A 72,089-nucleotide genomic window follows, 5' to 3' on the forward strand; every position below is an offset into this window, starting at 1 on the left:
ATTTTTGTATAGTGAAACAAACAAAATAAAACTGTCAATTTAGAATACTATCTATAGTATAGATAGAATACTATCTATTAGAAAGTGCAAAAAGTAACTTTGTAAACTGTAAAAGTTAAATAAAAACATTTTCAGATAAACAGTAGCTGGAAGAATTTGTCGCCAACAGACCGGTGCCAGTACTTCAAGAAATGTTAAAAAAAGAGTTAATTGGGCAAAGAAAAATGATACCAGATGGAAATTTGTATCTATACAAATAAATAAAGAACACTGGGAATAATAAATATGTGGGTAAATATAAAAGCTATTTTTTTGATGGTTAAAGTTTTCTGAAAAAAATTACTGCTTCAAGTCAAAAATAATAACATTAAATGTATTGTGGGGTTTGTAATCTATGAAAACATAAACAGTATAAGAACAATAACAAAGGATGGGAGAAATAGAAATATACTGCTAAAGATTCTTACATTATACGAAGATGTACAGTTTTGGAAAGGAGCCTGAAATAAAGATGCATTTTATAAAGCCTAAAACAACTTTTGAAAAACTTAAAGAGCAGTACCATTAATAAGCCAATAACAGAGGTAAAATTGAAAAGTAATCCAAAAGAAAGCAAAAAAAGAGAAGAGGAACAAAGAAAATCCAAAACAGGTAAAGAACAAAGTAGCAGATTTAATCCAATCATATCTATAATAATAATAGTTCTTATCATTATTATTTTAAAGTCATGGAATTAGAAATAAATAGTCTAAAAACTCGTTACAAGACAAAGATTGTCAAATCAATATAAAACAAAATATTGTTTGTGATACATAGGTGAGTAATAAAGCACACATCATGAAGACTGTATAATAATGATTAAAGTTTTGGCAAACATTTTTTCATTAAAATATAATAACTACAGCATTAGTTTAATTAAAAAGTGCACACACAACGTGGGGGATTGGGAGTGAGAGTGTGTGAGGGTGCAATTCCCAAACGATATAATGATAAACATCATTGCATCTAATTCAAATCTTTTTGTGTGAATGGCTAAGATATTTTCTCTAATGTCACCTTCAAACAGTTAGGAGTGGCCCTAAGTAATCTATATATTCTTAATAAACCTTCTGATGTAATCAGTTATAAATTATGTATACTTTCTTTTGAACTTGTTCATTATTTCAGCCAATACTGTCAAGTGGAGACATAACTTCTATAATTTTATTATTTTCTATGTTTAATGCTTTCAACAGAAGCATAAGAAATATTCCTGTATACTCTGTCACATTTGATGTTCATAACAATTTTTTATTATAAGAATTTTCTATCCCCAAATTTCAAGTATTGAAACAGGTGTAAATAGATAAAATGTGTTATTTATGAGTTTATAGTGGTCATGTGGCTTAAATGAGGTTTTATATCCATGCTTTTTGACTTCAAACCTTGTCATGCTTCCATCCCACCTTCATGTTCTGCTAGAAAAAGACTCATAATGAACGTCCAGGTTTTCTTTAGTTCTTCTTCTCTTAATAAACATTTTGGATTTTTCTTCCTAGTTTTTATTTTTAAGCCAAAGCTTGTTCCCCTGGAGCGCATGCTTAAGCTGATCTCCTCATCATCTTGGCATTCTGCTTTCCTAAATCCAACATAACACCATGAAGACCTGAGGTCACCCCTAGGCCCACGTCCTCTGTCCCTTTCTGTTTTGTAGGGGTTGGAATCACACGGCCTAGACTTGGAGCGGGCCTTGCTGTGTACCTTGAGTAAGCTGTGGGTTTGCTCCAACCCTCGAGTTGCTGCACCCTGAAGGATATGATAACCCAAGGCTTGGTGGAGAACCATTGAGATCTATCATGTAAAGCTCTTAGCAGGGAATCTATAATGATATATACTCTAAAAATTGCTGTTTTTTTGGTTACTGCTACTGTTGTCACTAATGGAAGTTAAGAAAAACTTTTCGTATGACTTCTTTCAGATTTTCACCCTGGTACCAGTAAACTCTAGAGAGCTAGGAGTTTGTTGCGGATATAGGTCTCAGAGAAGCTTGACCTGGGGCATACAGCAGCCAGCAGCCAAGTTGGCTGTCCAGTCCTTGAAAGGTGACTAGTCTAAATTGAGATGAGTGTAAGTGTAAAATACAGTATAGAAAAATAATGTAAAGTATCTGTTGATAATTCTATATTAATAACGTGTTGAAATGACAACAGTTTAGATATTGGGCTAAATAAAATATTTTATTAAAATTAATTTCCCTTGTTTATTTTTACTTTGTTTTTTGGTGAGGAAGATTTGCCCTGAGCTAACATCCATTGCCAATCCTCTTTTTTCACTTGAGGAAGATTAGCCTTAAGCTAACATCTGTGCCAATCTTCTTCTACTTTTCATACATGGGACGCCTCCAGAGCATCGCTGATGAGTGGAGTACGTCCACATGCAGGATCAGAACCCACGAACGTGGGCCATCGAAGTGGAGCACACAGAACTTTAACCACTTGGCTACGGGGCTGGCCCTTATTTTTACTTTTATCATTTGGCTGCTAGAAAATGTAGAGTGACCTGTGTGGCCCCCTGTTGTTTTTTCATTGGAAAGCTCTAGTCTAGTGTTCACTTTCTCACAAACAGCTCAAAAGCAGAGTCAACTCTGTGCTACACCCTGGAGATAAAGACTCCCAATCTGTTCAGAACCTCGAGGAGGGGTTCTAGAAACAGACAGAGTTTTTATGAGTATTTAATGAAGCAACTTACATTCGGTTACACAAAGTTGAGCATATAGAGTTCAACAAATGTTAACTAATATTACTATTGCTATCTCTGTGTTAAATGTAAGGCTGTGTGGCTCTGGGATTTAGGAGATGTGGGAATCATCTAACCTCCTCAGACAACTGATGTGTTTCTGGACTCCACAGCATGCACTGCACTTAGGGAGAATCGTTCTAGAACTGGCCGGTCCCAGAGGCCATGTGACCAGCAGCAGGGTTGTGGAGCATCTGCCTGGGTCCATGGAGCTCCGCGATGCCACCCTGTGTGATCGCCTCTAACTCTGCAGTGCGGGGCAAATTACAGACGAGAGATTTGTGGATTGCTGACTTAAGTGGTGCAGAGAATGGATGTTTGGGTAAGGACGCTGGGGAGGCCTGTGCTTTCACCGCATTCCCTGAGAACTGACTGGCTTCTCTACCCTGTGTCTCACCCCCCACTGAGGTTTCCAGGGACCAGAGTGTCTCCTTGTGAGGTGCAGACCACTGGTGATTTATTTGAGGTTCTCCTGCCAAGTACTCTCAATGGGTAACAGGTTTTCACCAGAGCATCTCATCTTCCTTCTCCCAGTTCTCTCAGTTTCTTTACTTCTCGGTGCTAGATGTTAAACACATTCGGATGGACAATTTGGCTTGCTCAGCTCCTTCCTGGCCACTGCCTGTGCTGGCTTGCACAAATAAAACCTGAGCTGACAGCAGTGGAATTTATGAAGACCAGTAAGAAATGAGGTATGTGGAGCAGACCTCACACACTGTTGACCCTAGAAGTGCTGACGTCTCTATTTCCAGGCCAAATTGCGCAAATGGTAGGGCTTGCACCCTTGCAATTGCAAAGACCAAATATGCTAAGGTAATTAAAAGAAAATCGTTGATTTGTCTCTGGAAACCTAGGATTGGAAGTGTGCTGTGGGTCTCCTCTGCCCGTTCACCCCACACAACCCCGAGTTCCCAATTACCTCTAGGCCTGCCGCATCCCACAGTTGGGTGTGATTATTTAAATCCCACCCTAGGATCTGAGCTAGATCTTGAGCTCTAAAGAGACCACATCCAGAGATTTCCTTGTATGGCTTTCCTTCTGATGTTCTAGTTGTAGAGAAGAACAGAATCAATGTGAGCTGGTAACATTTCCCAGATCTCCTGTTGCACTAGGCGGTCTCCTTCTCCAGAATGGGAATGTGGGCGCTGTCTCCAGGCACGTGACAGAGCTCTGTGCAGTTTATATTTCACTGGTGGATTGTGATGCCCTCAAGGGTTGAAAGGAACTGATCGCCCTGTGAGGTTGAAAGGAACTGATCACAGAGGCCAATATACTTTCTCAGCCAGACTCCTTGCCTCAGAGTTGTATGTTCATAAGTTCCAATGGAGCCCTTCTGCACATAGAATTGGAAACATGCTCTTTCCAGCCTTGAAATATAAAGGAAACAAATAAATATGCCAAATGAGCATTTAATTTCTGTTAAATCACACACATACTATGTATATACATATACATGCATACACACATATATGTCTATACACATATTTATGTATGCATACACATATGCATAGATGTACATGCATTCATATTTGCATATACATGAACAGATAGATGCTTCTATGAATAAACATATATATACCACGTACGTACACACACACACATTACCTATTTCAGAACCTCTATAGACTTACTGGCAATGCTGATTCATACTGAAATCTGGATGAAAAGTTCACTAACTCCGATTCCTCATGATTTGACTGCTTGACTTTGAGAGCTGGGCACTGAAGATCCAACCCCTTCAGAGCTGGCTTGTGATAGGGACATTTGTTATTTCGAGTTAAGAATGTGCCTAGAGAGAGTGATTCCTCCTGAGCAGAGGGCACTGCTCCGTGCTGCCCTAGATCCCTGGAGGTTTGAGCGGATGCAGTGAGGCAGACCCCTGCTCTCCTCGCGTCGGGTGCAGAGCTGACCCTCAAATAAACTCAGCCACACTTCGCTATTCTACACATTTTAATTTCAGACAGTAATGTATGGCCACTCAAATGCTTTCCCTGGAAGTAAACACGTCTGAGGAGAGGCTGTCATGACGGGCAGAGGCACAAGTGCCAAGAAAGTGCTCCCTGCTTCCTTCCTGCCTCGGCTGTCAACGTGACAATTTCCAAAGTCAGGAACCTTGTGTTGGATGCCGAGAAATATTAATAACATAAAGTAAGTTCAAAGAAAGGAAAAAACCCAGACATGCTCCTAACAAATCATGTTTGGGAAAAACTGGAAATGATATTTGGAAATAACTTAGAGTTTGTCCAGCTCACCAGTCTCTGCTTTCTGGAATAGAAACCTCCCACCAGCCTGGATACAAGGCACTAGCTTGTGCAGGCAGGTTGCCGCCCTCGGAGTGCAAGCCAAAGGAGGCACCATGCACGTGAGCTTCATTTCTCTCCTCAGTCTTTCCCTTTTTTGCCCAAACAACCATCCCTAGGAAAATTAGAAAAAAGCAACTCTGATGATAATGGAAAAAGCAATGTTGCCTAAGTAATTGCCTGAGATTACCGCGACTATATCCAGTCTTTAAAGACACACGCATGCCGTTAAATGAACATGTTAGGTTTTTTAAAGAAATAGTAATTTATTGTGTCATAATCCACTGACTGAATTTAATGTCCTGCAATTCAGATTCGGGTCCACTGACATCAATGGTGCTTTGTCATGAAGTTGAGCAGACAGCAGCCTGTTAGTCTTGGAACATGATATTTACACCTCCCAGAGAACCGTCAGCACCTGAAACCCGACTTTCATGGGGGGGTAATTCTTCTGTTGGGCGCTACTTCCTCTTCTGAGTATTTTAGGGAAGACAAAGCAATAGTGTTAGCAGGACTCTTTGAAGTGAGTGTTGTGTGGTACCTGCATTAAACAGACTCAAGCTGCCTCATTCACGTGCCTCAGCTTAACGCAGCCCAGTCCACAACATATGGCATGGGTGTAAAATCACCCAAAACACGTGTGTATATGAATTGTCAGATTGTTTTATATCTTTTAAATCAAACTCAATTTTACCTCCACGTAGAAAGAATTTTGAACTTCATTGTTATTGGCAGACTCTTGCTGTGTTCACAGCGATTGCATTTCCCTCACAGTTGAAGTTAGATAGGGCCACGTGTCTAGATCTGGCCAATAAACCACCAGCACGGGTGGCATGCACCATTTCTCAGCTGAGATGGTGCATGTCACAACATGCACTGAGGTGGTGAAGTCTCAGCTCTACCCTCCAGCTCTCTCCTTCCTGATCAGCAAGCTTCAAAATCATATTTTCCAGATGGTGTCACTCCATATAGAAACAGGTCATCAGATCCACATTCAATTTTCTGGAAGCAACAAAGAAATTTTCACTGAGTTAAGCTAGGGACATTTAGAAGTTAATTTGTTATCATCGTGTAGCCCAATTTACTTGGCTAATTGTGTTCTCTAGGCTCATACAGGAATGGGAGGAACATGAGAGAGGGGCCCTTTCAATGCCACTCTGTCATGGTGGCCACAGATTTGCTGAGTGTCTGAGCTCTAGCGACCCATTTAAAGCAGGTGCCTTTGGTGATTCCACACCATATTTAAGGGTCAGAAGTTTTACTCTTGCCAAGGGGAGCAAGGGAGAAAGCCCGAGATTCTGAGCGATAAGGCAGCGCTGAGGCAACACCCTCCAGATGCACTTCGCTCCCTGGCGGTTTGCACCGGGGCCGAAGGGACACCGTGGGCGGGTTACAGGGAAGTGTTGTTGCGCCTGTGGGATCTGAGGCTGCCATGGTCAACTTACTCGCAGCTAAGGATGAAGGAGGAGCAGAACAGCCTCCAGAGGAGAGCAGGTTTTTCTCTTCTGCCCACGATGTGCCCTAGCATCAAGCGTCTGAAGGCTGAATAACAGGAAGTGGAAGGAAATGTAGCAAAATAAAATCCCTACCCCAAACGGAAGTATATGTTTAACATAATTCCTGACAAACCCCAACAATATTTTTTATAGAAATACAGAATCTTATTCTAAAATGTATGTGGAAAGGCTCCATAATAACCATGACATTCCTGAAAAAGAACTTCGATAGAAGAATAATTCAGTAATCAAGAGAGAGTGGTGTGGTGGAAGAACAGACAGATCAATGAGACAAAATAGACATTCTGGAAATAGCCATGCTAATAAGCCCAACCGATTTTTAACAAAGGTGCAAAAGCAACGCTACAGAAGAAAGATAGCCTTTTCCATAATCGGTGCTGGTGCAACTGGACATCCATCAACGAAGAAGCGAATCTCAACCTAAACTTTACACCTTTTATATAAATTAACTCAAAATGGACTGTGGACTTAAATATAAGACGTAAAACTATAAAACTTTCAGAAAAAAACTTAGGAGAAAATCTTCTGGACCTAGGGCTACATGAAGAGGTTTTAGACTTGACATTAAAAGCACAACTTGTAAAAGGAAAAATTGATAAGCTGTAGATCATCAAAAACTTTAAAATTTGTCCAACAAAAGACTCAAAGACTCTATAAAGAGGATGAAAAGACAAGTTGCAGCCTGGGAGAAAATATTTGCAAACAACATTTCTGACAAAAGACAAATTTCTAGATTAAATAAAGAAATCTCAAAATGTAACAGAAAAGAATACTCTAGTTGGGAAAAGGGTAAAAGACATGGATGGACATTTCGCTGAAGAAGATATACAGGTGGCAAATAAATACGTAAAATTATGTTCAACATCATTAACCATTAGAGAAATGCAAATTAAAACCATAATAAGATATTGCTACACTATCAGAATGGCTGAAGTAAAAAAATAGTGACAATACCAAATAGTAGTGAGGATGAGGAAATACTGGGTCATCCACACTTTGCAGGTAGGAATTTAAAATGGTGCAGTAACTGGAAAACTGTTTGGCAATTTCTTAAAACATAAGATGCAACTATCGTAAGATCCAGCAGTTGCACTCCGGGATACTTAACCCAAAGAAATGAAGTCTCTTGATCACACAAGAATCTGTACATGAGTGTTTATAACAGCTTTATTTGTAACAGTCAAAATGAAACAACCCAGATGTCTTTTGTGGGGGTAATGGTTAAACAAACTGTGGTCTGTCCACAGCATGGAATACTACTTAGCAATAAAAAGGAACAAACTGTGGATACACTCACAGACTTGGATGGTCTCAAGGGAGTGATGCTGAGTAATAAAAGCCAATCTCAAACGATCACATATTGAATGATTCCATTTATATAACATTCTTGAAATGAAATTATAGAGATGGAGAATGAATTAGTGGTTGCTAGGAGTGAGGGATAAGGATGGGGATGCAGTGCCTATAAAGAGATAATACACAGAAAATTGTTGTGGTGACGGAACAGTGGTGAATACTGTGGTGGTGGTTACACTAATATACATATGTGGTAAAATTGCATAGAACACATGTGTACACACATAAATGAATGCATGCAAACTGATGAAATCTGAATAAGGTTATGGCCTCTCAATGCCAATTTCCTGGTTTTGACATTATACTGTAGTTATGCAAGATGCTACAACTGGGGGAACCTGGTTGAAGGGCATACGGTACTTTCCTATACATCCTTTGCCACTTCTTGTAACTCTATATTATTTCAAAATAAAAAGTTAAAGAAAAAGCCTCTGATTGCAGACCATGCCCTTAGATTCCTTGTTTTACAGACTACAGTGGGCTACCTGCAGCAGCATCTGCCCTGTCTTTGATTCTCCCCTTAACTTCTGGCAAAGACTCCAGATAGAGGAGGGAGAGTGGCTCTCTGCTGACTGAAACGCAGCTAAATAGAGACTCCCGAGTCTTAGGCTTGACATGGAGTGCAGAACTCACTCATGTTTTTATCATTTGTTCATTCAGGAAACAGGCATCAGTTGAGTACCCACTGTATGCTAGGCCTATGCTAGGACACGGGACACTAAAACCTGCACCCTGCCTGCAAGAAGGGCTCCACTTTTCTCCTCTATTGTCATGATGTGTCATAATGGGGCCTGACAAGTAGACAGTAGAGGTGAACACAGGGCATTGGGGGATCCCATGCAAGCGAACAACCCAGCTTACAGGCTTAGACACTGAAGTCAAAACCAAACTGAAATTAAGTCAAGAGCAGGTAGACTGTTTCAGGTGGAGAAGAAACCATACACAAAGGTGCAGGCCATGATGCAGTCAAAGACATGGTGGAGATCCTTGGGAACTATGGTGCCAGGGAGGCTGGTGAGGCTAGAAGCCTCAGGTAAGAGATGGGCTATAGCCCAGGGCAGATGTGGCTGTCCTGAGAAGACTGCCTCCAGGCAGAGCCAAAAGGAAGCTGTTCAAGGACATACAAGTAGGGTCGCCCACCGGAAGAAGGCTAGTTAGAGAGAGAGTCTGGCCTCACAGGCAGCAGGATGAGGGCTGAGAAGAGAGTGAGTTTGAAGTGAAGAACGAGAAGCAGGGCCTGGAACAGTTCCAGGGCACAAAGGAGGCAATGAGAGCAGCTTTTCATAGAATGCTCAGCCATAGGCTGGGCACAGCCAGAGGGGTTCAGTGTGCAGCTGGCAAGCAAACATCAATGTACATGGCAGCAGCAGCACCAGCATCCTGGCCTGGTGAGCGTTTTACAGTTTACACAGGCTCTGCATATCTCACTTACTAGTGGTATTGATTAATTAGCAGCAGTACAGTATGGTGCATGAGGACTCTTGTTCTCAACTTGTGTGACTTGGCTTCCAGCGCTGGCTTTACTAGTTACAAAAAAAGACCATCTTAAGCAAGCTGCGGATTTCCACTACTATCCAAAAGCAGAGTGTTCCTATGAAAGCTTTTGTAAGCAGAAATGACATAAAGAGAAGAAGCAATTACTATTAATTTATATGGGAAAAATTTTTGAGTGTTCCCAGATCCAAAATATAACCTGCCAAATCATACTACACCAAATAATACCACAGAACACGTAAAACCTAAAATAACTCTAACATATACTAAGAGAAGGAATGCTATGATAAACACACAGCCTGCATAAAGAAGAAATAAGGTATGTACAGTGTAGGTTTGCTTATCAAAATTGAGAAGACAGCGAGCACACTGGAAGGCCAAGAGGTGGAGGTGGTGATGATGGTGTGTTAGGCTGGGTTGTAGGAGGTTAGGGTGGTGGGAGGTACAGGAGACTGGGATGCAGCAGAGAGAGGAAGAGGGTCATCTATTAGCATCTCACCGTTGCACGTATCCATCAGGGCAAGCAGGTCGCTGACATCAACACCTTCCTCTGTCTGCCTGCCTGCATGTCGAAGGTTGAGGTTTGTTGTCTGTCGTGGCTGATGTGGAGGCTTGAAATACGAGTCTGCTGGCTGCTCAGCCTCTACAGTGGCTCACTGCAAAACCAACGCTGAATGCAGTTTTTGCTTTTTGCTTTTTTTTCATAAAAGCGAAAATTCTCCTCGGATTTCTTTCAGTTATCAAAAACAGGCACTAATGTGGGTCTTTCCTGAAAGGGAAGTGGCGTAAGGCAAACTTTTGGGTAGCAGGGGAAACCTGTACCCAATTTCTCAGATTCTCAGTTTTCTTCCCCACACAATAAACATAACGTTAACCTACATGATATTGTTGTGAGGATTACATAAGATCATGAGTAAGGGGCTTGTCAGAGGGCTAGGCACAGAGTAAGTAATCGTTACTTATAGTTATTACTACAATTACCACTACATCATTATTATTATTATTCCTTGACTTGATAATCCCCGAAGTGTCTTCCGCTGTGTTTCTACAGCACCTCTCTCCGGAGAGGCGAGCTTTTCCAGGTCAGGCCTGGAATCCCCCTAGATAAATCAGGGACTGGAGAGTCAGGCTTCAATGTAGACACGTCATAGAGGATTTCCAAGCACTCTAGTGCAAGGTCAGGGTGGCCAGATCTATATATTTCTAGCGTAAGCTATTTTTTCTTTTAGGCTTTTTATGGGCTTGGGTACAAGTCAAGTTCTTCATCCTCATTTCCTCCTGTAGCCTCTTCCTCACTCTTTGGAAGTGAGACGCCATAAAGAGACTTCCCCAGGGGGCACTGAATCATGAAAGCAAAGAAAGGCATTTCACGGCATTGGAGAACATCCTTTGATTTTTTCCAGGACCACATTTTCTTCTCCAGTTAGCTTTGTCTTCTGGTTGAAGGATTAAAAAAAAAAAAAAAACACCACAGTAAAGGCTCCATGTATCTTTTGAAAGGTAAAATAGAGCCAGCTGAACCTAATCAACTTTCGGAGGTGACATAAATACCTGCCAGGCTATAAAAGCACAATCACTCTGATATGGCAAAAGAGAAGTGAGAGCTATAATGGGAATATGGCCCACCAATTCCAGGATAAACACTTCTCAAACTTGCTTTGTGCTCATGCCTGTCAGAGTTTGGAGGCTGGGCTGAGGATTAGAAAGAGAACTTTAAGTGAGGACTCCCAGAGAGCCCACACCTTGGTCCAGGTGCTTCCTGGGGATTGGAGCTTCCCAGTGTGTGTGATGGAGAGAAATGACAGCTTATGGAAGCCAAGCAACCCAGTGAAGGGGTGTTGAGGATGATGTTGTGGGGGATTGGAATTGGCCACCACAAGATATGTCTCTTTGGCATGAGGATTATTTTGTTGTGGTTACTTTTAAAAACTGCAGACATGAGAGAAGCTCTGAAAAGTAGAAGTTACTCTCTGTAAGAGACATTTACATTTGTAAGGGAAATGTCCATCTATAAAGGTGTCTCCCTCTCTGTACCAGGAAGAAGGGGGGGTTGACCTTGTCTCTAAAACCTCTTATCAATGCAAAAGGCAAGGACTTAAATCTGCATAATAACCTTATTCTTGTTTACTGTGCTTTTCTGTTAGTCTCCCATAACTGAGTGCCTCCACCCCGAACATCTCCTTTATAGCTGAACATGGTATTTAAGATGATAGCCTCTGCCATTTTGGCAAGTTGCTCAGTTTTCCTAAGTCTCTTCTATGTATACATGTTATAAAGCTTTGTTTAATTTTTTCCTGTTAGTCTGTCTCGTGTGAATTTAACTCATAGCCTGGCCCTAAGGACCTAGAGTGGGTAGAGGAAATGTCTTCCTCCCCTACAATGTCATGGGAGGTTATCCTCTTTTCTGCTTGGACAATAAAGGTTTTAACTATGTGTCTAGTCTCATCTTCATCAAATTCAGCCAGTTGGGATGATTCACAAGTCTCGTTTGGGCTGCAAAACTTTCTTCCCTCAGGGTCTACAAGTAGAGCTTTCCCTTCCTTTGCAATACTCCCCCAAGTTGAGCCTTTTGGCCCCTCAGACATCAGCAGGTAATTAATGGAAAATATCAGGGACATCATAACTTTTCAATAAAATTCAACTTCGCCTTTTCCCTCCAGAGAGAACTTACGCCCTCTTCTACCCTGCACAGTGACCCACAACTTTCTTGAATATCCTCACACTTCTATTTTCTCTTCTGTTCTATCTTCTTTAAAACTTTATCCCCTTCTACTTGGCCATTATGTGTTAGTGATATGGGGCCACTGAGGAATGTCAGAATATTGGGGAGGTTGGATAAAAGCTGGTCTGGTGACTTGAAAGAGACAGACCTACTTGAAACAAACCTGGGGAGGCTTGACTTGCCCAGGTGTAGACCAGAGCTAGGATGTCCCTTCCTATACCCTCTGTTTGTATTATGAGCCACAGCACAGTCCCAGCCACATATGTTGTCAAGCCTTGTCAGAGAATGAAGAGTAGTTTCTCTCTTAGGCTCTAAGGGTCCCATTTGGGCTTAAACTGGCTCTTTTGCTCCAGTGATGATCTCTTCTCCTTGGATGGACCCACATACAACCTGCCACTCAGGTTACTCTGAGATTCAAACCAGCAAATACTCCAGCTAACTGCAGCCCCAAGGGAAGGGATTCTTCCAGACCCTTATCTCAGTCCTGGCTGTGTCACTTGTCAGCTGTGTCACTGGGTTCTGGCAGCTATGGTGTCAAAGAAGCTGTTGTCACCAGTTTGGTGTGCACCAAGGCAAAGCAGGAGCATGGAGACATACCAAGAGGCAAGATAGGAAAGAGATAATAGGTAATTCTCTTCATCCTAAGCAGCTTCCCCTCCTTCCTCCTCTGCGCTTGGAATCGAGGCCATTTTCTTAATTACAGAGACTGGGCTACTCAGTTAAAAGGCTTGGTAAAAATAAACATATCTGCATGGGAACTGCGAGTGTGTGTGCATGTGTGTGCGTGAAGTGAAACAGGCTCCTAAGCTAGCTTTTCATTCATTTCTGAAAATACTCCCACAGACACTTTTATTTTAAGAGGTTTACTATTAAACAACATTAATAGACAGAAATAGCAAAAAATAACAGGACTGGGGAAGGGACAAAGGGTCCTAACCTTCTTCTGAGGTGATTCTGGATCTCCCCTCACACTTTTGCTCTCTGCTGTCATTCCTAACATTGGGGATCACCAAACCTCAGTCCCATCCACCTTGATTTTCCTCCCCTCTGTAGGTCAAGCTGCAGTGCCCAGAATCTCAGAAGATAACATGACAGAAGGCACTACTTGCCTTGAAGGCTCACTTGCAGTTTGGAGGCCCTTGTTGCAAGGTACTGCCCATTTCCCTGGGCCTCAGTGGCTCACCCAAGACCCCCCCCCCCCCCTCAGGAATCTCTCCTCAAACCTTTGATGCCCTCCCACGCTGTCCTAGACGCAGTGGTTCCCTGGTCATGCAGCTTGCCAGAGAATCTGACTGGGAAGCAGGATTTAGAAGTAGAAGGAAGAATCTGGCGAGGAAGCAGCAGGAGTGTGGTGCCCACTAGGTGGGCTTGGATTTAGAGTGACAGAGGGGAGAGCGCTCAGAGCTTCATATCCTTCCAACCAGTGCTCAGTCCTGGAGGGATGCAGTGAGAGGAGACCTCAGCTGGATCCAGGCTCCCTCTGGATCATGACCAACAATGACACAAGGCTTCTTCCACCAGGATCACAGCAAGAACAACTCCTCATGTGGCACACGGAAGCATTCTCTGTTGTTTCAGGGTTCCCGAATCTTGCCATTTAGTACCTCAGTTTCCTTATCTGTAAAATGGACAGAACAATAATAGATATCTATAAAGATATGAAAGCTAATACTTTTGAGAGCTTACCATACGTCAGCCACACATGCTTGTGCTTTTTATGCACTGTCTCATTTAGTCTTTAAAACAACCCACTGAGGGATATGTATGATTACTTTAATCATTTTACAGGTGAGAAAATGGATCATTTCAATGATTTGGGCATAACAAATAGAAGACATTCATATCATCACCATCATCATTATCATTGTCATCATCACCATCATTTCTTCATCCACCCTCTTCCTTCTTATCCTTCTCTTGCTATCCTCATTCTCTTCTTTCTTTTATTTCTTCTTTCCAGCAAATAAGTAGGACAGGTGCCACCCTTAGCCCTGGCATGTCTGAGGCCATTGTCAATAATCAGTCACTGCATTTTTTTCCTTCTGAGCCCTGACTAGGCCTTAGGAGTCCTCCTCAATGCAGTCATCCATCAGCAGTTCAGTGAAGTTGGAAAATGAGATAAAACTTCTCTGTCGCACAGGCCTTCTCTAACTATCTTGATTTATTATTCCCAGAATCACCACTAATGTGTCATCTGATGTGCTTCTATTCACTGGTTTCCAAGGAAAAAATACCCTCAGAGTCCAAGAGGATTGAAGGGAATCTGCATAAATAGTGACAAAGTGCTGAATTTATGCCGTGCTAGCAAGGTCCAATGTGGGCATTATGATTTGTGCTGTGGCCAAGAAGAATGAATTTGAGGCAATAAAGGGCTCAGGACTCATGTTTTCCATTAAGTCTTGGAAACAGGGGACAGAGTTTAAATTGTGTTCGTGTGAGTGGGTGTGGTTTGCAAACTCTTCGTTTTCCAGAAGGAGTACAGGTCCATCTTGCTTTAAGAAACCCAATGTATCAGCAGAGTTTCTAAAGGACTCATGGACCTAGGTGTCCCAATGAGTTCCTATTAACAGTAACAGTTTACAAGACTCAACATATGGCCACTGATGTAGATTGCCAGTCTGTCCCTCCTTAGTATTTGTTTCTAGGAGTGGTTTCCAATAAACTCATGACCAAGTTCCCTCTCTCTGGGTATGGCTGCTGCTTCTCCTCACTTATCGGTTCTCGGTCACTATTCTTCCTGATACCATGCAGCTTCTGCCTGGGGGAGAGAATTATGACTCTTCAGAGTTTAACATTTTCTGAGACACTTTCAAAATCTCCCACTTCTTCTTCAGTTACCATGGCACCCTCCTTCTCTATCTGGTATAATAATTTTCTCTCAGGGATGCTAAGACTTTTCCAGGAATCATCGAGCTGTGGTTGTCTCTACTAAAAAAGGTGCATTCATGTCAGGGTATACTGTTCTGGAAAATGAAGAGTATAGGTATGGTGAATGTTGGACAATGACAGTCCAGTGACAGATTATTTGTTTTGTGTAGCATCACCTCTCCCATCTGCTTGGAGAGGAGCTTCTGCTGTGCTCCTGAGGCAAAAGTTTGGGAAAAATTCTCTTCTAGGATTCTTTCCCCTAATAGAAAAGGATTTCTGATAAGACATCCCAACATATGCAAGACATGTTGCCCCATCACACAATCCACATGGGTTCCATTATAGTTCAAGGATACTCCTTTGCCTCCATGCACACAGGCTTCTGTTGGCCCATCACTTTAGTTTGCTGAGCATCAGTAGATATGTTTGAGAGTTAAAGTTAGGCTATAGACCCCAAATGTGGAAATGATGACTTAGAAAACAAGAATTTGGTCTTGAAATGCATGTGTCGCGAGGTGGAGTTTCCAGAATGGTGGGTGGTATGCAGAACTTAGCAGATAATCTCCCCATTGAAATGACAATTTGACTGGTGAAAATCACAAAAAACAAGTTCACCTTTAGAAATTATCATAAGGGCATATTGAAAATAGAGAAACATTTATTCAAGGATATCTACTAAATCTTGGTAAGAACAGCAAGAAACTATGACAGGTGAACCACAAACTGCTCCCACCTCCATCCCACCCCAGCCACATGTGACAGAAGCTCCACTCTGGGCACTCTATTCCAGATGTGTTCAGTCGAGAAGATGGGGCCTCCCTCTCCCTCCAGATCCCAGTCTACAGCTTTGGCTTCACCCAAAGAGGGGCATATTTCCACCCTGTCTCATCCCCCTCAACTCTGTTCTGGGGGCATGTGGCTAAGAGGACTGGAGCTTGCCTCCCCTACCCAGCTCCCATTCACAGGGCTGAAGCTCTACCCCAGACATGGAAAGTTGAAAATAGTGAGACTCCAATTGTCCATGCCCTAGCTTGCTCATTGGGTGGAGGTCCCATACCAGGAGAGACAAACCTAGAAGACCAAGGGCTACCATCCTTGACCCGTGACCACTCACAGATCAGGGCTATCACTTTGGGAGGAGTAGATCCTACCCACAGATCCTGTGCAGTGCCACAAGGATTCTGCACACAAGGAGAGGAAGGCCTTATGGATGGATTGCTCCACATCTCTGCCTGAGGGGACTGACTCCACCCAAAGAGCACAGAATACACTTTTTTCTCAAGTGCACTTGGAACATTCTCCTCTATGTGGCTCTATTTGAGGCCATAAAACCAGACTCAATATATTTTAAAAAAATGAATTCAGACAAAGTATTTTCTGAGACCAGAGTGGAATGAAATCAGAAGTCAATAAGAGAAGGAACTTTGGGAAATGTTCAAATATATGGAATTAAACAACATACTCCTAAATAACCTAATGGGTCAAAGAAGTCAAAAGTAAAATTAGAAAATACTCTGAGATGAATGAAAATGAAAATACAATGTATCAGAACTTTTGGGATACCATTCTTAAAGGGAAATTTACAGCCATAAATGCCTACATTAAAAAAAAAGAAGGAAGATCTCAAATCAATGACCCAACTTTCTAGCTTAATAAAATAAAAAAAGAAGCAAATTGAACTCAAGGCAAGCAGAAGGAAGGGACAAATAAAGAATAAAACACAAATAAATGAGAATAGAAAAATAATAGAGAAAATCAACATGACCAAAAATTGGTTCTTTAAAAAAGTCAACAAAATTGACAATCTTTTAGCTAAACTGACCTAGAAAAAAAAGGAAAAACCAAATTACTAAAATCAATACTGAAAGAGGGGTATTACTACTGACCATACAGAAATTAAAACGATTATAAGAGAAGAGTATGCCAACAAGTTAGATAATCTGGATGAAATGGACAGGTTCCTAGAAAGACACAAACTGTGAGTGATGTTCACGTTACTGATCCTCAGAGCACCAGTACCTTCTAAGTCAGTAAGGAAAGATTTCATTTTGCCCCATCACTTTCTTTGGAAATTGCTGTTCTCAGCATTAATTGCAACAGTAGTGACTAAATCAGTAAAGAGATTAACACTAAGAGACGAGACCATGTAGATCCACATGTAGGGTGACCAACCATCCTAGTTTGCTTGCAACTGTCCTGGTTTTAGTCCTCAAAGTCCCTCATCCAAGGTGAACTGGGAAGGTCGCAGTAAATTTATCACTCTAATGCAAAGGCATATCCTGGGGAGACTGTTCTTGACAGAAAGGCTCATTCTCCTTCTCCACTGACTAGCTGAGGTCTGGCAGCTGATGAGACTGCATTATTACCTCTCTGAGCCCTAGTTTTTAAATCTTCATAGTGGGAAAAATAATAAACACATCACAGGTGTCTTATAGAGTGATACATAAATATCCTGTTGTCCCACAGTCCTAGGTCGTTAATAAATATTACCCTCTCCCATGCCTAGCTAATTCCTAGGGTTCTTAGCCCTCTAACCCTGCCTTTAAACCCAGGACACTAACAAATCCTGATTTGGAAATGCCAATGCTATCATCTAAGTCAGACTTGCACTTGTGGCTCCTGGAGTCCTGGCTTGTTGTGGCTCCTGCTCATAGGTCCCTCTCATCATGCTACCCCTGACTAAGTCTCCCCTTGAAAACCTAAGACTGGTATCTGGCCATGTTCTTGCCCATTTCCCTAGAAGGTGGTCCCATTCCTCTGAACCCTAGACTCTCCCTGATGCTGATCTCAGGAAGTTTTCTGTGGTCTGTCTGCCTTTTGGGGCAACTCCTTTTCATGAGACTTCCCTGATGCCGACAGCCTGGCCATGCTCTCACCAGCTGTCACCCTTACTCTTGGCCCTGAGGTTTCTGCCCATTTCTGACAGATGAATCTGGGCGTAGTGCCTACCCACTCAGCGGGTGTTTGGTTCAAGTCCTCAATGCCACCATGCCCTAGCTGAGCCTCTCATCCCTCTGCCCACTCCATGCCCCATCCCACTCATCTGAGCTCATTAGTTTCAGGGATGATCCTGTAGTCTCTGCAATTCAATGTAATAGTGTTTCTTTGTGGTCTAGCTCCACCTGCTATTGCTTCCTGTGACAGAGGAGGAGGGAAATAGTCCTCCCTTTGTCAAGGAACCTGTGTTTTAGAAATCATGAGCAGTACACAGGTCCTTTCGTCCTCCAGGAACTGGGTAATCTTTTCTTTCTATTACGCACAGGTGTGCCTGGCTTGTCCTTCCCACTCAAGTGCTCAGAAGACAGCACACGTGTGTTCCAATCAAGGGTTCAGGGATCCAACTCATTGGATGAGCCGGGACTTGTTGAGCATCTCCCACTGATGCCTGCTTGGTAGGTAGCACTACAGTGTTGAGATATCCTCATCTAACAGGAGGAAACTTTTAGCATCCTGATAGAGCTATGGAAGCAGGTCTCACCCCAAGGAAACAAATGCATCAGAAGAGGACATAAAAAGGTCTCCCTGGAGCTTACCCAGGGTGAATGCACATGTTCCTGGATTGTGTAGGGAGCTGTCCTTAGAGAAGTGGTGGAGGAGAGGAACAGGAACAGGACTACAAGAGCTCAGCTAGCCTTTTGGGTGTGGCAGCCAGGCAGCCCAGCTCCTCCCCACACTCCCTCCTGCCTCCTGTCCATGGGTTGGCCCTGCAGGGGGCCCTGGCTCGTCCAGGACACCTACAAGAGCTCAAAGGTGGCTCCTCCTGTCTTTAATTACATGCAGATATGTCTCTGTTGTTTTTTTCAAGTCAGGCTGCATCCTTGGTTATCACTGGGAAACAATGCACCTTTTCTACAGTCGTTGATACAAACTAGCCCAAGATGGGGACGGGGAACAACACCAGACCTCCTTGGGTACTGAGCACAGTTAAGAGCAATCCGGCCATCCAGAAGCTTCCTTTAGACCAGGGTTTCTAAATTTTAGTAGGGTTGACATATGAGGCTGGGTAATTCTCTGTTGCAGGAGGACTGTCCTGTGCATTGTAGGATGTTGAACAGCATCCCTGTCCTTTACCCACTACCTTCTAGTAGCATCCAACCTCTACATTTGTGACAACCAAAAATGTCTCCAGACATTACCAAATGTCCCATGGGGGTTAAGATTGCTCCCAATTGAGGACCAGTGGGGGCTTTAGAGTCAGATCAACCCAGGTTCAAGTCTGTCAGCATCCCTCAACAGTGAAGCCCCTGTCCACTCTGTAGCGTAAGAATGATGCTACTTACTCTCCTGTGCTGTCTAGGGATAAAATGAGTAGATACATATGAAGCATTCCTTTCATGAGGGCACTCAAGTCATCTCTCCTTTTGCTACCTCTCACCCCACCCTGTGGCACTACCACCACTTCCCTCTGACCCATTCCCCCTGCCCTTCCCAGACCAGCCTTTTCTAGGCAGCTCTGGACATTGGTCTTACAATCTCTGAGTCATGGAATGTGTGAGCTGGAAGGTGTTATTTCATACAACTCCTTCATTGTTCAGGTGGTGAAAGAGAAATCAGGTGGGTCGACTTGCCCAAACCTATGGGATAGTGCAGGACAGAGAAAGGATTCTCACCAGCTTCCCACCTTCTGAATTTGTCTCTCTGCTTTACCCCTCTCCCCTTCTTTTACACTCATTATCCCACTGGATTCTCCAAAGCCCCTAGCAGTAAGGAGGCAGACCAGGGATGAATGGTCTAACTTTGCAAGGAGGGAAACTGGGGCCCAGAGATCTCAGAGAACCTTTTTAAATCACACGGCTAGTTAGTGACAGAACTAGGACAAAACTGAGCTGTGCTGGCCCCTAATTTGTGCTCCTTCCAGTGCCGCTGCACGTTGAAAGAGGAAGGAGGGATCAGTCTGAAGCCTTGGGCAGAGCCTGTAGGAGAGACCTGTCAGATCACGCAGGCTGCACCGTAAAACAGCAGTTCTGCAGTAATTGCTTGTTAGAGTCACCAACGTAGCTTAAAACAAACAAACAAACAAACAAAATGCCATGGCCTTACCCCAGATCTGGGTCATCCATATACTAGAAAGTTCCACTCTGGGGATCCAGATGTGCAGCCAAACAGGGGGCTACTAGTGAAGACACTCCCACTTGCACATGAAAGTAGCCCTCAGATGCAGTGTACTGAGGGCGACCTGCTGCAAGGATCTCTGTGCTGGGAAAGGGAGCTTGTGCCTGTGTGCTCACCTGTTCCCGCAGAGGCCTCCTTCTTAGCAGAAGTGATTGGCAGTGATGCTACGGGCTCAAGAGCTCCCCTCTGACAGAACTGTTGGATATACAATCCAGTGAAAGTCCAGGAAAAGACTTTTCTTTCTACCTGAAATACTCCTTGTTATAAAGTGAATCTTTGTACAATCAAGAAATTATCCTTTTTATTTGTTGGCTTGAATGTTTTCTTTTCTTTTTTGCTTTTTTGATGCAGTAGTCTTAACTGGTGAAACAGTGAAAGCTAATTTTCTTCCTCTTCCCATAGGGCATTCAGTGGGGTTTTGTGTTCCAGGCTCTGAGCTCCTTCTGCCCAGTGAATGTTAGCAGCTTTCACGTTTGGAAGTTTTGGGAAGATGGGGCCACATTCACCCAAGAAAACAATTAGCTGCTGCTGAGAGTTGGATGCCCCCCCAAACAGCTTCCTCCTCCCTGGTTCACGAGGAAACTCCATATTGCTCCTACCCAGTGGTTTCCAGCTGGGTCTGTGTAAGCATTTGGATCAGTGGCTGCTTATCCAGAAGAACGTGTCTGAATTGTCCAGAGGGGGAAGAAGTGGAAGATTTTGTATTCCAAGGATAAAAGATGGACATTGCAGACCCTGGGAGGGAATTGGATTCCAAAAGATGAAGGACAAAGAAACTGTGGATTCAAATAATAGAATCAGGAACTTAGATGTCTGCATGCTGAGCGCCACAGCCTTAGGAGCTGTAGTGAAGAGGGAGGTGGCTGAGTTTGGCCTGATAGGTGAGCAGTGAAGAGGGACACATACAGGAGGCTGGACAATGGGTATCTCTATGGCAGAGCAGTGAATGATGGACTGGAAACCAGAGGTCCATTCTCAGATAATGCCCGGGAAGGGAGAACATTTGTCCCAACCAGATGACTTGAGACTAAGTGTTCTCCAGATTTAACTGTACGTAGAAAATTATAGGAAAAGGTTTTTCCTGTGCCTAAGTGTTAGAGAGCAATTCTTGTGGTTTATAACATAAAACCATAACACCATTCCCATAATTTTACCAAGATTTGTAACATGTATTATCTCATTTGATCTTAAATGTAGTTGGCATCTTTGCAATCTGTGAATATCTGTCACCTTAATTGGGAAGGAATTGGATCCTGAAAATGAACATGTAAGTATGTGGAATCCTCATTTTTATTGTGAAGTAAGAATTTTTTTTTCATGTAAGAATTCTGACACTCAGACAAAAAAAGTGACTTGCCTTAAATCAAACAGCTTGTAAACGCTGAGGTTTGAACCAAAATTGAAGCCCTATGTCAACCTCCTTAACTAATATAGAAAATGACAATCTCTTGCTACAAGCCTGAGGGCTTGGGTCCCAGAACGCCCACTGATTTGCCCTGTGAATTTGGGCCTTCATATCCCTTCTTCAGTCTTCCATCAAAAATAGGAGGCAGGGGCTGGCCCGGTGGTGCAGTGGTTAAGTTCACATGTTCCGCTTCTCGGCGGCCCAGGGTTCGCAGGTTCGGACCCCGGGTGTGGACATGGCACCGCTTGGCACACCATGCTGTGGTAGGCGTCCCACATATAAAGTAGAGGAAGATGGGCACGGATGTTAGCTCAGGGCCAGGCTTCCTCAGCAAAAAAGAGGAGGACTGGCAGTAGTTACCTCAGGGCTAATCTTCCTCACAAAAAAAAAAAAAAAAAGGAGGCAAAGTGCTTACTTGTTCAGAATATGGCCATGGCAGGTAACATGATGAGTGGGAAGAGAACAAGGTCTAGTGGGATTAAATATTGGCTATATCACTTATTAACTATGTGCTTTTGAGCAAGTTTTTCAAACTGTCAAAGCTTTCATTTCCTCAGCTGTAAAATGGATGCTAATAAGACCAATCTCACAAATTTGTTGTAAAGATTAGAAACAATGATTTCGTAGCAGTGGGGACACCGTAGACATTCACCGAAAGCAGCTGTTTTATAACTTGAAACCAAGAGCAAGGTAACTTTCTGATTTCCTTTGTCACAGAAGAAGGTGGAATTCTTCACTGTCGGTTAGACTATTGCAGAACTCAGCCATTACGTGCAGTCAAAGAAGAAAAGACTAGGGACACACGCAGAGCCCTGGGTCTCTGTCAGCCCACAGAAAGGGATTCCAAGTGAATCTGAGGGCTGGTTAAAATCGACACATGCTGAGGGACACTCTCTGTGTTGAGCAAGCCCATTAGAATGATGAAACCCAAAAGACACTGTTCCACCCACAGTGGTTCATTATGAGCAAAACATGACGACTTCGTTTGAACGGAGGCTAATGGTGAACAGATGGGCTGGCAAGGCAAAGAGCACAAAATGCTGTCGCCAAAAACATAGTTATGTTCTGTAAACGCTGAATACTGTTCTCACTTTTCAGTCCCCAAGACTGAGAAAGATGGCTGATGGGAGACGGAGCATAGCCAGAGAAGCTGTTTACGCTTCTGTGACACTAAGATATTACTGTTAGCTGTCTCCAGCAGGATGGAAGTGAGGTGTATGAAAAGAGAAAGGGAGCCAGGATATGGCCCTTGAAGCTTATTTAAGAGTTATCTACATGGGGATGTGTTCTTGAAATTGCTTCTCATAAGGTAATGACCCAACAAGGAAGAAGAAAATGAACACTTACTGAACTGTGTCTAGAAAGTTCCCATACTAGATTTTACACACACATAACATATACACACACTATTTTATAGTGAAACCACCTTCCAAGCTAATTTTCATTTCTTTTTTTTTTTTTTGGTTTTTGCCTTTTGTTTTGTCATTTTGTTTGGCTGGCACCAAAATACTGTTGAGTTTTTGGGTCAACCTCAGTGAAATGGAGTTTGGAGCAGAGTTTAGAGACTAGAGAATCAGTAGAAATGGCAGAAGACAGTACACTCTGAGACCACCACCCCCCCCCCCCACCAAATTTTTATAAAGTTGATTGTGACTCAATTGCATGGAAATTCATAAATAATTGCAATTTCATGTCTGGGTTGATGTGGGGACAAAACAGAGACAACATAATGGAAGGTGAACACAGGAGAAGCAAAGAAGTTTAAATTTAAGGCATTAGCAGAAATTGTGGGGAGGGATTTGGCATCCAAGGGCATAGAATTGGAGGTTTAAATAAAACCAAACTGACTTTGATTTACACTGTTTGTTTCATTAAAACTGAAAAAAATCCTAGAGTTGAAAATTATTGGCCCCATGTTATTAGGAAATTGACAAACAAAAGAATAAAGTTAAAAATTGAGTGGGGGAATCAGCATTTGAATTCAACTCTTTTTAATTACAAAAATTCTGACTTATCAGAACCACAAAACTGCCTACCCTGTTGGCCTGGGAACATTACCACATTGCAAGAGGCTTGATCAAATGTGTCTATTCTATCCCATGACAGAAGTCGCTGATCCTGATTTAGTCTACCTCCTAAGCTGCTTTCTCCTTAACATATTTTTTAAAAAACTATTTTTTCTTTTAAACAATTGACACTTATGCATTATAAAAATAAGATGAAAACAAACTTAAAAATACAAAAATAAATTTAAAAATATGTGTCAGCTCAAATCCCATACAGGGACATTGTTGTTACCAAGAGTTGATGATCATCATTATTGGCATCTTCTTATAAAGGCATCAGCTGGATAGAGAGATTCTGTAAAATTGATATCAAAATTTAAATCAACATATTTATTATGAAAATATGAATTTTCCCAAGATGAATTTATAGACAATGCAACTACGTTAGAAAGCCCAACAGGATTAACTAGAGATTTGAAAAACTGCTTCCGAAGTTTATATGCAAAAGCTTATAGCCAAAAATAACCAAATAAAAGAGAAGAAGGTAGAGAATGCACTTTACCAGTTATCAAGACTTCTAAATATTTATGCAAAATAGAGCCCATGCTGGTTTGGTCCAGAGATATGCAAACATACAATAACTCCTCCAGAAGGAAGAAAAGTAAAATTGGAACCTATATCATGCTGTGCCCAATAGTCAGTTCCAAGTGAATTAAAACTTAAATTAGTAAAGCAAAGCAGTGTAAATCCAGAAGAAATATAGGAAGTTACATTTAATACCTAAGGGAGGGAGGGAAAAATTTCTTTTTAAAAAACCACAGAATTACAAACCATAGAGAAAAATTTAGTAAATTCACCTATATTATAATTGAAAACAGGGGGTACTTGTGGCTATGGTAAAGAGTATGGTGAAGCTTCTCCCACAAAACCAAATTTAAAACTAAAAAAAATTATTAAAAACAAGTATTTCAGGCCTCTGGAGAGTGACCAGAGGTAGAGAGCAAATTAAGAGGTATTTATTCACGAAGAGCTGCTGAAATTTTGGGCAAAAACTGTGGGAGTCTGAGGCTGCTTGCCTGGGGCTTCTTCTGTCCTCCTACCCCAGCTCTGTTTCAATAGTTTTATGAGGGGAGGACTGGCCATGAAAACTCAGTAACTTTGCTGCCAGGGGTAGCTAACTTGGTTTGCAGTAGAAGATAAAAACCCATGGCTGATGGTGTCAGGAAAAGTAAAAAAGCTAAGTAGGAAAAGAAAATAGAGACAACCCATGGCTCTGCTAGCCTAAGGTTGTTAGTCTTGGTAGTAATGAGAGGCAGACCAGCCATAAATTTAAGGGGAATACACTGAAAATTAGAGAGCCCTAGAAGGGTTAGATAAGCTCTACACAAATCTTTGGGAGACAGGGAAACTATGCATGAAAATGGTGAGAAAGTAAAAGCCAGGACAGACCTGAGAACTGCCTGAACTTTGAATGTGCCTCCCTTCCCACACACAGATCCATTGCAGCGGGTGGAAGCCTTACATTTTGAGCACAGGCTTACATTTGAGCACACACTCTTCTCCATTGTTGGCTGATTGCTGAGCTATTCAGACACTGGGGCAGTGCACGGAAGTGTCAGTGACCACGCTGTCTGCACGGCAGAGTCTACAGGTAAGTCTAGGCAAGCTAATAAACAAGCAAAACACTCAAGACAGAAATGCTTCAGAACCCACAGTTGCTACAATGTATTATCTCAGAGCTCCATTTTTTTTAACAACAAAAAATCGTGACATGCAAAGAAACAGGAAAGCGTGACCCATACTCAGGGGCAAAAAAACAGTTAACAGAAACTGACTTCGAGTGGCCCCAGATGTTACTTTGGGTAGGCAACATTCCAGCTATTACATGTTAAAAGATAAAAGGAAATAGTGTTTAAAGAATTAAGGGAAAATATAATGACGATACCTCTACAAGTAAGATATCCATATAAAGAAATATAAACTGTAAAAAAATAAGCAATGGAAATTTGATGGCTGACATAAAAAATCATCAAATAATTTCAAAGTAATATTTGAAATAGAATAATCAGTGAACTTGATGATTGAATTGCAGAAATTATCTGATGTGAAAAATATTGAAGAAAACTGAACAGAGGCTTAGAGGCCTGTTGGACAACGTGAAACACTCCATCTGGGCATATGGAAGACCCTCTCAACACTCAGGACCAGGTATATCAATGGTCACCTATTGGGCGTTGCCGGTGATTCCCAGATGCCTTCTCTTGCAATTTCTTCATCTTTTTGTGGGTTTTTTTTTTAAAAGAAATTAAAACAAATTAATGTATTATTTTATTGATGCATTACTTATTCATTGTTCCTTTTAAATAATTATTGTTTAAAAGTCTCACCATATGTCACTTGATACATTCTGTTCACCACTGACCATATTTTCATTGCTTTTGCCTCACTTTGCCTCTTTTTTTTTAAAGTGATACTTTTTTAGAGCAGTTTTAGGTCCATGGCAAAATAGAGAGGAGAGTACAAAGATTTCCCAGACACCCCCGCTCCTACACAGGCATAGCCTTCTCCATTCCCAACATCCCACTCCAGAGTGTTGCCTTTGTTGCAACTGATGAACCTATGAACACATCATAATCAACCAAAATTTATAGTTTACATTATTGTTCACTCTTGGTGTTGTGTAGTCTCTGGGTTTAAACAAATGTATCATGACAAGTATCCATCATTATGGTATAATCAAGAGTATTTTCACTTTCTTAAAAATCCTCTGTGCTCCCCTTGTTCCTCCCTCCCCCCTCCCCAATTCCTGACAACCACTCATCTTTCTACTGTCTCCATAGTTTTGCCTTTTCCAGAATGCCACATAGTTGGAATCATACAGTTTGTAGCCTTTTCAGATTGGCTTTTTTCACTTGGTAGTATGCTTTTAAGTTTCCTCCATGTCTTTTCATGGCTCAATTGGTCATTTCTTTTTAGTGCTGAATAATATTGCATTTTCTGGATGTGCCAAAGCTTATTTATCCATTCACCTACCAAAGGAAAGTTTGGTTGCTTCTAAGTTTTGGCAATTATGAATAAAGCTGCTATAAATATTAATGTGCAAGTTTTGGTATGGACATACGTTTTCAACTCCTTTCAGTGAATACTGAGGAGTGTGATTGCTAGATCATATGGTAAGAGTATGTTTAGTTTTGTAAGAAACTACAAAATGTCTTCCAAAGTGGCGGGACCATTTTACATTCTCACCAGCAGTGAATGAAAGTTCCTGTTGCTCCATGGTCTCACCAGCATTTGGTGTCGTCAGTGTTCCAGGTTTTGGCCATTCTGATACATGTACAGTGCTATCTCGTTGTTTTCATTTGTAATTCCCTCATGACATATGATATGGAGCATCTTTCATTTTCTTTTTGCCATCTGTATATCTTCTTCAGTGAAGTGTCTTTTAAGATCTTTAGTCTGTTTTTAAATTGAGTTCTTTGTTTTCTTATTGCTGGGTTTTAAGAATTCTTTGTATATTTTAGATAACCATCCTTTACGAGATATGTTTCTGCAAATATTTTCTCACAGTCTGTGACTTGTCTTCTCATTCTCTTGACATTGTCTTTCACAGAGCAGAAGTTTTTAAATTTAATTAAATCCAGCTTATCAATTATTTCTTTCACATATCATGTCTATGGTGTTTTATCTAAAAAGTCATAGCCATACCCCACTTCCTCTAGATTTTCTCCAACATTATCTTCTAGGATTTTTGTATTTTACATTTAGTTCCGTGATCAATTTTGAGTTAATTTTTGTGAAGTGTTCAAGGTCTGTGTCTAGATTCATTTCCCTGCGTGTGGATGTCCAGTTGTTTTAGCACCATTTGTTGAAAAGACAAAATTTGTTGCCTTGTGTTGCATTTTCTCCTCTGTCAAAGATCAGTTGACTGTATTCATGTGAGTCTATTTCTGTGCTCTCTATTTTATTCCATTGATCTGTCTGTTTTCTTGCCAGTACCACACTATCTTTGTTACTTTTGTTTTACGGTATGCCTTTAAATCAGGTAGTGTCAGTCCTCTGACTTTGCTCTTCTCTTTCCATATGTGTTGGCTATGCTGGTTCTTTCCCCTCTCCACATAAACTTTAGAATCAGTTTGTCAATACCTACAAAATGACTTCCTGAGATTTTGATTGTGATTATATTGAATCTATAGATCAAGTTTGGAAGAACAGACATCTTAACAATATTTAATCTTCCTAGTTTTGAACATGGAGTATCTCCCCACTTGTTTAGTATCTTTTTTTTCAGTTTCATTCATGAGAGTTTTGTAGTTTTCCTCGTATAAATCCTGTATATATTTGTTAGATTTGTACCTAGGTATTTCATTTTTGGAAAGTGCTTAGGTAAATGGTATTGTATTTAATTTCGAATTCCACTTGTTCATTGTGGGTATATGGGAAAGTAACTGACTTTTGCACATTAACTTCATATCCTGCAGCCTTGCTATAATAGCTTATCAGTTCTAGAAGCTTTTTGTTGATTCTTTTGGATTTTTTATGTAGAAGGTCATGTCATCTCTGAACAAAGACAGTTTTGTTTCTTCCGCCCCAATCTATATACCTTTTATTCTCTTTTCTTGTCTTATTGCCTTAACTAGTACTTCTGGAATGATATTGAAAAGGAGTGTTCAAAGGGGATATTCTTGCCTTGTTCCTGAGCTTAGTGGCAAAACTTTAATTTCTCACCATTAAGTATGATGTTAGCTGCAGGATTTTTGTAGATATTCTTTGCGAAGTTGAGGAAGTTTCACTCTATTTTGAGTTTACTGAGAGTTTTTATTGTGAATTGGTCTTGGATTTTGTCAGGTGCTTTTTCTGGATCTGTTGGCATGATCATTTGATTTTTCTTGCTTATGTGGTGGATTACATTAATTGATTTTCCAGTATGGAACCAGCCTTGTGTGTCTTGGATAAACCCCACTTGGTTGTAGTACATACTTCTTTTTACACATTGTTGGATTTGATTTACTAATATTTTGTTAAGGATTTTTGAATCTATATTCATGAGACATATTAGTCTGAAGTTTTCTTTTCTTATAATGTCTTTGCCTGATTTTGGTCTTAGGTAATTCTGGCTTCATAAAATGAGTTAGGAACTATTCCTTCTTCTTCTACCCTCTGAAAGAGATTCTAAAGAACCAGTATAATTTCTTCCTTAAATATTTAGTATCCAGAACTTCTGTGAGAAATTTTAGTGGTATTAATGCTTTTATTAAACATTCAGTGTTGTTAGAACATGACCCATTTTTTTTAATATCCTGTAAAAGTATCACTTGTGACTTCATTAATTGATGGGTGCTATTGGAGTCCCAAAATGAAACTTACTAGGTTTTTTGTTGTTGTTGCTTTTTCATGAAACACGAACTGGAGAATTGAACTTTATAATAAAGAAACATTCGGCGGAAATCCTTTAAAAATGATTATCTACCTATTTCTATTTCCTTTCCTTTGCTCCAGGTTTTTCAAGATGGAGGCATACTGAGGCATCAGTGGGGTTTTTGTTGTTTGTTTATCACTTCCTTTCCTTTCCTGATGCCTTAAGAAAAGGGAGTGGACAGAAGGAGTGACCTTACCAAAGATCGTGGCTGGGTAGATTAGAAATGGCCTTGATTGGAGAACGGCTGGATAAGGAGGGAAGAAACTATTTTTCTTGTTTTCCTAATAGGAATGTAGCTTTTCTGTTTTACTATAGTGCTTGCCTTTTTAAACTCTTAAATCACCTGGACAGAAGAAAATATTCAAAAATATATACAAGTTCCATTAGTCAATATAAAAATACATTTAATGTTTACTTTTTATACAGAAGGTTTTGAATTAGTGTGCAAATAGCATTATAACCAGGAACTTAATGTTGTTTTTTAAAAATAGAGAAGATTCTTTCTGTTCTGTTATGTAAAGAACCACCAGACTAACTTAATTACAAAATTTGCTGTGGCTAAATTCGTGTTTAGCCCCCAGAAGTTTCACTTGATTATAAATAATAAACATTGTTTGTTCTTTAAAAAAAAACACCATTTCACACAAATGAGATTGATAAAAATATTTTAAAGTCCGACAATGCCAACTATTGGCAAACAAATATTGAAATGGGAGCACTTGTACTCTACAGTAGGAATGTAAACTTTTATAACCATTTGAAAACAATACCACAGTATCTAATTAATGAGAAGACCCACTTACAGCTCTCTGTGACTCAGCTGTTCCTCTCCTGGTTATGTAACTTGGAAAAACACCTGTACATGTACTCAATAGAAACATAAAACATGAACACCAGCATTTCTGAGAGCACAAAATTGGACCAGCTGAAATGCCCATCAGCAAAAAGAAATTATAACTAACAATTGATAGACGGTTTTTTCTATAATTATTTCCAGCAATGAAAGCAAAGGAATTAGATCTACACTTATCAGCAACCATAGATCTCATAAATGTAACAGTGAGTAAAAAAGCAGCTTTCATAAAAGTATGTACAGAGTGATTCCATTTACAACATGTTTAAAACTATGCAAAACACGATTATACATTCTGCAGATATACACACATATGTGGCAAAACGTAAAAGAATAAAAGGAATGACAAACAATACACTCAGAAGAGTGGTTACCTCTAGGAGAGGGGATGGAATGATAGCAAGGATGGATACACAAAACGCTTCAACAATAGTTACAATAGTTGCAATGTGTTCTTTTTCAATCTGAATGGGGTTAATACATAAATGTTTATTTTATTTTTCTTTACATCTTTTGTCGACCTGAAACACTATACAATTTTTATAAAAGAAATACTCTCTTATGTAGTCTAATCACATTAGGCCAATTTGAAACAGAGCTACTTAAAATATTAATAAAGTTCCAGTTTATCTACAAAATTGAAAGTATTGAAAAACCCAACATTTTAATGAAAGTCAAAAATTAAATGATTTCTAACCTAGGGGGCGCCAAACACTTAGCAAATTGTTTTTACTTTATTATTTCATAGCAATGCTGATAAACAGAATTTCCCACCATTCTCTTTCAGGACATCACCTCCCAGAACTTCTGTGAGAAATTTTAGTGATATTAGTGTTTTTATTAAACATTCAGTGTTGTTAGAATATGACCTATTTTTTATATCCTGTAACAATATCATTTGTGACTTCCTTAACTGATGGATGCTATTGGAGTCCCAAAAACAATGTACTGAAAATAAGTCACTTTGGAAAAGAACCCAGATGTAATAAAAGATTTTAAAGCAGACCAAGAATTGTTGCGGCACTATTAAGACGGTATGTTTCAAAATATTAGAGATAATGAGAAAATAAAAAGTAGCATTTAATCTGTATACCATTTAGTTTACTAAAAATATTGTGTAGAAATAGAATAGCACAGTATCATTAACCTCTAAGTTACACTACGCCTCTTAGTTTATATAGCCATCCTCTTGGCATTTAAGTTTGAGGCTTCTATTCCAGAAAATGCAAGAGTTTACAAATAATTTACCTTTAAATATATTAGAGTAGTTAGCCCTATATAGTAATAGTATAGTAATAGTAATGCTATTTCTACCAATAAGTGTTTCAATATACTTTCCTGAGTGGTAGGAAAAAAAGCAAAGTTATTCCCAGTATTTCTGAGTAACAACCTGGGAGCAGGTCTCACATATTGTACATTACTCACATGTGCACTGAGGAGGGAGGAAGGATTAAGAACTCCTGGCTTTTCAATGCTATATTCTATATGCTCTAAGGGTTGGGCTATATTTGGCAATTTGTATAAGTAATTCAAGTTCTTTTCCTCATGGGAAATTGGGGATAATAACATGCCCTCATATACACCATTGAAGAGATTAAAGGCAATCATGTGTGCCCATCTTAGAACTCGATACATGTTAGTCCCCAATTTCCACCTCTCTTTTCCTCTAGTTAAAATGGAGGGAATTTGGGAGGATATCATAGAGGATAGAACAGCTGAATGGTATTTTGCCTTAGAAGACAGGGCGGATTGGGATTTGCCAATGGATTTATTTCTAAAGTTTACACTGTACAGTCCTCTCCTCTCTCCCCTCCCCCCATAGAAGTAAGGAAATTAGGAGCCAGATGGTGACTCTCTTTAACTTGCAGTAGCTGCTAAGAAAGGGTGTATACTATAGTCCAGCGTTGTCTGATAGAACTGCCTGTGACGGTGGGGAGGTTCTGTACCTGTGCTGTTAATGTAGTGGCCATTTCCCGTGTGTGAGTTTTGAGGACTTAAAATGTCGCTAGTTTGGCTGAGGAACTGAATCTTTTAGTTAAATTTAAGCGCAAATAGCTACATGGGGCTAGTAGCTATTGTATTGAGGAGTGCAGGCTTAGAATTTAAGGGACATCGGTTAGGTCTAGATTCAAATCCTGGCTCTTCTAGCTCTAGGATCTCATGCAAATCACTCTCCGAGTGCAGCCCTACTCCCCCCCCCCCCCACCACCACGTGGCTATCAAGAGGAAGAAATGAGGTTATGAATGTAAAGTGTTGAGCACAGTGCCCAGCACACAGGAAGTGCTCAATATATCACCTACACTCTAACACTAATAGCTAATTTGAATATTGATAGTTTCTTCTTCAGCATTGTCCATGAAAGAAAAGTAAATGAACTCTGTGGAAATATCACTCAATAAGTTCTTTAGATTATAGGCAGTTGATTGTGTGTGAAGATTTGAGGAATCTATCTCAGAACTTTGTCATCTGGACATTTAACAGATGATTGTAATGTCTTTAAACAACTAATCCTGCTCTTTGTAATTGTTTTGAAAAAAATACTTATTTCCTATAGATTTATGACAGAGGTTAATGCATGCAACAAAACTGATTTTGCATGAACTAATTTGCAATTATGCTTATCCACTGGTAACTGCCAAGCCAGTGCCCTGCCAGGAAACTTCTAGATTTATTACATAGTGTGAGTGTATGTTTCCTACCTTTCGAATCTATGTGCGTGTGATGACATTGAAGTGAATGGAGCAAGTGTCCTGAGAACAGGAGAGCGTGTGGGAGCTTTACCTCAGATCAGTTACATCGTGTTGAGAGAGGTGATTGTTAGTCTGTATGTCTCAGTTTCCTTATCTATCTAAGGAAAAGACAAAATGCACCACAGTGCTGTCTGCTTTTGAGAAATACGGAGACCGTTCAGTAAATCATGAGAATGAGGTAGATGGAGTCTTAACGAAAATAAAGTGAAAATAGAAAAAAGAAAGTGTAACATATTTTATTCAACTGTCCCGTGTGGCCACGTGGATGGATGCTTCCCAAGAGAGAGCAGAATAGTAGAGCGTGTTAGTTGCAGATGTGAAACGAATGGAACTTCTAGCTGAATATTTTCCCTAGCTTTATCCAGATGAAGCAAAGATGTTTTACAAATCATCTTTATATTAAGGCTAAGGTAACCCAACTAAGTTTAAAAATGATTACATTTTTCAAATGGTGCTGTTTCCCAAGCAGTGTACTCTGGGCAGAGTTGGCTTCAGAAGATGATCCCTAACCTGATCCCCCGGGCTCCCAATCCAGTAGCCTCTGGAAACCTGAGTGTAGCCCATTCACCTCCTGATACAGAGGAATCAGGTGCAGGTCCCACACTCTGTGTCAGAGTCTCCTGAGGGGTAGTACCTCCTTTCACACAGGGAAAATGAGGAGACCCGGCCATGGACAGCTTCAGGGAAAGGCAGGTTAAAATGAAACCCCTATGAGCAAATTCTATCCCCTGCTCTCATGAGTCAAACATCTGCTATGGCCTGGGTCTTCCCGGTCCAGCTATGAAGAACCTGCATCGGACCAGCCACTACTTGGGCCTATTGGTGCCATATGCATATGAAAGAGTTAGGAGAAAACAAGTTGACTCTCAGTCTACCTGGCAGCATCTTTATCAGCCAAGAAAGTTCTCTGATGTTGATATTAGGTGAAGCCACAAACTGAGCTCAGTTCTAGGTTGCTCTGGTAGCAGCTGAATTTCATGGTACTGCTGCCTCTTCTCAAGTGTTTTTCTCCTGGGGCCTCGATATCACAGTCTAAGGTCTCCTCCATTAAATAAGCAACTCCTTTGCACTTGTCAAAGAGGCACAGATTGGCTAAAGTGATTGGCACTGGAATATCTATGCTTTGGAAGAGAAACTTTCTCCCTTGAAGACAGGAATGTGATCTTGTACACATTATACTAAGAACATAATTGTTCAAAAACAATACATTTGGAATGACTCAGTTTTAAAATTTTTTGCTTTACCTGGAGATTGATGCTCGTCCAGTCTGAAGTGTAGTACAGCACGCCAAGTGCATTTGTTTTCAGTCTGACCTCCAACTGGAGCAAACTCAGTGCCCGGGCCTGCACATCCGATGGTGCGGCCCATTTCCCCAGGTTTTCTGGCACTGACTGTGTGAAGCATGTGATCACTCAAGCATGCACACACAGACACACACTTGCCTGCTCGCAAAAAAGATAAGCAATAATCTAGCATCATTGAGATCCATAGAAAAAATAATATTTTCCCCCAAAACTAAAAGGTCTTCAGAAATGCAACACCTGGTTTACTCTGCCAAACAGGTAGCTGAACAGGAACCTGTCTTGACATCTGCATTCAGGTTAGTGGTTTACCATTCAAGTCTAGGTTTACCCCAAAGCAAGGGCTTTCTCAAACAAAACAGCAAACTCCCACATGGGCATTTTGGAAACAGGAAAAAACTTCAGCTTCTTAGATGCACGCCCAGTCTCTGCTCATCAAAATTTCAAAAGACCTTGTTGTCAGTTGCCCACATTCACACACCGTTATGTACATTATTGAATTGATGTGCAACATAGACCCAAACATTTCCTCAAGGTCATCTAGCCTTGGCCAGAAACAAGTTATTTTGGTTCCAAATCCAGTGGGGATTTTCCCCCACTTTGCAACATGCCTTATAGATGTGCCTGATCACTCCTATGATTTCCTCATCGGTGGAGATTCCCAATCTCTTGATATCAAAGCTGGAAGGCACTGACAGCATCTCTTCCCAGCTACCCCTCACTTTACAGAGGGCACTAGAGTCCCAGGAGACCCTGTGGTTTGGGCAAGTTCACAGAGAAAACAAGCAACAGAAAAATGACTAGAACACAGGCCCAGGAATCAGAGTCCAGGTCATATTCATCTTAACTTTTATTATCTGGAAAAACGTAATGGAGTCAAAGCTGCCAAAAGTCTATTCCTTTAGGGGAACTTTTGTTTCTCCAAAGTCATTAGAATATCAATTTGCAGCAAGCATTTGATATTCAGAGGCCTTGAAGATCCAGTGAGATTATTAAAAAGAACACTAAATTTTGTTGCTTTTTAACAAAATTTTTTATCTTACAAATGTGAAATTAAATTTTGCTGACCAGTTCCAGGTTCCAAACCAGACAGACTCTGTTAGTAAGAGGAATATGAGTGAACAACGGCTCTAATGGTAAAGCACAAGAGTCTCACAAATTGTCCGACACGGTGTGCAATGTTAAAAAGATACGTGAAAATCATCCTGCTTTCCTCTTTCATTCGTTTAATTGATACTTTCTTCCTTCCTCTTTTGTGTGCAAAGTTAGAAGCTCCTATGGGCGTAGGTGAGACAAACAGCAATGGAACTAAGGAGTAAACTCCCCATGTTCCGGCTGGACTTGTTTGTGGCAGTTCTGTGCTTTCGAAGTATCTGGCCAGCTACAAAAACATACCCATGCCCAAGTACCACTCTGTGGGCAAAGCCCAGGCCTGTACATCTTCAAAAGCTCATGCCAGTGACGTTTGTGTGCAGCCAGTGTGGACAATCACCAAGAGAGAGTCACGTATTTGCTCTTGACTTCTCACACTTGCTGCAGATCCTGCCACAGGCTGGGACCTGTGATACGTGCTGAGGACAGAGATGTGATCCCCACAAAGTTCCTACAGGTTGTTGTGATTGAACAGATGGTGCAGCTCATAGGACTGGAAAGACGGCTGTGGTAACCTTTCAAATCTACTCTTCCAAATTCGAGGTCTGCTGAGTCAGCTATCTATTATGTTCAGTTCCTTCTAGAACCAGGGCTTTACTACATTTCTCTCTCCACTCCTTCCACCAGAACATGCCCTAATGTCAGCCAGACTTGTGTCCAGCAGCTGACTCTGCTGCCTTAGTTTCCTTATTTGTAAATTATGATGCCACTAATATCTGCCTTTAGGCTTCTGGTGAGGATTAATTGCTCAGCCCAGTGCCAATGAAGAGAAAAATAAAGAAACCTCAGCTAATTTCTATCAAGTGGCCTCTAACATTAAAATGATCTTGTTCTCCACGATGCTCAGAAGAATCTAGAACACACTGACTCATCTCCCCTTTCTAAAATTTGGCTTTCTCTTCTTTAAGCTGTGTAGGGTCCATCAGGGGTCCTCTTTCCATGTGTCATCCTCTTGGACGAGAACATCCATCTGGTTTCTGCAAGCCCCAGGGGTCTGGAGACCCTTCCTGTTTGAATTCCAGAGGCTTGGACCTCTGAGTGTCTGGGATTACAGCAGATTATAGTTTCTTCTGTTTAGTCACAGGTTTTAAGGTCTGGCAGGAGCCTTACAGGTCATATTTTAATGCTCCGCCCACACAAGATTCTCTCTGGCAAATGATTAAACAGTCTCTCCTTGAAAACTTAAAGTGATAGAAGACTCCTTGCTTCACAAAGCGAACTCATCCCATTATTGGGCAATGCTAATTGTTCTTTTTTTAAAAAGTTCTTCTTTGTAGTGAGCAGAATCTGTCTGCCCATAGAATCTCTCCTTTGATGCTAGTTCTTCCCTCTTACTTTCAAAGATCATGCTGATGTCGGAGTAACAGATAAGTTCCATCTCAGCTTCTATCGAATTGGCAGTGGTTGCCTAGAGTGTGGTGATGCAGTCAAAGAGGTTACCTCGTGCTCCTTGGGAAACAGAAACGGGGTCCTTCCAGGCACATCTGGCCACAGGAGAGGGCAACACCCAAACGAATGATTCATTGGCTGATCATGGTCTAACCCTCATCCATGTAGCAATCATTCAGCTGTCTGTTTTCATGTTTTCTGAATATGTTATTTTCACAATTAAACATCTTGATTTTCTGCATGCCCCCTTTCTGTGCATTTTTCAGTTTTGGTTTTTTTTTTTGGAGTTTTTAACAATATCAATCTCAGCCTAAGTCTGACTAGAGCAGGTAAAAAGCAGTTATTTTGTCTTCCTTTTTCTCAGGATAGTGCATAACGTTTGACACCCAATTTCTGCTTGCGAAGAGTCTTTCCACTTTGTTGCTTTCACCATTTTACATTCGATTTCTCTATTCGGGCCTGGGACATCATTTCGTGTCCTGTTCTGTGGTCCAGTGTGTCCTCTCCCTCTCCCTACTTTGACACGTCTGCAAATGCAATCAGCCTGGCGTCAGCATTCTCATCCAAGACACTGAGAAGTTGCAGGGTTTATCTTCCGGGCTTTCCATCAGCACCCTTTCCCCACACCATGCCTTTTACACCACTCTGAGGCTGTTAACTAGCTCCGAGCTAAGATTCCAGCCAATACCTTTGTAAGTTCTAACCCTTCCTGTGGTGTACGCATTTTAATAAAGGGCTCTGGAGGCCGTAATGTTGTTATTTCAGGCAGCACTGAAACTAACGAGACTGGGTCAGGTGGCTCGCGTAGCCAGTTAGGAGCAGGGCCAGGACAGCTTATGTGCAACGTTCCAGGTTCCAACAGGGCGCTGAAATGTGTCTGTGAGCAGTGGGCAAACATTCTAGGTTTGTGAGATGAGTCAGTGTTCTAAATGGTCTCCAACTCCCTCTCTAGTTCTGCTCAGCTGGATACTCCCTGCTGCGGTAGCTTTCCCTTGTCTTCACTGACAGCTCCCAATTCCTATGTGTGTATGCGAGTAGGGTTGGCAGGGGCATCTTGGAGCCTTTACCAGCTGGAGACCTTCCCTGAGTGCACCTTTTTTTTTTTTTTTTTTAGGAAGATTAAGCCTGAGCTAACTTCCGCCATCAATCCTCCTCTTTTTGCTGAGGAGGATTGGCTCTGAGCAAACATCTGTGCTCATCTTCCTCTACTTTATATGTGGGACGCCTGTCACAGCATGGCTTGATAAGTGGTGCGTGGGTCCGAACCCGGATCCCAGTCAGTGAACCCTGTCGTGAACTTAACCCCTATGCCACCGGCCGGCCCCAAGGTGAGCTTGTTTTTGATGGGGGTGATTTTGTTGTCACGGTCCCAACTATAGCCTACTTGTGATTGCATGGTAATTGAGCATGGCTCCATGCCCATCTTCCAGCCCTGAAACTGGGAGCACCAGACATTGCAGAATTTCCACCCTTCCCTGGGGAGCTGCTTTGCTGAGGACTGTCAGTCTGCCTCTTTGTGAATCCAAGACAACCTGCCCTAATTATCTACAGTATATTATAATTGTAATTTCAGCTACAAGAGGAAAGAAAACCCTAGATTAGCAATCAAGGAAAACTGTTTTTTAAATTATTTCTAACTCATAAAGCACCAGCCTGTGGACAGCCTCATCCCAGAGGTTCAAGTCTATAATCAGTTTTACTGAAGAAAAGAGTGTGGCATAAGCAGATAACTGTACACTGAAAACTGGGAGGCCCACGTCTAATCTCAGCATCAACATTTAGCAGCAATCTAGAGGCCAGGCCCCAAGCCTAGGGCTATGGAGAGGCGGGGTTCAAGTCACACTGAGCAGAGATTAGAAACTAAAGCAAATACCATTCCAAGAGGGAGAAGAGGAACTGAAACCAGGGACCTGAGACACTGGTAACACGCCAGGGAAAACACACTGTCCTGGAAAGGTCATGTCCATGGGAAAGTGGGAGCAAAAAAGCAAGGGTTATGTTCAAGCCAAGAAAAGATGAAGAAATATGCATGCTGCTTCAGGCCTGGGTCTCTGGCAACCTCTTAACTTAGAGGCCATGCTGTTCCTGTTGTCCACAAGGTACAAAGCCCCCTCCTCATGAATATGACAGACCCTTGATTTCACAGAGTCAGGCTTGCCACTCATGTGGCTCTGGGAAAGTCACTTAACCTCTCCAAGCCACAGTCAACTCATTTGAAAAATGAGGCGAGCAGGCCAGAAGTTGTATTCCCTCTGCACCCTTAAAGTGACTCTAATTCTGTGAAAGGACAATTCAAGTAGATTAGCATGCCAAAAACATATGTTTAAGTAAAACCTAATTAAAATATAATGCTAAGTCAGCATAGAGTTTATTCTGGATGCATAACCCAGTTGCTTTTCGGATCACCGAGTCTCAGCGGAGCATTAAAGTCATCCAGGCAATCCACATGGGGAAGTGTAGCCGAGAATCTATGCCATGAACCTATTCAGTTCAATTCGTAATGAAATCATTGCTTATTTTGGGCATCCAGGGCCAGGATGAAGAGAACACATACCAATGTTGATGGCAAGGTAGGTGTGTTTAAAAGTGTGGAAGATTTTCCCCAGAAATCAGAATTGGAACACTCCTCTGAAAGAAATTTGGGGCATTCAGAGTAAAAGCCTATTTTGGCCAAAGTGTACAGTCAGAATCCCGCCGCTGCCAGATGTGAAACTGTCCTGAGATCTGGGCAGGAGCAGAGAATTCCTGTTCCATGGCTGCTCCTTTGCTCTCTTCTTTTAACCCCCTGCTTCCTAATGAAATGCAGAGACTGACACAGCAGGACTGGGTGTGACAAGCTCACGCAGAGAATTAAGGACAATTCGGAATTCAAAGAGCTCCTAGAGAACAGAACACTGATGCTCCTGTGATCAGGGAAAGGCAGTGAAAACCCAGGAGGCTACACAGCACTAGCAGAGTCCCCGGGGCAGAGCTGTGAGGGGAGCACCTCTCCTGCCTAGGAGAGGTTTCGGAGGACACTGAGGCACCGTTGCTTGGACGTGGGGCAGAATCAAAACAGCGGCCCTTAACTCAGCCAGATTGGAAATAGGATTTTCCCCAAAGTCTTTATGTCCACTTGGAATTAGTTATCCCTGTAGACTCTTCTTTATTATTTAGCATAATTTTCTAATAAAAAATACATCTTCTGTAGGGAATAATTAGAAAAAATACAAAAAGCATTAAAAAATCAGCTATATATTCAGAGAAAAACTTCAGGATGCAATACTATAGACATTCTTTGAGGAGATTTGGAAATTATGTACGATTTCTTTTCTTCACTGGAATTTAGCATGACATGTTTCTCAGTGTATTCTGTATTTTTTCCATGTCAGTGAATGATGTTTTAACATGTTCAAATATTGATCCTCCACTTCGCTCCCTATGCTCACCCCCAGTCCCTTCTCTCTTCTTTATCTCTTTCCTTTTCTGTTTGAAGGTGGATCTTCACTCTAGGATTTTTCTCAGTGATCATTTCTGATGCATAAAAAAACCTCGGGAATTTTGTGTATTTGTTTTGTACTTAGCCACCAGACAGATTTTTATTATTAACTCCAATACAGCAGCTAATTATTATAGGTTCTCAGCACATGTGAATGATGTATTTATCTCTTTCTTTCCAAAGATTATAATCTTTAAGCTTCTTGCCATATGTAATGGCTAAAACTCTTTTTTTAGTCATTATTATTTTGTGTTTAACTGAAATATCTCTAAAATTATACCAATGAGTTGTATAATTGGCTTGAATATCGCTTTCAAGTATTTGCTACCAATTTAAAGAATGTATCCATTTATTCAGTTTTTCTAAATTTTGAAAAATAGTTTTAAATCAATAATGGATGTTAAATCTTATCAAATGATTTCTTCACATCTATTGAAATAATTGTATGGTTTTTTTCTTCATCTTGAATTTTCTCTTATGATGTATTATATTCTTTTTCCCTCCTATATTGTCTTTCTTGAAATATTGGGATAAATGCTTTTATTAGTTAGTGTAAACTACTTTCTGCAACAAAAACTCCAAATTCTCAGTGACTTAATTCAACGAAGTCTTATTTCCACTCTTGTTCTGCCCAGTGTGGTTAGTGAGGGGCTTTGCTTCACTTAGGAGCCCAGCCTCCTCTATTAGTGGCTTTGCCGTCTTCCAGGGGCCAAGAGTCCTTTCTAAATCCCTTGGCTCTATCCAGGGGACAGGGAAGAAAGAGAGTATGGAGGACAGGACACCCACTGATGTAGTTGGTAACGCTCCTTATCACACTCATATTCTATTGGTGAGAATTAGTCACATGATTCCATCTAAGATGCAAGGGAGGCTGGGAAATGCAGTGTAGCTGTGTGTACAAGTGGAAAAGGAAATGGGGTTTGGTTAACACATGACATAGTCTCTGTACAACCTTCATAGTATGTATTATTTGAACAATCTGATGGATTTTATGCCTAATATTCCAGTTAGAGAATTGCATATGGATTCAAAAACAAGATTGGCTCATTGATTTTCTCTGTTTGTGATATCTTTGTAAGATTTTGTTACTAGCCATGATTTACAATGCTTTCCCTCTCCCCATCAATTTATTTTCCTGTACTCTGAAACACTGTATGAAGTATCTAGATTGTTTGTGTCAGAACTCTTCTTCTTTTCAATTTTTTTCTGTGTTAGAACCTTATATCCAGATTGTGATTGTTATTCAAATGTTACTGTTCTACATAATTAATAATTATTTTGTAAACTTTCAAAAAGAATTATTTAGACTGAGCTCTAGTTAAACAAGTGAGTTGCATCCTTTTCCACCAATGTTTCTTGTGAAGTCCCTATGCAAATCTGGTACAAGGATTTATCTCCCAGTCAGCTAGTGTGTCCTGCTTTGATTATTTTCATGATTTTGGGGGACTTTTCAGAAATGCAAGTATACGTTTCTTGCACAAGTAGACAATTTGTCTAGGCATTTGTTGTTGTTAGTGCCATCAAGCTGATTCCAACTCCTAGCGCCCCTGTGCACAGCAGAGCTTTCTCTGTACACAGAAAGATCCACCCGGTCTTTCCGCACCATCCTCCACCTTCCAGTGCTATATCAGACAATGCCCCACTGCTGTTCATAGGGTTTTCATAGCCAGTTTTTCAGAAGTGGGTGGCAATGTCATTATTCCTAGTCTGGAAGCTCTGCTGAAACCCTGTCTACCATGCGTGACCTCCTGGTATTTGAAATCTCAGTGGCATAGTTTTCAGCATCACAGCAACATGCAGTTGCCACAGTATGACAACCGACAGACTAGTGGTGTGGTTTCCTGACTGGGGAATGAACCTGTCCCTGGGGGTGAGAGCACCAAATCTTAACCCCTAGACCACCATGTCTAGGCATAGATGCTTCCAATTCTTTTATCATGACTTTTCCCTTTAAAACTTGACTCTTTTCAAATGTCTTTTGACAGAATTGCAAGAAGTTTGAAGCCACCTTCACTCTTTGTTCCATTAGAATTTTCTTCTTCCGTTTCTTTCTTCTCCTTTCCTTCTTTTCTCCTCCTTCTTCTCCTCCTGTTCCCACTTCCTTTCTCTCCTTTTTCCTTACCTTTCTGCTGCTTCCTTTTTTTTTTTTTCTTGGATGCTTCTGAGAATTTTTTATCCTTAAATTAAAAAAATATATCTCCTAAGGATGTGCCCAGACACAGGATTATTTTAATTAATTTTGCTAGTACTTAGTGAACTTTTTCTGACTAAGATTACTTTAGTTAAGCTGAGTTGTCTTTGATTGTTTTTTATATTGTCACATTAACTGCATCTGTTTCGTTTTCTCTTTATGAATTTCTTGTTAAATATAGAATCAATCTTCTGGATCTTTCTTCCATCTCTGTGTTAACTGAATATAGCAGAAAGTCTGACTTAAACTAGCTTAAACAGTAAATAAAATATATTGGTTTTGTTTCTGAAAATCCAGAGGGAGTTCATGCCTCAGATGAGAAATGAGAAGAGTCCCTGACAGCATTTCTGTCAATTCCCTTGGCTCTAGGGTCCTCCTTGTGTTGCCTCCATCTCCAGGCTGGCTTCTTGCATAGTACCAAGATGGCTTCCAGCAGCATTCAGTGTGACAGAATTCCTCCCAGACATCCAGACACATCTCTTCCCATAGTTACTGAACAGAAATCCTGATGTCTCTGGTCAAGTAACCTTGAATGACATGCTGTGCCCAGAAATAATCACGCTGGAAGGAAAGATTCGGTTGGTGGCAGGTCCACATCATCCGCGCCAGGGGGCATCATCTCCTTCAAAACTCTCTCATCTTTAGTCTAATTCTCATATATTTATCTCTCTTTGATTTCTGGATAAATTTCTCAAGTTAATTCTCTCTTGGACTCATTAAGTTCTCTGTGATTGTGGAGGTGAGAGGAGTGGATTATCCTTCTCATTTCTATACACACTTTTTAAAATATGTAGATTTTTACTCCTTCAGGAACACTGGTACTGGTTATATAGATTCAATGTCTTTTCAGATCTTGGTGAGGATATCACTCAGACATTTCTCTTTTCCCAATTGGAGAGGCAGTTTGGGGAGGGGTGGATTTTTTTATTTCAGGCATCTTTCACAGGCTCAGTGACTTTTCTCTTAAATTTCCCCGTACAACCCCGACACAAATTTCAAAGAAACTTTATAGTATTTCCAATAGCTGATCTAATCTAATCTGTCTCATAACTCCTTGCCCGATGAGTATGGAGGATGTTAGAGAGGGTTGCTTATACCTGCCATTTAGCAGCATCTAAATCTCTTCTTTTTCAAAATAGTCTATTTAAGGCAAATGTTGCCTTTTTCCTATTTCCTCCTCTCCCCACTACTCCCCACAATGTGATGTTTGGGTTTTTGTGAGTGTGTGGCTATGCGTCCTTGTGGCCCTGGGAAGAATAGGGCTCCATGCCTACATACCGGAGTCTGAACAAGGTCTATGTTGGCCTCTATCTTTGCCAAATCCCTGATTTTGCCACCAGTGCCACCTGGCCTTCAAGCCTGCAATAACATTCAGTATCACTGACCACAAACCCTGTCACTATCTCTGTTGAATGATAACCCAACCCTCGGTATCCCCTTCTTTCTAATTCCGGGACTCTGCTGGTTCTTGAGTTCCATCTGCTCCACACAGTCCCTCTCCAAGAATTGCAGGAGTCTCTGGACCCCTGCCTGCTGCATAGTGGCTATGGGAAGCTGGCAACATCAGCATTGACTACTTATCCAGGCACTTCCCTCTGCTAGTGCTGCACTATCTCTTCCACATCATTTTGGCCGTGCGTCCAGCCAAATGACGAGTTTTTCTTAGTCGTGTGCAGTTCCCTCCATCATGCCATGCATACTCTAATATTCTCAGGTTTCCTCAAACTTATCTAAATTTTTATAGCTCCTTTCTACCAATTTGGGTGAATCTTACCCCATGGTGGATCCCTGAAACTCATCTGCCTCCCACACCCTCCAGGGAAAGAATGGGTGGGGTTTCCACATCTCTAACCTCTCCAGCACCATGCGTGGTATGTTGAAACCTCTCCCCTCTGTGCTTATAATATAATTGCTAATTATTCTACCAGGTCGGATTCTTGTAAACAGTCACAAAATAACCAGGAAATATATTGAGTTCATATCTCCCAAACTGCTCATTGAAAAGGTGGAGGCTTTGCTTTCTGGATTTCTGCTTAAGAAAGCCATTTGTTCTGGAAGGAATCCTCAGAGAGTAGGTTTTCGGCTCCTCTTCCTTCTAGCTATACTCACCCCTCTGAGATGAGAGATATTAGAAGCCCTCCCTTGATATCTTCCTTTAGAGAAATGAAATTGTGAGTCAGGCTTTTGACTTGTTCAATCTTTACCCATCCGTTGTATTTCTAGCAAAAATTTCTATGCATAGATGGTAATTCACTTCATTGCCAATGTTAGTGTTTCTCTATTTTTGTATTCTTCTAATCCTTTCTACAGAAATCTAGAAATGGTGGATAGTGCTATCATAGTACCTAAAAATCTGAATGTGTGTAATAATCTGAAGCCATAGAAAAATGCAATGTTATCATTTTATCTATCAAAGGATTTTACCCTTTGTCTACAAAGATGACATACCAACAGTATCCTGTATTTGGTGGGCACAGATGATGCAGATGAGAACAATTGTGCAGAATGTGGTGTTTTAATGCCTGACGCTTAGAACTCACACCTTTGCAGCTTTTGGCCCCTGAGACTGTGTCTGAGACACCGTGTTTGGGAGGAGTGTGCTATAACTGGAAGCAGCGGTGTAATGTTTACAGTAAATAGCTTTGATCCAAACATTAGCCCTCACTCTTGCTAGCTGTATGACTCCTGGTAAGGTGTTTAATTTCTCTAAGCTTCAATTTTCCTCTTTATAAACCAGAAATGATAAGAAAATCTTCCTTCTAGTTGTGGTAAAAATCTGATAATGGTAATTCTTGTTATTACCATGGTTCTAATGGTAGTAATAGAGCTAATACTAGTAATGAAACTCAATGGAAACCCCTCTTGTCTTGCCAAAATCAAATTTACTGCCAAGCGAGCTGAACATAATTGCATTCCGCTGTAGACATTTCAGGGATAAGCAATGACTTCCTGAACACAGGCCTTCTTGAGAATTAAGAAGATGGAGTTTACCAGAGAAAGCTCTACCAGCTTAGTGGGAAGTCATTAGTTAGGGATTGGAGTGGTTCATAGGGGGACAGTTGACCCTCAACATGCACTGGATTAACAGGACCCATTTATGGCTGACTACTGGCTCTTGCCCAAGTGGCCTGTAAAGTGTATCGGCCAAGCATTCGCTTTACAGTCCTTTTAAAAGAGGGATCCAAATGTTGTAGGATATCTTAAAGTCTAAGTTGTTACATATGGAAGGGACCACCCATGCATACTTAGAGTCTCTCTTTTAGAAGCAAGAGCACATTCCAAAAGCTGCACTTGGTGTGACTTGCCAGGCCAGCATTTCCAGGCTGTTAATATAAACTATTTCTTGGACGTTGGATTCCACACTCATTTGCTTAAGCTGGAATTTTTTCATTTCCCAGTAAGTGGAAGACCTTAAATAAAAAGTCGGATATTGAATTGGTGGTTTTTCAAGCCAGGCTCTGAGAGAGGGGACAAGATTTGAGCATGGCAGTTACTGTTCATAACATCAGCAGTGCACCTAGTTGCAAAATATGATTATGCAATCAGTTCTAGTGTAATAAAGACGTAGTCAGGGGTGACTACCATGGAAACCCCTAGGCTATGATGATTGAAGACAGTCTGCCCATGCTCGGCGGGCTCATGGACTAGTTTCTTACGAGGAAAGGCATATAAATCAATAGTCATTATAGATACCAGTCCTATGCAGTGGTCTGTATAAAGTGCTATGGAGAAGAGAAGAGAAGGCAACTGGTCCTGAGTAACAACCTTGGGGAGATTTCTGAGAGATGGTGAGGATATGCCTGGGCTTTGATGGATAAGTTGAACATCACCAGGAAAAGAATAACAAAACATTATGAAAAGCTAGCACCATTTTAAGAAAATAAGTGTTTGTGATAATAAAGCTAACATGATGTTAGCAAAATAACACAATTTACCAAATTTATAATTATCTAACCATGTAATTATTAATAATAGACATATTAAAGGAGTAATTTAATTCTCCCTTATGTTTTCAAAAAGGCATAGCAACTGAGCTTCCTAGGAATGAAACTTAAAATCTCTCCAAAGTGCCTCCTAGAGGGTTAGAGCAGAAAAGAGTAGATGTTCCTCACCGCCTTCCGCACATGGAAAGCGATTCCCACCCCAGAGGGGAAGACACATCTTCTTCTGGAGCTGTCCCCCAGCCAAGATGAGGTGTAAGTGGAGCAGCATAGTCTGACTATTCCCTGAAATACTCACAAAGGCCTTTGTCCCAGGGAGCACAGGCAAGGTAGAGATTGGTAGCCTGAGCAGAGTGCATTTAGAGCAGGAGTCGGAGAACTGGGGTCCAGACCCAGCTCCTCTGCTGTGACCCAGACTGACCCTTGTCAAGACGGTGGACTTCCTGTCCAACCTCCCCTTAACCTCCACTTTAGCAACCTTCAAATTTGCTCCTTTTAAATTAAGTAGCCAGCCCTTGGTGCTGGACATTCCATCTAGATTTTTGAATGCTGTGTCTTCCATTCAGTTTCAACCCTTTAAATCCTTGTATATGTGACCCTTGCGATGTAAGAACTGAAGATATTTCTGAAAACAACGTCTACTATCTTTTAAGAGATAGGCACTTTATTTGGACTGTTATGCTATGCTTCATTTTAAAAGTGCCCATCGCACTAACAGACGGTGACGTGGCCCTTCCTTCTTCATGACCCACACTGGCGAGGAAGAGCATTAACTCTAAATTGTGAGACATATATTTGGTAAGCAGATGTTTCAGAGGCACCTCCTCCCATGCTATTTTCTGTCCTTACCCCTCCCTTGGTGAAAATGACCCCTCCATTCCCAACGTAGTCATTATGCTTCTGGAGCCTGGTGGTGATGCCAAGCAGACAGTAGGCTGCCTGTGGACATCAGGAAATGGATCACTTACAGAGCGGGTCACCCTGTATATTGGGCCGTTGCCAGGGAACAGGAAGTGAGGGATTTGAGTTGTTCCTAGATCATCCTCTAGCTTTCTCCTGACTTTGAGGAGATAGTTCTGACCACAAATCTCTTAACCCCAGAGGTCACATAAGTAGTGGATCACTTCCAGTGAAGTACCACATCCCTGGGAGAGGATTTAGATATTTTCAAGCCACATCTATGTGCCAGGGCCTGCATCTGAAAATTTATATGAGTTGTCTTATTTGATCTGCACAGTATCATGAAGTAGAGTTATTAAGCCGTTTCACAGATGAGATCTAGAAAGATGAAGTGGTTTGACCCAACTAGTAACTGGCAGAGCCTGGGTGAGAATTGGGCTGGTTTGGCTGCACTGTGCTGCTTCTCTGGGGGATCACCAGGCTCCTGAGCAGAGGCAGCTCTGCAAACATAGAGACTCTGAAGCATTCTCAGCAGCCCCTGCACATGTCTTCCTGGCACCTCAGCCTCCCTTGTCCAAAGCTGAACTCACATTCTTCTCCTCAGCTTGCATCCTCTCCTGTAATGAACATCTTTAATCGAATGCCTGCGGAGTGGCTAAGCTGCAGCTTCTGGAGCTAGACCACATGGGTTTGAGTCCTGGATCCACCACTTACTGTGTAATCTTGGGCAAATTACTTAATCTCTCTGTGCCTCACTTTCCTTATTTGTAAAATAGTGATAAGCACAGTATCTACTTATGGGGTTGATGGGGAGGCTTGAATAAGTTCACATGTATAAAGCGCTTAAAATTGTGCTTGGCACACAGTAAGTGCTATGAGCATCAGCCACTATCATGATATTATCATTGCCATAAACACCATCATCCAAATGAAGCCTGGTAAGATATTTTTGAGTCCACCCCATTCCTCACTCTCCATCCTCTGGGCGCTGGATATCTTTTTCCTACATGTTTCTTGTATTCATCTCTTTGTCCCTAGTGCATTGCTGTTAACTTCACCGTCTCCAACTCCTTGCAACTGCTTCCTGCCTGGTCCTCTGTGACTAACATCTTACCTTCCCATTCACCACCTACACTGCTACAGAGAGATCTTTCTACAGTCAAGTCTGAACACGGCATCTGCTTAAAAGCCTGGTTTGTCTCCTCATTGCCCGGAGGATCAGTTCCTAACGCCTTAGTCTGGAATTTTCATTACTTCCTAATTTGACTCTTTTAGAGATGTGTATTGTCTGTCTTCTCACCCAGCCTGTTGTCTATTTGCCTCCATCTGTTCAACCTTCCCTGAAGACACTCACAATATCACATTTCCATACCTCGTCCAGTCTATTCCCTCTCCCAGATCCCATTCTCTTTCTCCACCTGGCAGATTCCTACTCCTTTCCCTGTGTCCTTTAGCAGCCATTGTGAGTTCTTTCTGGAAGTCTTGTAACTGGCACTTTGGCTCCTGCCCCCAGACAAACTCCAGGATAGCACCCTCCTCTCAAACCCTCCTGCTTCGTTCCCTCCATTCTCTGAGTTTCTCAAGTATTTATATATCCTAGCACCTGGCAGAGGGCCTCCCCCAGTGAAAGTGCTTGGTAAATGTTTGTTGATTGAAAGCTTACGTAACATTTGGGGTTGGAATGGAGAATAAGCTCCCTAATATTTTTGTTTTCAGAAAAAGACACAAGTAAAGAATGCATCAGGGCCAGTATATTTATGACTTTGGATTCACCAAATGCTTCAAAAACAGGTCTTAAAAGTCTGACTTAGATGGGTTCTAACTACACTTTCTTTCTACCCTGCTCACTTTCAAGTGTGAGCCCAGGTGTGCATGCCTATAGGGAAGTTGATTCTGTGAGCTTTGAGCTCTTTTTAATAAATTTATTCTACTATCCTTTGTGGGAGCCCATCAGAAATCCAAGATGCCTAGGTTAAACCTTAAAAGAACAGGAAGTCTCCAGTTTTTAAAATGCAAAGAAATACAAATAAATGGACTTACGCCCTAAGAATTTTAACACGACTGAAAACCCAGGTGCAAGAGACTCTCCGGCTTCCACACCTGGAGAGAGAGCACTCTCCTAGCTGCCTCTGCTGACGCAGGCTTCTGGTAGATAAGCAAGTTAGTTTTGGATTTGCCTTCTATTCCATTAGGAAGAAAAAAAGTCATCTTAGAATAAGTGGGTCGGGATGAAAATTATCTCAGCTTCACATTTGGATATATAACTGTTTGGGTCAAAATCTTAGAATTTCAGGTTGCAAGACTGTTCTTTAGCAGATGATGAACCTGGAATCCAACAACTTGCCTGAGGGCCCTTCCCACAGTCCCCCTTTCTATCCCACTCCCCTCTGTGCCCACCACAATGCCCCCACCCCCAGCCCCTTGGTGCCTGACAGGGACTGAACTTGGGCTGTTTGCTTTAGCCAGGGCTCTCTCTAGAGCTTGGGAGAACAGTTTCCTCTGTTTTCTCTGGAGCCAAGACCCTCTTCACTTCCTGTTCCAGCTACTCCATCTGCAGAGTCACATTTTGTGTCACTGCATTTGAAGCAGTGTTGAGATGCTCTTTAAGAGGAGGGGCTGTGGGAAGGAGCCTGGTAGCTTCAGAGGGGCCTCATGGAAGGGTTGGGCTGCACGCTGAGCCAGAGTTGGGCCCAAAGCTGCAGGCTTTGCATTCACAGTTGGGGCAGGACATAAAAAAGAACCCACAGCCAGACGCAGTGGAACAGGCCTGTGGGCTAATATTTTCCAAAGCATCATTTATATACTAAGGGAGCAGCTGCTCCTGAACCATTTCCCAGTCTGAAGGGTTGAGTAAGAATGATCCAATTCAGCAAATATTCATCAATGACCCCTGCATTCTGGGTCCTGCACTGTGTGCTGGGGAAAAAGACATGGCGTGATTCCTGTCCTTAGCAAGCTCAAAGTCTGGTGGGGGAGACAGATGAGTAAATAGTGAACCATGACATAAAATGTTGGGCCTTATCCTTGCATAGTGAACAAAGTGTGATGGGAATGAAAGTGAGTGAGGGAAGATTTGCAGAGATGAGGTCTGAGAAGAGGTTGGAGGCACAGGTTGGATTGGGGAGAAAGATATAAAGCAGGTCGATGTGAGGGGGAGAGGACGAAATGGACAGAGAGACAGGGAACAGGAGCAGGGATCAGCATTGAGAAGGGAAGTAGGGTGTGCACCATGGGCCGGGGCATGGTGTCCATGGGGACATGGGGGGAAGTGATGATACAAAAAAGGGCCCTGGGGTCGGGGAGGGGGAGACTTGAACCCTCAGGAATTTGGAGCTTTTCCTCTAGGTTAACCCCTACAGTGCTAAAAAGAAAGTATTTTCCCAGTTGCCTGTGACCTTGGCCCTAAATCCTTAGGATAAGGGCATGTGATGTTTGATTCCTGGAATCAATTAACAGAGAGCAGTAGCTGCTTTGCTTTTGTTGCAGGCTAACGATACCTGGTAACAGTGTTGTTTGTTTTAACATGTACTGTGGTGTTTTACCCAGGGGATTGATGGTGAAGACCCTGGAAACTGAGAGACAAGGCCAGCCCTGGATGTGCTTTCATAGGCCCCAAGGGGTGGGTCTCTTGACCTCTTCTCTTGTTTGATTCCTTCAGCCTGGCTCCAGTCTGTCCCTCAGTTTAGTAAGTTTTACCCTGGGGTCTTCCTTCATTTCCCAGTGTCCAAAAGGGCAAAAATTTGGCAGATTTCTATCAACACCTGATTCATCCTGTACTTCTAGAAAAGAAAGGGTGTCACCAGGGGCTTTGGGAATGTAGACACAGAGGAGACCCACAGACGCAGGGCAAGGGGCTTTGAAGGCAAGCCTACATTGAGACAGCAGCACTCCCCTTCTCTGCAAGCTGCTGTGTGCATGACACTGCATTCTTGCCAGTGGAGGGAGCTCCTTCCAGAAGCTGATGGGACTGAGAATGGTCCTAGAGCACCCTTAGTCTAAACCTCTCATGTGATAAGTAGGAAAACTGAGGCCTGAAGAGGTAAAAAGTCAAATGTGTTTAGTTAATCTAGATGTTTGGAAAAAAGATGTGGTGAAGTCAGGGAGGACCAGGTGAGGCAAAGAGGCTTGGAGAAGAATCCCCTCTCTCAGGACAGACTCCTATGAACAAGGTCACGAGAGACTAATGGAGAGACCAGACAAAAAAAGAAACTGAGAGGCTGGAAAGGCCAGAATACTGGCACCCTCTGACTGTATATATCATCCTGTGTAGGCACAAGACAAGAAGAAAGTCACCAGGGCTTTGACAGTGCCAGGTGACTTAGGCAGAATGCTATCTGCTACTCACCTGCTTTCTTCTGGTTCATCCAAACATACCTGTTGGAGCTGAATTCAAGTGACATTCTGCAGAAAGCCTTCTGGAATGCTCCCACATAGGGCAGCTTGCTTGATTATTGGTCTTGTAGCCCCAAGTCCCTCTCCTTCAGAGAACTTATCAGAATTGCAATTGCCACCTATTTCATTAAAGTTTGTCTTCCCCTTTAAACTATAAGCCCCATGAGGGCTTGAATGATGTCTGCTTTGACTCAGTTTTGGGTCCCCAGTGCCAAACATGGTTTTCAGCAATTGGTACATTGAATTAATGAATAGAATAATGAATAAATATGATTGCCTGAGAATGAGTGGTTAGTAAGAGACAATTTAAAACTGGAAGTTTGAAATAACTACTGAGAGACACAAGAGAAGAAACATATCAAAAGCAAATAAAAAGTATGGTATAGATGAGAGATACTGGCTGAGATGGAGACTATGTCTTTATAGTGGTTTTTGTCTACAGTTGGGAAATGGTCTTAGTCACCCAACAGATATTTGTTGAGCATCAATAATGTGTCCAACTTCATGCTACTTACTGGGGACACAAGGATGGCTGTTTGTTTCATGGAATTTCCAGTCTAAACCTGACCTGTAGCCGTGGTGTAAGACAAGTCATAGGAGAGATCCAAGATAGGAATTATACTGGGTGAGTTCACTAACAGGACAGTAGTATGAGAAACTTGGCAATGCTGGTGATTAAAAACAATCAGATGATCAATCCTCAAGTTTCAGGCTGTAAAAAGAAGAAACTAAAGCTAGTTTTAAAGAGAGTCACTCTTTTTAAAGAAAGTGACTGAGAGCAAGAGTGGAAGGAAGGAAGGAAGAGAGTGAGGAAAGGAGAGAGGAGGGAGGAGGGAAAAGAGAGGAAGAGAGAGAGAAGGAGAGAAAGTCCAAGTGAGAGAACAATAATAGCCTGGTATTCTCCGTGAGTTTGAACAAGAGTTGTGATGGGATTGTGAGCACCAGAGAGTGAGAAAGATGCACATGTGACACCTAATTTAAGATTTCAGCCACAGGCATTTCTATGCGTTTGTCAGGCTTTGTCATTGGTATAGACACCTAAAGTGGGATAGCGTGAAGGATGAAGAGAATTGGAGAGGTGAAGACATTGTGAGTTCCACGTGTTGGATCACCCAAATAGCCATAGGAGACACCCAGTATAGAAAAACCAAAATACCTTAGACAACTTCTAGATCAACACTTAGTGACAAGATATCCCTGCATGTATCAAAATAGTAGTGGGTGAAGAAAAACTGCCAGTTGCAACAAGATCTTCATGGCATGGTAGATATGGGAGGGAGGGCAAAGGGATTCTGACAACCTTCATAACTAGAGAACTCCTAAAGCACAAATAAGTGCTAACTGGACATCCCAGTTGGCTATTCTGAAACCATCAGACGAAATTGTGGAGGGTCTTTTGCAGACTTCTAATATGAGGATGAGTAAAGGAACCACAGTAATGTCACATGGTTGGTGGAGGGTTCTAGGCCCTGTGTTTCTCAAGACCAACCAAAAGACACTTGTTTCCAGGATGAAGCTTGAACTGAGGAGAACTACTAGGAGTAAAATTCAAATTGATCATGGCAGGGACAATAGGGGCAAAGAAAAGAAAAGATCCAAATGGAGAAGGGAAGTGCAAGAAGACCAGCAGGTCCTGCAAAGTTTTAAACTTTTGGCAAAAAGTATAGAAGAGAGCTCTTGTATCAAGACCTCAAGAATATTATCCTGATCTACCTTTCTGTGTAAGAGTATAGTAAAATTTCTCCACTTAAACATGAGCAATAGAAAAGAATTGTTGTTAAATCCCATAGAAAGCTATATTTTAAAAAAGGGAATAAAGAATGGAATCATGTCTTGACAGATAAAGAATACACAAATAGGTAAAAGCCATCACTTAATAATAAAAAATGAGATAAAAGAAATAAGAAAATGATAGAAGATATAAAATAATAGCATAAATCAGGATTAAGAAAAAATTCAGAAATGAGATTATTGGAAGAAAAGATTTGAAAAGACAGCTAATAAAACTCAGAGAATAATTAGAAAAAATACAAAAAATCATTGTTTTGTTTCTAATTAAATTCTAATTTTATTTAAGAAATAATGACTAAATTAGAAGAAACACAAGAATGAATAACATCACTGATCACGCCTGAAGAACATAGAAGATGGAAAGAAATTAATGTATAAAAATGGATCAAGAGAAAGTGACAGTTATAGAAGATAGGCAATGAAGATCCAATATATGATGATAGGAGTCTCCAAAGAAGAAAATGAAAGAAGGAGAATAGAAAAACAATGTTGAAAATAGTATTTTATTAGTTAGAGTTCTCTAAAGATAGAAACAGAGAGATAGAAAGAAAGAGAGAGAGAGACTGGCCATATAATAAAAGATATGCATACACATGCAATCAAATAGTATGATATATGAAATAAGTAACATGATGCATTTATCCTTTACAAATTCTAAACTGGCATAATATTAAAAGTAAAAATAGTTTTAGATTGGCTAACAAAGCTAAATCCAATATTATGTTGCATACAAAAGACATATCTAAAACAAAGAGATTCTGAAATGTTAACAACAACAGCAAAATGATGGACCTCTGCCCTTACAAAGATAGCAGAAATATTTCAGGCAATTCAAAAAGAAAGAAAGTAGGAGTCACAATCCTGATATTCAATGAAGTAAAATTCATATTTAAATGTTTCAAAAGAAAAAACAAAGGATATTTTATGTAGTAACCTTATAATTCACAATGATATATAATGGTTATTAATATTCTTGAATACAGCAACACAGTAGCAATGTTTCTGAAACAGAAATTTCAGAAGATTCCAGAGAAAACTGAATCATGCTATTCATAAGATATTTTAACCTACTTTGTCACTTCAGGAAAGAAAAATGGACAAACATATAGATAGACAAAGATATCTAGGATATAGATGAGTTAATCAAATGAACTAGAATTTATTGCTCTATCACAGACTCTGAACCCAGATAATAGACAATGTCCCAAATTTTCAAGTACACATGAGAAATAACTACATTCTGGGCCATGAGAACAATTTTTTTTTTTCCTAAGGAAGATTTACCCTACTCTAACATCCATTGTCAATCTTCCTCTTTTTGTCTGAGGAAGATTAGCCCTGAGCTAACATTGTGCCAGTCTTCTTCTACTTTGTATGTGGGATGCCGCCAGTGCATGGCTGGTGAGTATACAGGTCCGTGCTGGGATCCCAACCCACGGACCTGGGCCACTGAAGCAGAGCGGGCATAACTTTAACCACTCCGCCACCGGGCCAGCCCAAACAAGAACTCTTTTACATACTCCAAATAATAGAAAAAACGTACAAACAGATTTCTCTGAACACAGTGCAATACATTTAAAAATTTACTTTAAAAAACCTCAAAAACTAATGACCTTTTGGCACAAAGGAAATTAACAATACACATTTAAACAAGGTTTTTAATGTTATACTCTTTATCGTAGCAAGAGACAGGAAGTAACCCAGTGAATAAACTTTGGTATATCCACTTGTAAAATGGAAGGAGGGATATTTATGTACAATGCCGTCACAGTGAGTATTGTTATGTGGGGAAAAAATACAATTGTGATGATAAAGTACATTTGGTATGTTATTGTTTATTAAAGAAAGGGGAAGACAAATATATATATATACCTTGTTGCTTTTATATTTTTTAATGGAAATATAAATCCCCAAAGTGTATAAAAGTGATTAGTTACTTACTTCTGGGTTGTCCAACACTCCATTTGCAGCAACTAGAAAAAATCAGCTAAACTATAATAAATAACATTTGCCAATTTGTCAGGGAGCTATGAAAGCAAAAGGATTATATCAGCTAAAATTCCAGATAGGAAAAAAATTCTGAGATGTGCTGAAAATCTCCCCTGATGAAAGAAATAAAAGAAGACCTAGCTAAATGAAGAGATATTTCATGTTCATGGATTGGAAGACTCAATATTAGTAAGACAGGAATACTTCCCAATTTGATGTATGGATTAAGCACAATCCCAATCAAAAACCCAGGAAGCTACTTTGTAGATATTGACAAGCTGATTCTAAAGCTTAGATGAAAAGGGTAAATACCTAGGACAGCCAGCACAATACTGAAGAAGAACAACAACACACGATACTGAAGAAGAAGAAGAAAATTGGAGGGCTTAAACTAGCTGATTCAAAGACTTCCTGTAAACCCACAGCAATCAAGGCAGCATGGGATTGGTGAAAGAATGGACATGTAGACCGATGGAACAGAAAGGAAAACCCAGAAGCAGAGTCATGCAAATATAATCAACTGATCTTTGACAAAGGAGCAACGACAATTCCATGGAGAAAGGCTAGCTTTTTCAACAAAGGACTTGGGCATTGAATATCCATATGCAGTTAAGTGAACCTAGGTACAAACTTTATGCCTTTCACACAAATTAACTCAAAATGAATCATGAGCCTAAATGTAAAATGAAAAACTATAAAACTACTAGAATTAACATGGGAGAAAATCTGGATGACCTTGGATGGTGAGTTTTTAGATACCATATCAAAAGAATGATTCATGAAAGAAAAAATTGATTAGCTGGACTTTATCAAAATTAAAAACTCTTTCTCTGTGAAAGAAACTGTCAATGGAATGAAAAGACCAGCCACAGACTGGGAGAAAATACTTGTAAAACACATATCTGATAAAGGACTGGTATTCAAAATACAGAAAGAGCTCTTACAACTCAACAATAAGAAAGCAAACAACTCAAATAAAAATGAGCAAAAGTACTGAACAGACACCTCACCAAAGAGGATACACAGATGGCAAATTAGCATATGAAAATACACTCTACATCACTGGGGAGATGTAAGTCAAAACGTCAATAAAATACCAGTGTACAAAATATCTGGAGAGAAATTGACAGTAAGATTGAGCAAAAAATGTAAACTTACTGGCAGAACTAAGATTAAATGAAGGTTATAAGAGTTAAAGTATTTCATGTTGGCTCTGTAACGGCTATGTGCACTGACAAAAGATTGAAATTATTCATAGTATGTTTTCTGACCACAAGGGAATTAAGCAGAAATTATTAATACAAAAAATATTACAAACACCCCAACTATGTGGAAGTTAGCCAAAACACTTACAAATTGTCTATTAATTCAAAAAACGTCAAATGGAAATTAGAAAATGCTTTAAGCCAAATTATAATGAAGGCTACTTACCAAAACTTGTGGGATGAAAATAAACGATGCTTATAGAGAAATTTATAGCATTAAATGCTATATTAGAAAAGGAAAAAGGCTGAAAACCAATTAAGATTCTATTTCAAAAAACAAGAAAGTACTTTAAGGCAAGCCCAAGGAGAAGAGAAGAAAAGAAATAATAAATATAAGAGGAAATACCAATAAAATTGAAAACAAATGAGCTGTAGAAAAACATCAACAAAAGTAAAAGCTACTTAAGATTAACATAACTGATTAAATCTTGCGAAACTGATAAATATGAAAGGAGACAAATTACTAACGTACAGAATAAAAAGGAAACATTACTACAGATCTTGTAGAGAAAACCTGCATATTTTGATATACATAAAATTGAATCCATATTTCCTCAAAGAAAACCCTGGCAACAGATGGCTTCACCTGTGAATTCTTCCAGACATCGAAGGGAGAAATATCACAATCTTGCACAAAACTTCCAAGGGATAGAGGAGGGGAACGGATGGGGAACCATCCTAACTCTTTTCATGAGGTCAGCATAATATTGATTCTGAAACCTGACAAGCACATTATAAGACAAGAAAACGACAGACCAATCACTCTCGTGAGCGATTTTGCATAGATGGAAAATTCTTAGTTAAATATTAGCAAATCAAATCCAACAATATATATAAATGAGAATACATTATGACTCAGTGAACTATTCTAGGTATGCAACCTTGGTTTCTACTATAGAATCAATCAATGTAATCTATCACTAACAGAAAAAAGTAGAAAAATTTTATGATCACCTTGAAAGTCGCAGAAAAGGCATTTGTCAGAATTCACCGTCAATTAATGATAAAAATTTCTAGCAAGTTAGAGATAAATGAGAATTTACTTAATCTGATAAAGACTCTAAAACCCCCCAGTTGATATACTCCTAGCAAAACTTTGGAAAATTTACTCCTGCAGTTAGGAACAAGACCAGGGCGCTTGCTACATCCCTCTCAATGTTATACTGGAGGCAGTGCAATGAAGCAAGAAGAAGAAATAAAAATTGTAAGAATAGAAAAAGAAGAAACAAAACTTTCATTATTTGCAGACGATATGATCTCACTTACCTACAAAATTCAAGAGAACTTATAGAAAAACTATTAGCATTAGTAAGTGAATTTAGTAAAGTCTTTGAAGATAGGGTTAATGTACAGAAATCAACTGTCTTTTTGTAGTCAACAACAGTAAAGTGCAAAGTTAAATTTAAAAAATTTACATTAACATCAAAAATATCAAATTCTAGGAGTGAATCTAACAAAGATTGCATAGGACTTCTACACTAAAATTAAAATTTTACTAAGAAAACTAAAGGAGACTTGAATGAAAGGACATATGTATTGTTTAGTAGATGTTGTCAAGATGTCAATTTGCCTCAAATTAGTATACATATTCAGTGCAATACCAATCAAAATCACAGGAGAGTTTTTTAAGGGGGGAGGAGGGTAAATTGACAAGCTGATTCTAAAATTCATACAGAAATGCAAAGAATCTGGAATACTCACAACAACTGTGAAGTTAGAGAACTTAGACTATCAGATATCATGAGGTATTATAAATCTATCACTGGTTCAAAGAAAGACAAACTGAACTGTAGGACGGACGAGAGGGTCCAAAATCAAACGCGTGTGTTGCTGCGTATGACAAAGTTAGCAGTACAGTTCATCAGAGGGGACAACGGCTTTTTCAAGAAAACATACTCGGTCAACAGGATGTCTACAGGCAAAAAATAGTGGAACTAGATTACTTCCTTTCACCAAACACATACATAAATTGCAGACGAGTCTTAGATCTAAATGTGAAGTCTAAAACAATAAAGCTGTTTAAGAGAACATAGTAATAGGTATTTGAGAACTTAGGGTAAAAACGGTTTCAGTTTTGTTTTTTTCTAAAAACAGACACAACACTGACTATTAAGAAAAAGTAATAAATCAACCTAGTGAAACTTAAGAAATTTTGTTCATCAAAGGCAACTTTCAGAGTAGGAGGAGCTATTTGCAACACATATATCCAACAAAGGACCTGTATCCAAAATATATTTTTAAAAACCGTATTCATCAATAACAAATAGCATACCTTTTTTATTATAATTATCAAATGCTGGCACTCAGAAATCCGCTTAACTTATATATTGACTCTTTTAATTGGATCTCAGTTGCACAGAATTGGATACTCCCCGGTTCATAACATATTGTCATCAGTGATTAATGCATCACTTTCCTTTATTCAGTTAATTCTTTTATAATGTAATATACCCATGAACTAACCACCCTTTAAGACAAAAACTTCAAGTTTAACCTGCATCTGGCCATAAATTCTTCCTTCTCCCTATCTCCTTGCTTCCTCCACTGCAAGTTAACCATCATCCTGAATATCATGTTCTTCTTGCCTAGTTTCCTGTTTATCTGGTTTTGCTACATCAATATATATCCAAAAAAGTCTTTATATTTTTGTTTTAATTACTTTTAACTTTATAAGAATGCCATAAATAATTTTGGAGATCGCTTTTATCATTTGATATTACATTCTTAAGATTCATGCAAACTTTTGTTGTCGCTGTTGTTTACCCTGACTGGTATGTAATATTCCATTCTGTGACTGTGCTGCATTTCGTTCATCCTCTTCTCTACTTGTGGACATTGGGTTGGCTCCAGTTGCTATTGTAAACATTGTTTTATGTGTCTCCTATGGAATATATATAAAAATTCATCTTAGATATATGCCTGGAAGGTCAATTGCTGGGTCATAGTGTTTATGAATAGTCAGCTATATATTCATTTTGCATCCCACAATTGTTTGTTCTTCATAGAGTTTTTCCAAATGATTTAACTTACCATATTTTGCTAATTCTAAGATGCACTTTTTTCACATTTTAAATTCTTTAAAATAAGCATAGTCTTATAATCAACGGTGTGTCATAGTCTGTTGGTGTTTTTTTCTTTCTAAATGATACATAAAATAGTGACTTGCCTTAAAATCAACAGTATCTTAGATTTCGTAAATATTATAGTTTTCACAAAAACAACTCTTTTCACACATGTTCTTCATCACCCCTGTACTTCATCGAGTTACAAAATGTTAAATTCTATAGTTAAAGTAACAGGTACAAGTGGCATTAAACAAGCGCTGGGGAGAAGACAACCAACTCTTGGAAAGCACACACAGAACTAGCAGCAGGAACAGAGACAAGGAGTAAAGAGGAGCGCTGTTGGGCAGTACTTACCTCCTGTGGGCATCACAGGATGCACTATGGAGAGAAGGGAGAGGGTCCATCTGTCAGTCAGTTAAACGGAGATGGGTGGAGAAAGCTTCCAGGAAAACCCTGCATTGTGGCTTTCCCCTACACAAAGCTGTGAACCATCCGTTTTCACACGTCGGCTTGAGAAATTACTAAGCCAGGTGGTGTGGCAGGCAGTTCAGCACGAGGCAGCTCTCTGTGCAAAGGGACTTCTGGTCCTCCCTGGCCTGTTTCAATGAGCTTGGGCTGTTAACACATGTCTCCCCAGCAAAACATTTTCACTTCCTATTCCATTCCTTTGAAAAACTAGGAAGATAACATCAAAGAAAGGAATACTGCTGCGTCTTCAGCAAAACCTTATTTTTCTTCTTCTTTAAAAATAAGATGTTCTGAGGGGTTTTTTTATTATCTGCCTCACCTTCTCATTCTCAAATATGATCTTCAAAAAGCTCAGTAATTGGAGAAGGAGGAAGGACTAAAGGGCTTTCCCTGGGGCCTCCATTTCTATGTATCTGTGGTTCTGGGATGAGCCTATGAGCTTCCAATCTGAGGATTCAAATCTGTTTTGTAATTTCCAAATCAGGCAGGCAGCATCATCCTTCAGAATGTGTGACCAGGAACAAGAGAGAGACCTGGTTCATATCTTGGCTTTACCACTACACACTGGGCCTGGGTGTCCTCACTTTGTGCCAACCCCACAGTATTGTTGCAAGGCTTAATCATGATCATTTTGGCAAGGTGTTTTGTGTTGTGCCTGCACACAGTAAGCACCCAATAAATGTCATTATCATTACCTTTATTCATTGTCTAAAGACAGCAGTGGGGGGGGGGGGGGGGCGTTAGCCTCTCATGCTATAAAAAATAAACTTGCTTGTCACAGTGATTAGGAGCAAAACAGGAAAGTCTGGTTAACTGCCAACACTTTCCCTGCAGTTTTCAATTTCTCTTTTCTAGGAATAGAAGCAGAAAGAATAGGGAAAATGTCATTTGGCAGATAACCTCCCCTCCTCCAGTTTTGTTTTATTATTATTTTCCTTCAGGCATCACATCAAAATAAAAGGGAAAAATTATTTTATAAAATTTCTTAGCTCAAAAATTAAAACCACATTTCTCTGTCTGTGGCTTCTGACTTCTCTGAGCAGATGGCTTTGGCAGAACTCCCTGCCTCCACACCAGGATCAGTGCACCCTCCTCCTTCCGTTGATCATTGTGACACACCAGCAGTGCCGGAGCCTGGGCAGAGCAGGGAAGCCCAGGGCTAAGGTGTAGACATAGACTCATTCAAGCTGGAATATAATATTGCAGTCACAGTGGTCTTTTTCAAATATGCGTTCTGCAAATTACTTTAAACCAGAGGATTTGAGAGAAGACATTCAAATGAATTGTAAGAATCAATTAAAATAAAATCACTTTATAGTTTAGAAAATGCCTATATGCGTATATTTTATTATTCAGTCCTTACAGTGACAGCATAAAGGACCATTCATAACCCCTCACTTGCACATGAGGGAACTGAGACTTAGAAAAGTTGAATGGTTTATCCAAGAATACAGCACAATCAAGGTGCAGGGCTAGTGCTTGAAACAAGTTTCAGAGCCTCTGGTCTTCCAAGAGCTCGAGACTTAGCATTGGAAGGGATTTCAATTACATCACTGCAGCTCTGACTCCCCACTACTTCTCTCCTAAGATTGAAAAAAAAAAATTAGTTACCCTGTATGAAACTGCCAAGAAAGGAAGGAAGGAAGAATGGAAGGAGAGAGGGAAGAAAGGAAGGAAGGAAGAATGAAAAGAAGGGAGGGAAGAAGGGAGGGAGAGAGGGGGGAAAGAAAGAAGGGAAAAGAAGCAAAGAAAGAAAATAGAAAAAAAGAGAAGAAGTTGCACCTTGGCATCTGGTTTCTCCACTGAAGAAACCTCTGTGTATCCTCCAAAGCATGAGAAACGGTCCAGCTCTTTATTATAAATTATCTGGAAGAGATAGTGCAGGCTTTGACAGCACAACACGTGGAAAACCTTTACTAAAATCCTCTTTAGAATTCTCTTCTTCTTTCTGAAGATTTAAATTCAGAAAACAACTCCCCTTCATCTTTCCGTAGAGTCCTCTGACAGCACGTTACTCTTCCTTTTCTGTCGCATGTGGGCTCACACACCCTGGCCTCCTCAGAAGCCTGGGCTCCTGTCCTGTGATTCTCAGTCAGGAATCTTCCCTCATCTTACATATAAGACCCACTGCTCCCTTAAAAAGGGAAAACAAATGAGAGGAGCTTCATGAAACAACCATATTTGGTCTTAGAAAAAAATGGAATTTCAAATAGAAACTAGGAAAGGAGATAAGGAACTAGAAGAGACTGAGGCTGCCAGGAGGAGATTAAGTTCCTCACTGAGATAAGTGAGCCAAGATGTGGGCCAGGTGAGGCTGAGAGGAGGAACACAGAGGACTGACCATGGTTGTGACCAGCAAGAGATGAAAGTACTTGCATCTAGCAAGATGCATGGGAGGGGGTGAGAAAGTGAGGTATTCCCTCCACTACCTACTTCTACATCTTGTATTTGCTGTAATAAGTGAATGGAGGTGCATAATATTTGGTAAATGCATTTGAATTTTGAAGAATATGGTACTGGATACATGGGCCTGCTTAGCACCCTGGAATGGCTCTTTTCTTTGGGAAACATGGTGGACCATGGGGGTTTTGGGGGGTTGTGGGGGGACCATAGCAGTTGGGAAGCTCAGTAACCCCCAGTGTTCTGATGCCAGCCAAGGGCCCACCCCGCTGTACCACGGCTGTCTCTCACATTAGCTGGGTGATTCTAACATCTCAATCATTGATGACATGGAAAACTCTAGGAGGTAAGCCACATACTTGTGGGTTCTTAACATTTTGATAGTTTGGCTGTTATACAGGCTTTTATTAAACCCAGATCTACACACACACACACACACAAATAGCTCTGAAAAGAATTTGTCTGAAGATCAAAAGATATTTTGGCCTGGCACCTTCTGCCTGTCAGTATCCTGGTTGAGTGAGAGGGAGAGAGGGGAGTGATCAGACTTTCCCTGGTTCACTGAAGGTGGTAACTCAGTGCTGTGGAACCCATGGGCTGGGTGCCTCTGCCCCCCGAGTCACTCTGACCACATGATTTTAGAGATTTTAGCGTCAAGTGAATCTCTAGTGCCATCAGTGGCTTCCATGGGAATTTGATAGGTTTACTACTTCTTGGTTTGATGAATTATGGGTGGTGAGGTTCTGTATTATGGCATAACCCCTCCATCTGCTGGATTTGGAACACGGCATATGCTAACACTGAAGAAATGCTTCTTGAATGACTGATAAAGTGACTTGTGGATGAATGAGTGAATGGACTAATGCAGGGGGACCTGGGTTCCATTATGGTTTCTGCACTGTGATTTTGGTTGTAGCCATAGGCCTCAGTCCCCCAAGGAGGAACATAATTATTTCAGAGCCTTTCCAAGGTGAGCTCAGCCCATGACCCTTGGCTAGAGGCTAGAAATGAGCCTCCAGTCCAGAAGTGACAGTGCTTCTACTTCTGAGTAATGTCACAGCAGTGTTTCCCAAAGAAGGACAGGATAAGCTGCAGGGAGGACTCACCTGGGAAGATTTGATGGGGACTTTCTGCCTAGATGCACAGCTTGCCGGGCAGGGCTACATGGAGGAGCACATTTTCCTACAAATGAACGTGTTTGACCCCATCACTGGGACCCTGTCATGCGTTCAAAGGTTTAGCAACAAATATGCAGAACAGCTGCAGCTCCTCTGTCATCTCATAGTGAGCTGTTCTGAATCGACTTATGCCCAAACTGCCGAATCTGACACTTGGATCTGTTACGAAATAACATATATCATATGCCTTTTATATAATTAATAATGAATATTATGTAAGAAAAATCCACCCCCATTAAATAAAAGGCCCAGCTGACAATAGCTAAAACTTCTCCCAGTACAATTTGTTACTGATTAAATCTTGAGCAGAAGAATAAATCTTTTGCCAAAATTCAGATCTGTCAAGTTTGACTGAGAAAATGTTGATGTCATTGAAATCATGGCCACAGCTGAACCCTGAAAGTGAGCTCTGCCCTGACTGGGAGTGCCTCTGAGGGCGCAGGAGGCTCCAGTTACAGCCTCTCCTTACTCTTTTCTGGGTGGGTCTGAACTTATTTGTCTTGGTCCCCCAAAGACTTATCTTCTTGTGGAAAGTGAGGCAAGAACAACACCCTATGAGGGCACAGGGGGAGGGGCACAAGAGCTTGGTCATGGAGGGGTGATGGGCAGGGTGCTGCAGGAGTGGGCTGTGTGAGGGGGGTGGGGCCAGGGAGCCCGGTGTGGCAGGCAAGGCAGGAAGCAGGAGGAGGAAGGGAATGAGAGCAGACTCTGGAAGAGTCCTTACAACTGGAAGAGCAGGGTCTCTTGGGAAAGGAACTTCTGGGGCGGAGGACGCACAGGCTGTTTGACACTATGGTGATTCGAACGTAAGTGTTTTACCCACAATTAAAGAAACACGATGAATTATGAAGATATGACTCACCCATAAATTTTTGTCCCTAAACAAACTTAAAGCTTCTAGGTTCTGCCTATGGCCATTTGTGACACTGTGATATAATTCACAGATATAAGTTAAAATTGTAAGACAATATGGTATTTCACTTTATTGTCCTTTGAGTTTTCCTGATCATTAATGAAAGTAATATGTTCATACATTTATTTTTTACGTATTTATTGGCCAGAAGTGACTCTTCTTCTGTGAATAGCCTGTTTCATATACTTTCTTCATTTCAAAAAATGTGGCTATATTTAGAGTCATGCATTTCTTAATGACGTGGATATGTTCTGAGAAATGCCTCATTAGGCGATTTTGTCACTGTGTGAAAATCATAGAGTTCCTCTACACAAACCCAGATGGTATAGCCTACTACATGCCTAGGCTATTTGGTACTATTCTTATGGGACCACTGTCGTGTATGTGGTCCTTCCTTGACCACAATCTCCTTATGTGACAGATGACTATACATTCCTTATAGATTTGAATGAGTGCCTCATATGTTATCTATGTTGATCCCATGTCAGTTGTGTGTATTCCAAATATTGTCTCCCTGTTTATAACATTATTTTCCTAGGGCTGTCTTTTGATGAAGAAAAGCTTATGATTTTAATATAGTCAAATTTCAATCATTTCTTGTATAGATAATATGTTTTTAATCTTGTTTAAAATTTTATTCTCTGCTACAAGGTCTAAGAATCATTCAACTATATATTCTACAAAAAATTTCCTTTTTTTATAGACATTTAAATAATTTTCAGTCTGAAATATATCTTTGCATGTGGCGTGAGGTCAGGATGCAATTTTATCTTTGTCCACTTGGATAACCATTTTTAAACACTCCTTTCTCTCCCCCACTGATCTGGTTACTGCACCCTTCACATAACAAAGGTTTTTATGTGCACAGATGTTTTTCTGAGCTCTCTTTTTTTCTCTCTGATAATATATTTTGGAGACAGTATCACACTGTCTTAATTATTATGGGATTAATATTGGGTTAGGTGTTTCCTCTCTCTGCTCTTCTTTTGAAGTATCCTGGTTATTCTTGGAACTTTATTCTTTCAAACGAATTTCAGGATCGACTTATCGAGTTTTAAGAAAACCTCACTGGGATTTGGACTGGAGTTACACAGCGTCTGTAAAGTAACTTTTAGACGATGGACATCTTAGTGATTTGTTTCATTTCTATGATCACAGTATTTTTCTCCACTTATAAACATCCTTGACATCTCTTAATAGCATTTGAATCTTCCTGTGGAACCATACACACTTCTTGTCAGAATTATTGTTAGATTCTGATACTCTATAATTTACCATTTTAAAAGGCATTGTCTTTTAAATTACACTATCTATTATTTGTTGGTGATTAATAAAAATTTAAATGCAAAATAATAAATAACATAAATGAATAAATAAATGTTGTGTAGCATTTCTAATAATTTATTTATATGTTCTTTTGATTTTGCCATGTAAAGGATCGCATCATCTGGAAGTTTTCACTTAACTGGTTATTCTCCTGCTGTTATTGCACTATTGTAGAAACCCAGCACAGTGTCGAGTAGACGGAGGAATAATGGGAAGATTTCTAATGTTTCCTCATCAGCATAGCATTTGTTGTAGTATTTTTACAGATACCCTTTATTAGATTATAAAAGTGCTTTTACATTCCTAGTTTACTAAACGTTTATAATCATTAGTATATATTGAATGTTATCTTAGGGTTTTTTCAATCTATTGATATGATAATATAATTTTAATCTATTAATATGGTTAGGTAGGTGCTTTATACACAAGTAGCATAAAGCCAGGTTTATCTTGTTTGGTTGTCTTTTTATGTGTTTGATTCGATTTGTTAATGTTTTATTTTATGTTCTTTAATATATATTAACGAGTTACTTCTTCAAAATGTCAGTGTTTGGTTTGGGTACCAGGATGATGGTAGCCTGTCACGACGGGGCGAGAAGGAGTCCCCACTTCTATTTGGTGGAATAGTATGAAAGACTGGATGATTTGTGCTTGAAAAGCTTGGTAGGACTTACAGGTAAAACTGCTGAAGCCTATTCTTTTTCTTCTTCAGAAGATTAATAACTGTTGTTTCAACTTTGTTATCTTTTATTCTTCCAATGTCAGTTTTAGTAAATTATATTTTCTATGATTTTTAAAATTTATTCTGTTTTTAAAATTGTTGGCATCTATCATATTTTAAATTTCTGTTTAAATGATTTATATCTTCTTTTACATTCAAAATATTATTTACTTTAGTTTTCCTTTTTTCCCCTTAATCTCACCAGAGGTATTTTCCTACCTTTTAGTTTTTGTTTTATCCATGAAACCACTCTTAACTATATTCATCTTCTCTATTGTACTTTTCTTTGGGATCATTCTGTTGTTCTTTCCCTAATTTTGTAATTTTCAGCCTTTCTCCTTTTCTAAGTATTTAAGGGTATAAATTTTTCTCATGGCACTACTCTTGTTACATCTCTAAATGTGGATGTGTAGTATATTTATTATTGTATAATTCTAGGAGTTTTAAATTTCCATTATAATTTGTTATTTAAACCACAAATTATTAGTAATGCTTTCTTTTAGTTTCCAAATATACAACATTTTGGGTTTAGACACTTGCTTTTAGCTTCAGGTTAATTGTTACAATGAGCAGACATGAACTCTACAGTGTGTGTGCTGTGAGTTTTATCGAGGCTTTATGACCTAGTGCCTCAACCAATGTGTAATGTTCTTTGTGTGCTTGAGAATAATCTGTATTCTCTAAGTGTTAGATATAAATTTAACTGAGTTCTTTACATCTTCAATATTCTTGCTAATTTTTGTCTTTCTGACATAGCTATAATCAAGAGATGCATTTTGAAGTTCCTAATATATTGATGATTGTCAAAGCTTCCTAGAATTCTACAAAATTGGCATTGCGTATTCCGAGAGTATTTCACTAAGTGTGCATATGTTTAAAACTCTTATATCATCTTGACTTTTGAATATTTTATCACTTTTATCACTTATCAAGTGATTTCTTTATGCCTAATAATTATTTACCACCTAAAGGTCATTTTTCTGCAACAGCTTTCTTTTGGTTAGAGTTTTCCTGACATATCTTTTACATCCTTTGTGTGGAGCCTAGAAAATGGATGTCTAATCCAGAGAGTAAAAATTTTCTTAGTCACCTCTAAGGATAGAATTTGAATATAGAGAATTGGCTACAAATATGCTGGAGGAAATAGGGTAGCAAAAGAAGAAAAGTGAGTTAACCCAGAAATTAGAAATTGCATGAGGCCATTTCCAGTCCTGAAGCTGGAGAAGCAAATGCAAAGTGGACTTTCCCAGAGTCCACAGTGGCTGTGCTGCTGGCACCACGGCTGTGGGAACCAGCGTGAGCAGGAAGCAGGCGTCTGCACTCCTTGGCTCCCCAGGCTGCTGCTGCTGCTGGTGCATTGTTTCTGTGATTTCCTTTTTATATACTTTTATTGCATCCCTATGTGTTCCTTCAAATTGTATTTTGTATTTAAGTCTTTTTAACTTTGTGAAAATGGTATGATGCTGTATATAATCGCCTGGGCTTATTTTTACATTTAATTGTCTATAGCTAAGGTTTATTCATATTGTAGTGTGTCTCTCTAGTTTGTTTATATTTCATTGTGTAAACACACCAGAGTTTATTCATGCACTCTGCTCTTGATAAGCATTTGGATTGTTTTCAGAATTTCTGTGAATAGTACTGCTATGAACTTCTTGTGTGAAAGTTTTGTTCAAAGATACATAAACAAGTGAAATTGTGGGTCATAAGGCAAATGAATATTTAACTTTATTGGTTAATGAGCTACTGTTTTTTTCCAAAGTGCTTTCACCAATTTACATGCCATCATGATTCCATAGATAGATAGATAGATGGATAGATAGATAAGATAAGATAGATACTATTGCAAGTGCTCTAAATATTACTGACAAGGTCAAAACAAAAGTTCTAAGCTGCACAGAGTAGGATGCATATAGCTTTGCCTATGATCACAATCACATTTGCCACCTGGGAAATTTTGGCCCTTCATTCTCCAGAGGGAGGGTGGAAAGTCTAAAGCTGGAACAATTAATTTTATGTTATAGGACATTCAGGTTAACTGCTTAATGACTTTATAAAAAGGTAGATTTATTGAGGTACAATTTACATACAGGAAAAATCACTCGTTTTAGGTGTACAGTGCTATGAGTTTTGACAAATATTTACAGTAGTGTAACCCCATTACAATCAAAGTATAGAACAGTCCATCCTTCAAAAAGTCCCCCCATGCCTCTGGGTAATCAGTCCCACCCCACCCATCCACAGCCCCTGGCAGCCATCAATCTAATTTCAATCCCTATAATTTTGACTTCTCCATAAAGTCATACAAATGACACCATGCAGTGTGTCGCCTTTGTATCTGGCTTCATCCAGTTAGTATAATGCTTTTGAGACTCATCCATGCTATTGTGGGTATCAATAGTTCACTCTCTTTCATTGCTGAGAAGTATCCTGAGTACAGATGTACCATAGTTCACTTTTTCATTCACCAGTAAAAGGACATCAGTGTGGTTTACAGTTTTTGGTGATTATGGATTAAGTTGCTATGAATGTTTGTATATATATCTTTGAGTGGGGATTGTTTTCATTTATCTTGGGTAAATATCAAAGAGTGGAATTGCTGGATTGTATGGTAAGTGTATATTTAACTTTATTAGAAGCTTCCAAACTGTTTTGTAATGTAATTTTACAATGTTGTACTCTACTCACAAAACTGAAAGTTCTAGTTGCTCAGTGTCTTTGTCAGCACTTAGTATTGTCAGTCTTTTAAATTTTAGCTATTCAAGTAGGTGTGTAGAGGTACCTCATTATGGTTTTGTATTGCATTTACCTAACGTCTAATGATGTTGAGCATCTCGTCAGTTGTTTATGTGCCATCTGTATCTCTTCTTTGGTGAAGTGTCTGTATGAATCTTTTCCTCATTATTTTAATTGAGCTTTTTGTCTTCTTACTGAGTTTTAAGAGTTCTTTGTATAATCCGGTTACTAGTCCTTTATCATATATCTGCTTTGCAAATATTTTCTCCTAGTCTGTGGATTTTCTTTTCACTTTCTTAACAATATCTTTTAGAGTCAAATTGGAAGACACACTTTCTAATTTCAAGACTTACTGTAAAGCTACAATAATCTAGATAATGTGGGATTGGTGTAGGGTGAACAAATAGATCAATGGAACAGAATAGAGTCAACTGATTTTCAACAAAACACGCAGGGTAATTGATTGAGAAATGATAGTATTTTCAACAAATGATGCTAGAGCAAATGACCAACCTTAAGAAATCAAACAAACAAAGCAAAATAAAACCTTTAATTCTTCCCTTGAACCACATGCTGGAATCAATTTGATACGGATCAGGGACCTAAAGATAAAATCTAAAACTACAAAATTCTGGAAATAAAACATAGTAGAAAATCTTTGTGATTGTGGGTTAGGCAAAAATTCCTTAGATAGAACACAAAAGTAAAAACCACAAAAAATGATGTTTGGCTTAATTTCAAAATTTCTACTTAACGACTTTTAACTTTCAAAGCACCATGTGAAATAGATAGGATAATTATTATCTTCATTTTACATATGAAGAAATTGAAACATGTGTAAGTTTAGATCCCAAAGCTAGGGAGTGGTAAAGAACGAGATCAGATGTGGGTGTTGGCTTCCAAGTGTAGGCTTTTGCTCTCTGTAAACACAGAAGTTAATCTAATATAATCCAAATGCAAACGCAAGTAATTTTTATTAGCTGTGCCACAACTCTGTCAAAGACAATTGAAAGCTGGATGGGTGTTTATACGTATAGAATCTTTAGCTCTGGGATATGTATAGACAGATATTTGTGCAGCTATTTAATCCCACAGGCATTTGGCATGACCAGTGTGAGGTCAGCCTCAAATGGGCTTTTTCCAACTAATCTCCAAATTAATCTGATGGGAAACAGAAATTGCCAACTAATCTATGGCTTCTAAGGTCTATAAACCTGACATTAGCAAGGGCTTGGCACCGCCAATTTTGCCACAAGGCATTGGTGACCACACTAAAAAGAAACAGCACCCATAGTTCATCTGTCATGTGCACTCAGACATGGATATGCAAGATTACCTGTGTTACGTGGACCTAGATTTCCTGTGAGTTCCTTTCTTCCCTGCTGCTTGGTGTTCTGCTTGATTCGGAGAGCAGTAGCTGACAAAATTCCACCAACAGAGGTCACCATGAACTGGACTGGAAACTCTTCTAACACTCAGAATGCAAGCTTATATCAAATTGTATCAAACTGTCCACTGAAAACTGAACGGGGAATGGGGAACCGAAGCCAGTGTAGAAGCTTTCAGGAGCTGGAAACAAGGGTAGAAATCCACACTAGAAATCATCCATCATTCATTAAAAAAACTGAATCTCTTCCACATATTCTTTCCATTTTTTTCAGATTTATTTTTTTGATGCAGAATGTTCAATATGGAATTAGAGTCAAATAGTGGATGCCTGATGGAAAAAAAAACAAGCTTACCTGTCTCCAGTGTAAATATATATCAGACAATAATCCTTCTTACCATTCCAGGACAAAATTTCCATTTAAGTTCTATGATCAAAAAAGAAAATAGCATATACAGTCTATCAATGGACAGATTCCTGAATTTAGTTGTCATATTAAAGTAACATTGATTAAAGCAGACTTTTCAATTTAAAATTCCGTTTGGTATTGGGTCCAGCACAGAAAGTGTCTCCTCTATTGCAGAAACCAAACCAAATCAACCAAACAAGAGCACCCTGTCAATCTGGTGCGATTTGAATCAAGCATCTGCTCCTGGACCAATTGGGTAGAGGAGGAGAGAAGGATCGCATTCGCTGGACAAGATCCTGTGATGCTGTTCAGAACAGAATTCACTGCCTTCTAAGAAGTCATTTTGTAAGGTGACTACTGTGTCTCACTGTCCACCTTCCACCTACCTTTCCCATGTTCCAAACCTTTCAGGCTCTACCTGGTGCCCAGGATAAGAGCCAGATTACTTGGAACGATACACAAAACCATTCCAGAGTTCTGGCAACCATTTAGCTTGCAACCTTGTATCTCACTTCTTTCCCTTCACCCCTAACCTGTACCTTAAGCTTCTACTACGCTACACTTTCTGTGAATCCTGGTCCTGCTCTACTCTTTTGCATGATCAGTCTTTTGAATATACTTTTATCCTGAATGAATCTGCCTGGGAAATGCCTATTCATCTTTTTAGAGATAGCTTAACTACCATATTCTCTAAAAAGACTTCCCAAATTCTCTTCATCATACTCTCTTTTAGGACTGAATCAACTTCCTTTCCTTTGGGCGTCCTGAGCTGCATTTGCTTACTTTACTTGCGGTGCTGCATTATACCATATGGCAATATTTGGAACTATGCTCTGTTCATCTATACCTTCCAAAATCCTTGGAAATCAGTAGGAAAAATCAATGCTGTTTGAAAGAATGAATAACCAATCAATTAATTAGTTTAGGCTTGGCACCAAAGTTTACGTGTTTTTTGTTGTTTATGCCCCAATCCTAGTACCCTAAATGGAATTTGTATCACTTTGTAATTTGCTAGGTTTTTCTTTCTAATTGATACTTCAAAGCCTTGAAATAAAATGTAGCTACATATTGAAAGATTTAACTAAGGATAAAAATTGAAATCAGAAAGTTTTTCAAAGAAAG

The sequence above is a fragment of the Equus przewalskii genome, chromosome 1, assembly GCF_037783145.1.
Source record: "Equus przewalskii isolate Varuska chromosome 1, EquPr2, whole genome shotgun sequence".
NCBI classification, from domain to species: Eukaryota; Metazoa; Chordata; class Mammalia; order Perissodactyla; family Equidae; genus Equus; species Equus przewalskii.